Genomic DNA, 64,318 nt, shown 5'->3' on the forward strand with positions numbered 1-64,318 from the left:
GTGGGACTAAAACAGGAGCACTCGCAAAGGTAGTGAGAGACAGCATTTATATGCTGTTGATAGAAGTGGATGGGCACAAGGTTTTTGGCAACAGTCAAAATGTCAAATGTATGTTCCCACTGATATTCCACTTCAGATATTCCACTTCTAGAAAATTATTTGAGTAGAAATATATAAGTAGGCAGGACTTTGTTTACAAAAATGTTAATTGGAGTATCAATGGTAGCATTGCAATATTTGAAATAATCTGTTTCCAATTACAATTTATTGGTTGAATAAATTCTAAATAGGTTGTCTATTTCCTTTTACAAATTATAAGTGTATGTTCATACATGTGTGTGTATGTGCATATATACACATATACATAGTCACAGAGAAAATGGTGTGCAGTGATTACCTCTGGAACTCAGGAATGGGGGGAAGGAGAATTTTGATTTTTCCCTCTATATATTATTGTAATGCTTGATATTTTAAAAAGATCACCTATAGCACTTTATAATTTTTTTTATCCTCACCCAAGGACATTTTTTCATTGCTTTTAGAGAGACAGAGAGAAACATGGATATGAGAGAGAAACATTAATTGGTTGCCTCCTGTGTGCTCAGACTGGAGATCATATGCCTGGACTGGGGATTGAACCCACAACCCAGGTGTGTGCCCTGAATGGGAATCGAACCACAGCCCTTCAGTTACATGATGATGCTCCAACCAGCTGAGCCACACAGGCCAGTGCCCCTTCATAATTTTTTAAAAAGTAAATCTATGGAGTTTCTATTCCACTTCTGAATTGAAAGCTAGTCAGCAATGTACTTCAACTGTGTTGAAAACATTTTTGTAAGGCATTCACAGGATACCAGCTATTTTTATTTGGAGTAAAAGTGGTTTTCAGCATATTTAAAACTCACGAATTAAGGTACATTACCTAATCAGAAGTGAAGGAAACTTTGAATGAGATTATTTTGAATAATATGGTTATCTGCAGTGGATTAATGACAGACTAGGGATAATGACACAAAATATAAAAGTGACAGAGGGACCCTGTTTTGGTTGATAACCACAAAAGAAAAGCATCTAAGGCCCTGAGGAACAACAGCCTTTTTGCAAGAGTCCCTAAGCAGCATAAGTACTATTCACCATCTTAAAAAATTTGTCTTGATTTCAGTGGAATCCCCAGAATTCAGCTTTCCTAAGTACTGATGCAGTTACCAAACTTCTCAGGAATGTAAACAAAAGAAAAAAAAAATTACATTCATAAAATAGCTCCTCAGTTCCCAGCACGGCTATGTCCTTCTAGAAACAGGACATTGCTATGGTCTGAACTTTTGTGTCTCTCCAAAGTTCATGTGGAAATCTTACCACCTGAACATGATGGTATTAGAAGTGAGGCTTTTGGGAGGTGCCTAAGTCATGAGAGTGGAACCTGCATGAATGGGATTAGTGCCCCTATAAAAGAGGTCCCCGATAAGCTCCCTAGCCACTTCTTCCACCTGAGGACACAGTGAGAAGTCTGCAACCTGGAAGGGGGCCCTCACCTGACTGAATGACACCCTGATCCAGCCTCCAGAACTGTGAAAAAGAACTTTATTTTGTTTATAAGCCATCCAGTCTGATATTTTGTTATAGCAGCTTGAACAGACTAAGATAGACACCATATATAAAATTCAAAAGACCAGGCTCAAGCTCTGGTTTTTCTTCTTCCTGTGGGCTTGAAGTAAGTCACATACTCTTCCACGTCCCTATTTCTTAGCCTAGAAAGGACTTCTAATAACACCTATGCCAACTCCTTTCTTAGGCTGACCCAAGACTGAAATGTGATCATGCTTGGTAAAGTTTTCAAAGCTGTTAAGTCCTCAAAGAACGGGAAAGTGTTTTAGTACAAATGTGATTTGAAAGTGGGAAATTTTCAAGGATGAGACTGAGTTTACGGTGTTTCACTAGTTCTGGTTTAGCAGAATGATATCTGTTTATAAAGACTTCAAAAAAGTGGTTTTGATTAAGTTTTATATATGGTGATCTTTGTGGGCCACTGCTGGTATGAAGTGTATTAGATGTAATTCTCCACTGGCACTCACAGATGACTTTATTAAAATAATAACATTTTTAAGTGTCAGATAATTAAGAAACAATTGTATTTGATTTATTAGAGATACCATCATGGCACAGACTGTAGAAATTCTTTATATCTTCTGCAACAATAAAATAAAACACTGTCTAAATTTAGTAAAAACACTACTAAGAAGCAGGTATTTTACAGGCAAGAAAAACTTTTATTTTAAACCACAACTAGTCAGCAGGTGGCCACAACTATCCATGTTTCATTAAAAGCACATAAACCTTGGTACAAAAGGACCACTGATTATTGCTCTGGAAAAGTGCATGAAAAATTCAAATATGCACAGTAAAAACACCATGGTATGCACAGGACTAAAAATTTAAAGCAAATGCATGGAATGCTGAATCGATTTTACACACAGCTTCCAATATTAAATTTACTTTGCTCGAGGATGATGGGAATTTCCAAAAAGATTGATTATGAGAAGGTAAAATGTCAATTCTTATATATTTTTGTATGCCAACTAGTAGAGTTCTAAAAAATTAGCGTTTACAAAATACTTGGTAAAAATAGCTTTTAAAAGTTGTCCCAAGAGGTACATAAAATCAACCCCAGTTTTTCATGACAATTCATTCTCCTTTGTTAGCTACAGATTCAGTTTTCTGTGCCTGTGAAAAAGAAAGGAAAAAGAAAAGATACAGTTACTATTAAAACTACTATAAGCTAAATAAAAATTCACCCCACCAACACACACACTTTAAAACATCTGTTTTTTAGCAGCTCTACTGGAAAACCTATTTCAACTCTGGGTGTAAAACAGACAAGACAGGTATATCTATTACATAAACACTTGGCTACATTTATTACCTTCTGCTTAAAAAATAGCCACAGAAGCTTTCGCTGCAAGCTCCCACTGTTCTTAATAAATAACACCACACCACTCTCTGATTCTAGCCACTGCAAACATGCAGAATTTTCTACTGTACCCTTAACTCTCACTGTTTCAATCTGCCCTTTCACTGACAGTGTGCTGGGTGGGGCAGCTCTGGAGGTTGAGACACTAACAGTTGAGCGATAGATGTGGATCTGAAATAACATTACAGGCAATGAGAAGAGACATTAAGAACATGCTATATCACCAGCTGAAGGATCCAGCAATTTCATAAGACACTGATTCAATCAGTGGGAGGTATTTATGCAAAGTACCTCTTCAACTTTAGTTTCACCATTTTCAGATGGTGCAGTACCTTCCTTTCCAGCTTCCTGCTTCTCCTCCTTCTTTCCTTTAGCACCTTTGTTAATCTTTGTTCCAGGTTCTTTCTATCGGAGGATCAGAGGACAGATTATGTTAGACATGGTGTGATGTTAGCTAAGATCAGTCAGCCCCAATCTAAACACAAGGTAAAGCACAACCAGGGCCAACACGGTGGCTTTTAGGGGGACCCCAATTTTGCTGGGCATCAGCCGAGTTCTACTGAGTCTCTGAAATGTAACAGGCTGTTGAGAGAGCCCATGGGACCTTCCCTTTGGGAAAAACACGGTGATTCCCCTCATGTATGTGTCCAGTGGAGCTCCTCTCTCAATGAAGTGGGCAGTGGAGAGAACAGCAGCAGCTGGTGAAGGATGAGGAGGAGCCGGGGAAGAGCCAGCATGTGAAACACTTCATGGGAGGACATGGGCTTGAGTAGTCAACTAGAAAGCTGAGAGAGAACTTGAAAATGAAGACCCAGATCCTAATTTTAAGACCAAACTACTTGCTTCAGAATCACCTACTTGCATAATTTCAAACAATTCACGTGGGAATTGTGAGGGTTATATGAGAAAAGCAATCAGAACAGGGTCTGGCATAATATAAGGGTTATATAAGTGTTTGCTGGTATTACCTGCTAGTATTAATTATTATTAGTGATCAGGCGGACCTACTAAGACCAGTGATGTGAAGTCAGAAGCCCCAAGTCCTCGAGCTCTCATCAACAGTATTGCCCATAGTCAGGCTTACACCTTCGGAACACCCTTTGAACAGCATGTTCAGGTAGAAGCTACCAGCCCCCCCTCGGACATGAGGCTTCTCAGAGCAACATGCTCTTTCTTCACTTTATTGACCAAATAGAAAACACATTCCTGGTAAAGCATAAAACTGTGCTTTATGCCTTTTGAAAAAGCCTGTAGCAGGGGTAACAGCTTTCTATACAGTACATTTACCCTGAATCATTAAATGTGATCTTCCCTTGGATGACTTTTGGATATATTATAATTTATTCATTGTTTAAATAGACTAAGTGGGGGTGGGAGCACCTCTTACCTTAGCAGATGTTTTTCTTGGTTTAGGCTCAGGTTTTGGTGGCACAGGTTTCTGCAAAGATAAATTATACAAATACTGACAAAGACAACCCTCAGGACCAAAAAGAACACAAAAAAGACTACAAAGACAACAGTCCAGTTTGACTATGATTTTGTTCATTTAAAAATATTTCATTCTATTTTCAACATCAGATCACGGAGTACAGATCTCTGCACTTCATAACTATTTTCATCCTTGGGTTCTCAAGTGAACGGCAGGTGAGATTTAAAATTCAACTCATTATTCCCTGGTCCAGAATAGCTCTCCGGGAACAGGTTTAAGCTTCTGCCTCTGATGTCTTTGCACTTCCTTTTATCACAGCACAGCAGCAAAAAGGATGACTCAGGCTCTTGGCTAAATGACTCAATGAATTCGGTCCCACTAGCCTTCCCAACAGTCTAGAAATCACAGCACAATCACAGGCAAAGCCCATCCAGTAAAGAAGACTGCTGCCTGTGAGGCATTTCAAAATCATTTCCAAATCCTTTCACTTCTCATGTAGCTTTCAAGTTCTGGAGCCAAGGGTCTTCCTCCTTTCATCGTCTCCAATGTCAGCTCAAGGAGAGAAGAGTCTCTCGCCCACCCAGAAGCTGGGCTCATTTTGTAACTAGAACTCTCTTTCAAGAACCTGATTATACTAATGAAATGTCCACTGTTAGCCCCCAAAGTTTAAGATTTTTCACAGACTGTATTAGCCAAAGAGTCCACTAGGCATTATTTCTCTGTTGCCTGGTATGGTTCTCTTTCCCATTCCCATTCCTGCCCTGTGGGATGTTTCACAGTCCCCTCCACACAGGGCTTCAGCCCTGGCCTGCTTCTCAGGGTGCTGAGCGTGGGTGGGACACGGGAACACTGAGAAAGATAACCAGTTTAAATCTCTAGTTTTCCATAGCTATGGCAGGGCAAATATTTCTCTTATGGAGCTAGAAAAAATAAGTGTACATCTCTCCTGAGACTAGAAGGGGAATGGTTTTTAAATAGAAAACACTGGCCAAGGTTTCCCCTGTGGAGAAAAATACATGTTCCTCCCCAATGCCTGTAGGTGTTTCAGGTTCATATTGAATCTGGCCCTTTTCATCAGGGGCATAAAGTAAAATTGTAGACAGTTCAATACCTTAAGACTGGCTGTTGGACACGACCTTTCAAATAGGAAAAGAAAAGTGAGCTTGAAAAACAAGAAATGCTTTTATTAATCTTCTTGCCACTCTAAATCTTCAGTCTGCTCCCCAGATACAACAGCTTGCATGGCTACAATATTATCAGGATTTAAAAATTTGTATTTCGAGCTTTGAAATAGTATATTAACATAGACTTATTTCTCAGTTTACAGCAAATAATGTCCTTTTATATTATTTTCTGTAAGACAGCTCTTTCCCCTGACTCAGCATTCAAGTGTTTTGATGGGGCAGGAAATGATGATGTTTCACAGTCTGTGATCCCACTAGCCCCTGAGGAGGCTCTGTGTCGGCGCCCCGGGCAATGATCTCAGTACAAGGTGCTTGCATTGTTGGTTCCTAGTGCTCAGGAAAAGCCTTGTTTTAAAATTTGAGTATTATTTGACTTACAAGGTCCATCCCCTTAACACGCTAGAGATCCATGGAATACAATGGCTTTCAGTAAAATCTATAGTTAAGCATAAAGAGTTAAAACTAACTTCTGAACCATGGTGAAAGTTACTATTAGACAGAGCACACCATCTTTGAGGGCTTTGAGGAGAATCTGGATGAACTGCGTACACACACAAGCATAACTCCCAGCTCTTCATCTTCCTGGTAACGCTGATATCACCTCCTTAGGTTGGTACTCACGGGAAACACTGGCTCACTCAACTCAAATCCAGTTATATTTCTGAACTTGTGACTGGTCCAGATATTCATTTCTGCTTTAATTTCCTGATCTGTGCCAGGCATGGGTCTTGGCTGAGGATGAAATCCATGCTTCCTCAAAGGCCAAAAGAGCTTGCAGATCCTGTGCTATCTAAAATGGGGCTATAAGTTGTCAGCCAAGAGGTAATGCCTTTTCCCTACTTCTCAGTGGGCAATGTGAGCTGCTGGTACTTTAACCCAAATCCTCCCCTATAGAGCCAGGCTGACTTGTGCTGGCAGAATGAAGACTGGGCATCACTCTGCAGAGCAGTGAGAAGGAGCACAATAGCCAGCCAGGAGTGCAGAGTTGGAGCATACTCATCACCAAGGATTGCGCACCTGCCCCTCTCCGCTCTCAAGAGCTAACCTTTATTTCTTCCCCTGGGCCTGGCCCACAGAGGGTGACTCCAAGCAGCAAAGTGGAATATTTACTTTTATCAAAGATTCTCTAATTCTGTAATAAGGCTAAAGCATATGGAGTCAGAGAACTTTCAAAATATTCTAAAATATGATTGTAGACAAAGAATCAGAATTCTAGTCCACTTTCACACATCATAGGCAGAATCGGAAGGCTGTGGCTTTGCTTAACCTTTTGAGTGCCAACGTCGCTGTGAGTGACGCTGACAAATTTTCCCAAAAGTGCCAGTGTTGCTCCCAGCGACTTTTTTTGATGGCTATAAATGTAAATAACAGTGGAATAATTCGTATTTTATGTTTTGTTCTCTTTTTTGTACCTCAGGTTATATATTGATATAACTTTTTCTCATGTTGATCCAAATTTCGAATTATGCATGGCACTCAAAGGGTTAATGAACTTCTTTTGTTTTAGAGAGCTAGCAGCATCAAACTACTTCTGTGCTTTACAGTCTTGGTAATAGGGCATGCCACTCTTTGTCACTCACACATCTGATCAAGGAAACTGCTTGGCAAAAATGGTTGAATTTGTTGTATATTGTGACCATGTAACTTCCCAAAAAACCAAAAAAAAAAACTCAAGGGAAACACTTCCTCTTCCTTCTGCTGCTTCACTGTGGACAGAGGGAACACGTCCTCGTAGGAACTAACAGCAAAGGGGCTCTAGTACTCACCCCCGACAATCTGGCAGACCGTCTTGTGGGCTACAAAAGAAAATGGAAAAATACATATTTTGGGTGATTATACACAACCAAGTTGATTTTAAAAAGTTCTTTCTTAATATCTTATATTTGCTGAAAGACTGTAATGTATGACTTGCATCACTCTCTCCCGGTGAGTACAGTGAAATGCCCTAAGTAACCCTGGGCACCCTAATGCTCAAGAAGTGTTTCTGAGGAGGTGCAGGCACACTGTTCAAAGAAATGGCCTCTCCCAGGTAAGGGTGTGGCGACTAAGGAAAGAAAAGGAAGATGAATTCCAGCTCCAAACCATAATCTCTACTTTTTTAATAAAACTGATAGTGGGAATACTGAGGTGCTATTTAAGAACTAGTTTCCAGCCTGACTCTTGGTCCTTACAATTGGAACTAAAGCTTATAGTTAATATAAGAAAGTTACATAATTGTGTAGAAACCAAAATAGCAGGAGTTCCCCACCTTGTTACTCTGTTAGAAAAGAGAATGACTACAAGTCATAGGCAGTTAATGACTGCCTTTTACCTGCAACAAAATAAACACATTTATTTCTCTACTAAATAAATGCATATGTTTAAAGATTTAAAGAGTAAAGTTCACTAATATTTTCTTTTAATTTGGAAGTTCAGGGCATTTAGAGATAAACTGTGTTTAGACTGATGTTTTTCAGGAAATCTTTTCTTCTTCAGTGATGGTGCAGGTTAGCAAATGAGATGGCAAAGAAAATTTTAAATAACAGAACTCTTCTAGGCATTTCAGAAGTAAGCATACAGAATTGATATTCTATTTACCACCAGCAAAAGATGGCTGCCCAAGGGACTTCACATTCTAAAAGTTCAATTGCCTTTCTTTAAAACTATCCCAGAAGTAAATATTCCATACTTTTTCTTATTCACTGCTCTAACTTGAATAGAATAGTATGCCACCTAACATATTGTAGATACTCAATAATATTTGCTCAAAAAATGAACACAAGCTTTTCCCTAATTCTTGCTGCCTTATGCACACTCATTATAATAGCTTAAATGTTTCAAATAGTTTTTTAAGGGGGTCAACCAAAATGATCAGTAACAGCCCATGCCATGAGTGCAAGGAATCATGAACTTCTTAGGTCAATCTGGGTCAGCTGGTCAGACCAAACTTAAAGAAATATTTCTTGCCATCTCCACATCTAAGAAATCTCTTGCTGAAAATAGCCACAGGAAGCTAAACATATCTTTCTTTAAACTACAGAAGGAAATGAAGGGCCAGAGCCTTCACAAGTAACTTCAACCCTGGGATCTCAGGGGAAGATCAGAACTGAGAACTGAAGGGCCAGCTAGCAGAATGTGCTGAGCCTACGAGGCTGCAGGTTAAGCAGTGGCTGTGATATATTCACTACATAAGGAGAGGATGCACCACTGGGCACACAGTACAGAGGGATGCCTGCATTAGATGCTCCACAGAGAATACCACGTCTGTTAGAATTATCATGAAGATGTACTACAAATCACTGGGACTCAGAACCCAAATTCTGTGATGCCTTTCTCAGGATGGCCAGTTAAACAGGGCAGCAGGTGGGTGACTTGTGCTTCTTTAAGGCGGAGTTAGAGCAAGGAGGAGCAATGAGTACACAACAATTTTCTAACAGAGCTCAGTTTTGATGGTTCTGTGAGGCTTCAAGAACTACCCACGCCATCTCACAAGTCAAGCACAGCCACAAGTGAGCTCAGAAGATAGTCTCCCAGAGGAAAAGTGGCAGACTGTATGCCAAAGAGGAGTGAACAGACCTTATCTGAATCCCTCTCCAGTTGGTGTCAACTTTTGTGAACCATGTTGGCCTTTTCTCATTGTTCACCTCATCCATCTCGTGTCTGTGCCCCTCAATTTTTGCAGTTCCAATAAATGTGGAGCTGAACACAATGGGTGAGCACTAGAAATGTACAGCATGTGAACCTGGGAGAAATGCTAAGGTTACTACCTCATTTTAGTGCACTTTGCAGATGACTGTGTTTTCATCAACAGCAAGACAAGACCCTCCACCAGCAAAAAGATTATGACTCGCCGAAGATTCCAGTGATAGCACTTTTTAGCAATAAAAATTTTTAAAATTAAGTTATGTACATTGTTTTTTAGACATAATGCTATTCACACTTAATACACTACAGTATAGTGTTACTATAACTTTTATATGCACTGGTAAACAAAAAATTCATGTGACTTGCTTTATTATGATATTTGCATTATTGTGGTGGTCTAGAACCAAACCTGTAATATTTCCGAGGTATGCCTGTACTCAGGTACTGTTCGTTTTGGGGCCTGAAAAGGGGCCAAATACGTTAACCATTACTCATAACTGCCTTCCTACCTGCCAACTAACTGGCCTGATAAACACTGAAGTGAGGCCAAATCATGTGAAAATTTCCCCAACTCATGTTCTTGCTCTTTCCCTCCCAATGTGAACACCCAAACATATGAAGAGGCCGGGAGATGTCAGAGAGCCCTTAGGGATTTCAAGAGAGACATTCCAACCAAAGCATTGCTCTGCAGAGCCTGAAAGCTGTTCTGATGCAAAGAACTCACTACCTTTTTATAATTCAGGCCCAGTACAGGAGTTGCAAAATCAAAAAATGAGGAAATTAACACAGAAACAAAGTTTGCTTCTCTAGGCTGTCTAAAACAACTAACCTCCGAAAACTACGTCTTTTACAGTAAAATCATTTTATGACCTCCTGCCTACAATTTATCAGCTCTTCTTTCTACGTTACAAATATATATATATGTGTGTGTGTGTGTGTGTGTGTGTGTGTGTATACATATATATATATATATATATATATAATATATATATATATATATAATTTTCTTACATTTTCCTTTCTGGTAACCATCAGAAGAGGTTTTCTTTTTCAGTGTAAACAGTGGAGGCTGACAGCAGGACTGGGTACCCATGCAAGTGTGTACGCCTTCCTGGGGAGTTCTATAAGCTTTCACAGCCCTAAAAATCCGTAAATGACTGGACTATATTTATTAAATAATAAATAGACTAGACTCCTATTTTTTTCCTCATTGAAACACTAGAATTTGAAGTATTCATTTGAGACTCAGGCTATTGGGCAGGACCACTATGAAAATAAATATAGTAAACATTTATCTCGATTTATTGAATGTGAATCCTCAGGAAAAGCGGCCAAAAGAATGGTTCTCAGGGAAAGAAGGGAGGCACTTAGAATGACAGATCACCAAGAAAGTTACAGAAACAATGTGAGGATTTGTCACTGTGGTATATAGGTGCTGGGCACAATGGAATTTATTCAATGAGCATTTACTGATCAGCTGACCATTCCCTGGGCCGGAGAAAATTCTGGTGAAGACTAGTCTGAAAGACATGGAATCTTTTACTTTTTTGTCCTGGAGGCAAAAACAACATGGCATGGAAGTCTAATCTTGCTATGATTATATTCACCAGGATGGAGATAGCTGGATTCAAGGAGAATCACTGGGCTCTGCTGAATACTCCTTGAAACATATGGGTCATTCCACTGTAATTTGGAAGTATGTTTATTTTTATGAAATTTCTTAACACTCCTAAGCCTGACCTTGTACTTACTTCCAAACAAAACCCAAAATTCAAGTTGCTTTTAATTCCCAAACAGAAAAGAGGAACTAAATAGAAATGACTTTCTTTGCAAAACTGGGAGGTAGGGAAAGATCTAAATCAGAGCCTCGGCAGAGAAGAAGCACTGGATAATTAGGTTTTTATAATCACCACAAAAGGAGCATGAGAACAGAGGACTTTGAATCAGGACATTCAGTTATCTTTCCTGGTTCTGCACTTTACAAGGTGTGACATGTGGGGAAAATCATATATGTCTCTGAGGATGCTATTTGCAATAGTGAAAATGAAGATAATAATATCTGTCTATTATCAAACATAGTACTTCTCTGACATTCACTATTCCCTTTCCTTGTTTTATTTTTCTTTATAGCAAATATCCAACTATTTTACTTCACTCTCTCTCCCCCCTGCTAAAATGGAAGCTCCATGAAGGCAGAGATTTTTGCTTCTGTTCACCGTGGACTCTGCAGAGCCTAGAACAGTGTTTGGTGTGTTAGAGTCGCTCAATATGTTTCTAATCAAGAAATGAATCTGCTTTGCCCTCATTTCAGGGTTATTGTAAGGGTCAGACAGAATAACACACGTGAAAGGGCTTTGTAAACTGCCGAGCGTAATGACTAATATATTGTTTGGGCCATTTTTTCCAAATATTAAATCCTGCACCAAACCCTTCAAATATTACAGCAGGGACAAAGGCTTTCCAAGTCCTCTGTAAGTGATATCTTTGCTATACTCAAGGCTTAGTACAATCAATAGCATAACTAGAAAATTCAAATGATTCAGTGGGGGTAAAAGTCAATCAATATACTGTCTGACAGCTCTTACCTTAAACCCTAAACCACCAGCTAACCCTCTGACCTTTCACTTTTCAAATAATTGTGTTGATGTCCTGAAGGAACAGGTAGGGTCTTATCTAGAAAATATATTCATTATCTATAATATAATATATATAATAATGTAAAGTAGAATATTAAAAATAATAAAAAATAAAAATACAGGCATGACTCTCAGAACACCTCAATAAAGTAAATATAGTAATAAAGTGAGTCACACAGAATTTTTGGTTTCCCAGTGCATATAAAAGTCGTGTTTACACTACATTGCAGTCTGTTAATGTACGTAATAGCATTATGCCTAAAAAAGCAATGTATATACCTTAATAAAAAATACTTTATGACTAAAAAATGCTAATCATGATCTGAGCCTTCAGCAGTTGCCACAAACTTTCAATTTGTAAAAAATGCAAGACCTGTGAAGCACAATAAAGCAAATCACAATATGCCTGTAATATAGATCATAAAAATTCTGGGGCTAAAATAATATGTATGAGACAGGTATATTCTTTTACATATATTATAAACAGCTTGATTGCTTTTAGTGAAGAAAGATTGGAAAGACTGTTTTCACTATCCAAGATCTACTATGTGCAGTGGTTTCTAGGTTTTCTGACTAACAGATCAGTTTCAATAGCAGTCCCTAAGGAGACACCCAAATGTATTTTGTGCCCAAATCTAAAAACATTAAGGTTTGTTACACTTAGCCAACTGTTCTACCAATTATATTTTTCTACATTCAAGAAATTCAAACAGTCATCATTTTTGGTTGGTTCTAGCATTTGTATAGAGACTTGATTCTGGATCACACACGTCACCTCCCAAACTGTTAAGACACTGAATGCTTGGTAAATTGATGGTGGGGGCTTGGTTATACACAGTTTTGTTTTGCTTTTACATTATTTCTTTATAGATTTTATTAAAGGTTTTCCATTTGGCTGAGTGAATTTCCTTGTACAAATCTTATGTAGGGATTTTACTATCATGATAAACTCCTCTGAATTGTTATCCACAGTACGAATCACCCAGAGAATCTGTAACTAGATATTGTTTTTGTGTCTCTCAAGACCCATTTAGTATGTAAGTTTAACAGCCAAGCTGTATTGACTCCGTCTTTCCCTTGGACCCTTCAGCTGCGAAGAGAGGGGGGGTCTGCTGCATGGGCAACAGCAGACCCTCCATATCACCCTGCCCGGGCTCTGTAGCTTCAGCTTCACTGGAGAGGACACTCCAGCGTCATCACAAGATGTCGATTCAACACGGGAGGAGACAGATACCGTGTCACTCCCGAGTTGGACTGCACAGCCATTCTCGGCGATGCAGATAGACTCTTAAGAAGCTACACCATCGTCTCTCGAGACGGACGGCTGCCGATGACGACGAAGCGCTGCAGTTTTTCAACACACTGCAAACTCTGTACAAAAGTGAATGGCTGTCACCATAACCATCTCACTTGCTACTTTTTCATCCATCTCCTTTTAGAAATTTGTGATATTACCACAGAGCGTCAAATGCAAGCATCTCTTCCAAGTACCTAGCTTTTGGGAGTTTTCTGTATTTTAATGCTGAGCTTCGTTGAACTATTGCCTGATTAATTATTTTAACCTCTAAGAATTTTCTGATTTTAAAAATCCAACTTTAATATTTTGACATCTTATGTATCCTCCATAGTTTTTGACTTTAGAGATGACTCCTCTTAGGCAAATATTCAGAGCCTAAAAAGTAATTTATAATTCACTCACCAGAGCAGAGAATTTATTAAATCAACAGTCTTGTATTTTCTTGCTGTGAAAGGCAGACTTTGTTCTCCTTGATGAATTTACCTATTATCTCAATTTTTTCCCTGAAGGAATTCTCAGTATCTGCTTTAACAGACAGCAGGACTGACGGGTAGAAACATAAATAACATAGTAAATGGAAAATGCCTCATCTGTGAACCTGACTGAAATATACTGAGGGCAAGGGAGACTACACAGTGACACTTTTATCTCTGCCTTATGCATTCTCAACCACCTTGTGTAAAAATAGTACTCATTCGGATGCAGACTATCATAACAATATTAAAAATTCCAGTAGAATAATTAAATACAGGATGTCAAAGATATACTTACCTCCTGTTTAGTTACTTTGGATCCATCCTTGCCTTCAGTATTCTCTGGAGACTAGAAAAAAAAAAAAAATCAGTGAACTGTATTTATATTGGAAAACAAACATTAGAGGGAGATTTTTTAAAAAGTTGTTTAAATTCTCTGGACCGTATAAACCAACAGATATTTTGCGGGGAAAAAGTTTGTATGAGGATATATTTTGCGCACGTGCGCGAGCGCACACACACGCGCACACACAGCACTTATCTGCGTAACTGCTCTTGTTTTAAACCGGGAGTGTCGCAAGAATTGATATGAGTCCCTGTTCTCAACGCACATTCACCCTAAGCGATTTTCATTCTTTGATGATTCCATGCGGGTGAAAGAACAGGAACCCAGCAGTCAGTGGCCGGAATGCCTGGAATCCACCCGCATGTTCCAGTCGCTTTGATGCTCTGAGATGAGGGCAACATGCTAGAAAAGCCCGGACAATTGCAAAAGCATATTTTTATCCCATGGCTGCTTGGCTTTGATTTCGGCCCGTTTCTTGATATGACCTGACTTGATATTTATCATTATTTTCCCATTATCAACTCCAGCACCTCCACCGCACTCCCAGCCTCACAGCACAGCCAAGCGCCTTGCCAGCCCATCTGATTTGTTCCCTGATTTTGATCCAGCCCCCGTGCAGCACCTAACCCCTCTTGTGACAGCCCAAACCTGCCTCTTTTACGGGCTTGCATACAATGGGGAAAATATACTTAGATTTACATGAAATAGCAATTACCCCAATATATTTTTATTGGCTAAAGATAATAAGTAAGATTAAAACAAACTAATTAGAAAATTGAGCTATTTAACATAAGATATGAATAGAATTCCATAAGGAAAAAACACAAATATCAAATTAATGTTTGGCACAACATTTGGCTTAGCAAAATAAAAACAGCTGTGTGGTAATGCCTTATCTGATAGAATGAGAAAAAAGAAAAGATCATAAAACCCACTGTTTGGTGGGGCAGGTGACACTGTAAACTAACATAATATTATCAAAGAACAACCTGGCATCATAAAAAAGACATAGGTCTAATTATATAATGACACAGCAATTCCAATTTTAGAACTAGGACTCAAAGGAGAATGTAAAAATACAGTTTTATTTGTGTTATTTCTAATATGGAATAACTGGAAATGACTTACTGCAAATGTTTAAGTAAACTATGTAACTTAATTCAATGGAATTAAAAATAGGCTATGTGACTACATTGAAAGTATACATTAAATAATGCTAAATTAAGAAAACTTCTAAAAATAATATGTAAGACAGGTCGGAAGTATATAGTCTTTGATAAAGACAAAAGCCTTCCTTCAAGTCAAAGGACACAGTAAACCTTCTCTTCTTCCTAGGGTTTCCTGTTACCCAGTTTACCTCTCCCTAGAGCTCCCCAGATCCATGGAGCTCTCAAATCAACTATTCTATTTTTCCCTCCTCCAGGGAACCTTCTCTTTCATGAAGGGAAACAGAGTTTTTCTTTTCTGTTCTCCACTCTCGTGCACAGGATTGTCTGATTCACAGATCTACTGCTATATTCGTCAGCAGAATTAGAGAGGGCAAAATCTTGGGAAGTGATCATATGAAGACAATCCCTAGATGGACCATTGGCCTACGCTTACTTCTTGGCTACAATCTCAATCCTCTGGCCACAGACCAGACCCTCTGTTGTCAAGGAGTGCTGGGCTGTCTTTTACACCTGTCGGGCCACTCAGCAGATTTATCTGGGGTACCCTCTGCCTGTTACTGACAGACATTTAAGGAAGCAGCATATAGCTATTGCTGATGTTAAATGAAATTAAAAAATAAAAAATGATTTAATGACATTATTTTTAATATTTTTCCATGCAGTGGATTAGTGAGAGCTATATGACTGAGAGAGTACTCTTTAAACACTGACCTAAAATGTTTGAATTGGATGTAAGTTATTGAAAAAGAGAAACTTTTAAAGATACCATATAATAAAGCAGGTATAATTGAAAATTACCCTGGCTGGTTTGGCTCAGTGGATTGAGCGTCGGCCTGCGAGCTAAGTGTCGCTGGTTCGATCTTCCAGTCAGGGCACATCAGAGAAGGAAAACTCTGACTCCAAAAAACCTCCGTTGCCTTGCGGCATACCTCTTCAGGGGAAAGGCTAAGGGAGTAAACCCTGACAGAAAATCCGGAGCCGGAGTCCCTAAGGCGGTTTGACGTTGTAGTCAACACCGGCAACTCCTGCAGCGCACCTGAAGCCAAGCTGTATTGACTCCGTCTTTCCCTTGGACCCTTCAGCTGCGAAGAGAGGGGGGGTCTGCTGCATGGGCAACAGCAGACCCTCCATATCACCCTGCCCAGGCTCTGTAGCTTCAGCTTCACTGGAGAGGACACTCCAGCGTCATCGCAAGATGTCGATTCAACACGGGAGGAGACAGACACCGTGTCACTCCCGAGTCGGACTGCACAGCCATTCTCGGCGGTGCAGATAAGACTCTTAAGAAGCTACACCATCGTCTCTCGAGATGGACGGCTGCCGAAGAATAATTGAAAATATTAATGTCTTCAGATGAAAGATGTGAAGAACTACAATTCTAGGCAAAGCTGGTTTCCCTGGCAATCTCTCCACAAGGGCTTGCTATTAACAAGTGTGTAACAAACTTGCAGTCAGGAACAACCCAAGTAATCTTTACCCTGGGATCAATGTGGTACTGTGGCATGAATGCAGGTCAGGACGCAGGCCTAAATCTTGGCTTTCTACCTAGGAGCTATGTGATCTAAGGCAGTGCCTTGATCACTGTGGCTGTCTCTTTACCTATGAATGATAGTGACATGTAATTCAAAGGGTTATGCTTGTGATCAAGCGAGATGTTAAGAAGAACATGTCATAGACGGCGAATTGTTATATAGATGTTATGCAGCAAAAGATAAAAGCTCTTAATGAGTCTCCTGAATTATCAAACATACTGTCAAATCATATTCAATAGAGCCTCAGACTTGAGCACATCCCCTTACATCCAGATTCCCTGCAATCTTGTCACCTGTTTTTGTTGCATAGATTAACGGGCATACTAATCAGAAAGATCAATCATTTCAGGTTATCTTATCACATGCCTTGTCTAAGATTAACATTTAGTCAGGAGGCTGGAGATGGTAAGGAGGGTGTGGTATGAAGGGATTAAAAGAAAAATCTGAATTTTTTTGTCCCAAAGGATTATGAAGAATAAAAACAAAGGAAAGAGGGAAACAAAGCTTGAGGGTGTACATAGATGATCTCAGCCATATGTCAGTATTCTAGCAGGCTGATGGGAAAGATGGAGGTGACTACGGTGGGGGGCTGGGACTTCCAAAGCAGAGGGGCTCTTACCCGACTCCCCAGGACAGCGTGGGTTTAGGCTAATCCAGTTTGAACCCAGAGTGGTCAAGACAGCAGACAACCATGATCAAATGAAAAGGTCTCATTCACATATCTAAGGCTCCTTCAGCACACGCGTGGCATGGGTACTGAGTTGAGAGCTAGCATGGGGTCAGGGACATACATGGTGGCCAGATGAAAGGCACCATAGGGATTCTGGGAGTCTAGAGCACTGCTGAGAGCTGATCTGAGGGCAAGTCTCCAGGCAAATGGACCACTGAACACCTGGCAACCTGATGAGGACAGAGAGTCAGCCAAGAAGGCCTAAACTTTGGCAAAAATCAACAGGCAGTTGAAATTTTTTTAATTACAAATTTTGAAAATAAAAGTAGGCTCATTGAAATAAGAAAAACTTGAAACATAAACACTAGACCAGGGACAGTAAAAGAAATAATGAATTGTCACAGACTGCTGAGAAATTAGCCCAGAATGCAATAAGGAGAAATAAAGAAATGAATAATATGAAAGAGAGGTTAGAAGACACAGTGACTAATTGAGAAGCTCCATATATACCTAATAGTTATTTTGGAAGCAGAGAACAGAAGTACTAGGAGGAAGGCAAAGACATAAATAAAGCCAAGACTATTTCCAAATTGAAGTCATGACTCTCCAGATTGAAAGTTCATACCAAGGAACAAACTGGAAACCAAAAGAACAAACAAATACATTGGAAATACTGTAATAAAACTAGAATGCTTCTCTGGCCGGGTGGCTCAGTTGATTGGAGCATCATATGGTACACAAAAAAGGTTGTAGATTCGATCCCCCATCAGGGCACATATCTAGGTTGTGGGCTCGAGCCCCAGTAGGGACTTTTAAGGGAGGCAACGAATTGATGTTTCTCACATCGACCTCTATGTTTCTTTTTCTCTCTCTCTTTCTGTCCCCCCACTCTCAAAAATCAATAAACATGCCCTCTGGTGAGGATTTAAGAAAAACTGCAGAATGCCAAGGAAAATGAGAAAAATCTTAAAAGTTATAAGGGTTAAAAGATGGATTATCTATAAAATATTACTTCTTACCAGCAACTACAAAGGTAAGAAAATATAATGTTCAAGGAGCTTATAAAGACTATCAAACTAGAATTCTATACCCAGCTAAGAATAAAGGCAGAATATGACAAAGCCCAATAGAGCCTTTTATTCAATAAGGACTTATTACTAAAGGGTTAAATTCAGCCATTAAAAACATGAATCCAGATGGAAGGAAAATATATAAGAAAAAATGTTGGTAAATCTAATGAACTATTACCTATAGATAATAATACCTATTTTATGTGTGTTTAAATTGCAGAAAATTTCAATATAAATGCTGTATCAGTGCTGTCCTATAGAAATATATTATGTAATTCTAGATTTTCTATAGCCACATTAAAAAAGTAAAAAAGTAGATGAAATTAATTTTAATAAGATTTTAGTTTACTGAATATCTAAAGTTTTATTACTTCAACATTTAATCAATATATAAATTATTGAGATATTACATAAACTTTTTGGTACTAAATCTCCAAAATCTGACACGCATTTTACACTCTAGCACATCTCCATTCAAATACTAAAATTTCACTAGGATTACCTGATCTGTATTTAGAGTTCATAAAGTATATAGTGATTTTACATATCCAGGTTTTTTCAAACATATTTAACATTTTCCAATAACTGAATCTAATACTAGTTTTTAAATTTAAGTTGATTAAAATTAAAGTTTTAAAAATTCAGCTCATTCTTTTTATGTAAATAGCCTCATGAAACTGTTGACTACTATACTGGACAGCACAGTTCTCGACAATAACCACTGCAAAAGATGAAAGCAGGATAGATCAGAAGTTAAAGGTCCTGGTTTTGTTCTGAAAGACAATACAGACACAAAAATTTTAGACTTTGTTAAAATAAAATTTAAGGATAGTCATTAAAATTTTTAAGAAAAGAAATAGGATCTATAAACTTACAAGTCAAAGAGGAGTAAAAGTAAGCAAATTTTCCTACAAAAGGCAAGGGAAAAAAAGAACAAAGCAAGGGAAAACACATGATAAATAGAAACCACAAATTGAGTCATTAGAAAAAGTCCAGATACATTAAAACTCACAATATACCTAAACAGATTATACTCATTCATTATAATGTCAAGTGACAGAAGAAAACAATAACACATGTATATGATTCCACTTTCACAAACTTTAAAACATAAACAAAATAATATTATGGATTTATATATGACATATATATCATAAATGCATAAAATCATGAACTGGAAGGATACAAACCAGATTCCTAATGGTTGTCTCTAGGGAGGCTGAAAAGAGAAAGGAGCCAAGGGGGTTTTTTAAACTTGAACTTTATCTGCAAAATTTTATTTTATTTATTAAAAATATCTGAAGCAGGTACGATAAAAATGCTCAAATTTGTAAATTCTGAGCAGTGGGTAAATAAGAATGTCATATTATTTCCTGGATCTTTCTGTATTTTATTTTTTCCAAAAAAAAGTATTACCAATATTGGGGGGTGGGGCTGGAAGCCAAGTCCAGGTTAATAGTGCCATGTCTATTTTCCTAAAGCAAGCATTTTCTGTGTTTCTTGAATGGCTTATGCATCTGGTTCATACACTGCCTCTTCATTTTCTGTTCAAGATATAGAATTCATAATCACCTTATTTGTGCTTATATGAAGGAACTGGAGTAGGGCACAACTGGAAGCCAAGAGCACTATAAACACTGATTCAAAGCGTTCCCTCTTGCACCAGTGGGGGAGGAGGGGTGGGCAGAGGGACCGTGGAACCCTCTGCAGCTGACTGACTGTTCTAGATCCTTTCTTTCTTTACACAAAGATGCCTGGGTCTTGCGTCTGAGGACACTAAAGTGTACCGAAGGGGCACAACTAGTTTCCTTAAGGCTACAACAGGACCAGCAGTCCTTATCAGGAAACCAAGATAATAAATTCGGAATTTTTATTCTATAGACCATCCATATGGAATCAATAGGAAAAAGTTACCCAATTGTTGAGCTTCTCTTTCAATAAATGGAGTTACCACCTTTTAGAGGACATTGTGAGTGTCATAAGCCCAATTTTTTTCCCTCCAAACTCAGGAAGCCATCAGAAATGACAATATCCTTATGTCTTTCAACAATTGCTTGGGGATACTTCCAGATGGCAATAGCCTGTAGATTGTCACTGCAGAGGAAGATACAAGGGGGGACTCTCAAAAAAACAAATATTATCTTTTGGAGGGTAGGCCCCTTGTAGTATAGGCTTCCCCCACTAGGTGAGTGTTCTAGGAACCCATCTGGATCAGTGTACCAGCTGGCATTGTTGTGAGAGGCTGTGTTCAGCTTCAGGAATTTTTTTTGAAGATTCTTTCAACGCATTTGTCCATTTCATGATGGGTGATTTATAAGTGCACTTGCCCATACTGTGCAGAGAGGTGTTCAGCTGTCAAAACAGCATGGCCCATGTGCCTCACCCTCTCTATTCACCCAATCTCACTCCAAGCAACTGTTTTTGTTTTCCTAGATCAGAGAAGTCCTCAAAGGGAAACGGTTTTGCCATGTGGAAGAGGTAAAAGAGAAAGCAGAAAATGGCAGAAGCACTGAATGGCATCAAAATCGAAGAATTCAAAAACTGTTCTGAGCAGTGGGGAAAAAAAATCTCGATAGGTGTATTGCACCAAATGGAGAGTACTCTAAAGGTGATATGTAAGAATAAATACACAATTTTTTATAAATAAATTACGTTTTTTTTTCTGGTTGCCCCCTAGTATACTGAGGGTGTGGTAGGAAGTTGGGAAGTGTCAGCCTAACCCCTGGTGCCATGTTTCTCAGCCACAACATGAAAGAGGAGAATTCAGGATTCTTAGCAACAAGTGCTAAACCTTACATTGAAGTTTCAAAAGTCTTTACTGGTAAATTATAGGCTCTCAGAGATACATTTCTATAATTTTTAGTGACAAAACCTATTGCTTTTTAACTTAAGTGAAGTAGTTGAATTATTGTAACCATTTGCTAGCAGCCATAGAACAAATCCAGTTTCAACTCCCAGGTTATCCATGCTAACGGGGAAAATCTGGGAGTAGATATAAGCAACAATCACTTTTAATATGGGGAATGTGTCACTTGGCAGTGATTTTTCTCTAATTTGCTGGCCAATATTTTTTTTAATTTTTATTATTTACAATTTATTTTAAAGTTAATTTTCAATCTCTGTTACAAATGCAAGGCTGGAGGAAAGAAAGCAGTCCAATAGTGAGCTTGTTAGCAGAAGACAACCATTCTGGGACAAAAAAGCCAAATAACGCATCCAGAGATGACTATAATTACTTCTGCTAAGATTAACACATAACTATTTGAGTAATGCAATGTTAATTTCCCTCTACAAATGTCCATGAAATATTATGAGGTTTTTCAAATAACAGTTCCCTTAAATTCCAATATTCCCATAATACACGAAATAGACACTAAAATTTTTATTCAAAACTATCAGGACCACTGTTTAACACAAGCATGGCTGTTTTTAATTCATCTTGGAGGTGTACTTTGGGACCTTCCAATACTGCATTGCTTTTAAAAATATTTTTTTTAAATCCAATACCTGGAATTGAGAGACCACATGCAGAGGATTAATAATCAAATGAATGTTAAATTTCTTTGCTATCTACTCCTTTGCTTATGTTGATTAATTTCATCAACTTCTGTAAACCCAAATTGCACTTATTAAAATAATGTCAGGTTAGTGTCTTCCTAGAGTAATATTTTGTGTTCGAGATAAATGTAACTGAGTTAATACTTCTGCTTCAAAAGACTTCGATGACCCTGGCTGATGTGCCTCAGTGGGTTGAGCGCCGGTCTATGAACTGAAGGGTCACGGGTTCGATTCCCAATGCCAGGGTTGCAGACCAGGTCCCCAGCTGGAGGTGAGGCACCCAGCAACCGATTGATCTCTTTCTACCTCCCTTCCTCTCTCTCAAAAAATAAATATAAAAAATCTTTTTAAAAATAATACTTTGGATGAACTGAAATAAACAGCAAATCTCTCTTTTCTGAGGGATATACTTTCAGGGAAAATATCTCACATTGTAAAGGGAAACTGAAAGTAAAGAAAAAACCATGTTCAGCTAGGTTCAGTGACATTTTATTAGCATAAATATACATAACTCAATAATGGGAGTATATCATTAATATGAAATAAATAATTCAAAATATTTTACACACTGTTTGGTATGAGTTGCCTCTTTCATGAGTTACCTTCCTCCATGTATTGTGGTTTTGCATGGAATGGGATCATGGAGGAAGCACCTGACTGAGGTCAGAAGCCTGCATTCTATTTAGCCTTATAGCTCATGTCCCTGGGCCTAATTTTCTCGAGAGTAAATTATGAAGATGGACATGAAGTTCTCACTTGTCTGACTTACTTGGCTGCTCATACACTTATTCATCACACTGCGGAAGTATCATATGAATACTATAGGGATTCCAGGTACTGGAGTCTTGGAAAAGGACAAGAGAAGAGCCCCATAATATTAATAAATATGCATATTGCACTTCATGCAAGGCAGTGATCTAAATGAATTAATCCTTATCACAACCCTGTGAGGTTGGTAAAATAGCATCATGTCTGCTTTATAAATGAGGAATTGAGACCAGAGAGATTTAGTAACCTGCCCAAGATTACCCAGCTAGCAATCTTGCTGGTAAGTGGAAGGGCTGGGATTCAGATTCAGGAAGGCTGGCTCAGAGTTCATTCTCTTTCACACTACACCACTCTAAATCTTACTAATTTCAAAACTGGATGCAGACCTGGGATGCTAGAAAACAAAGGGCTTCTGGTTTGGGAAATATTTTAATCTGTGCACCTAGCCAAGGAGCACATAAAATGTAATAGTGTTTCTTATTCCTCCTCATTGTGAACTTCTTGGAATAACAATAAGCAATTTCTCATTAAAAATACTATATCTTCAGATGAACATCAATTTACTATTCTGGGTTTTTAAATGGTCACATACACAGATACAAGTATTTTGTCTCACTATTAAAACTAATGAGAAAACACCAAACACTATCTATAATTTTTAAAAGTACTTCATATTTTCCAAAACACTTGCACATTGATCTAGTATTTGATCCTTTCAATAGCACTGAGATACACAGAGGCATTCTTAAGATTTCCATTTTACAGATGAAGAATAGAAGCTCAAAGAGGTCAAGCTACTTTCCCCTGATAAAGAGTGGCAGAGTCCACACTAAACCCAAGCCTTCCAACTTTCACACCTGGGTTTTTAAAGGATGTTACCAGATGGTTACTTTGGCCTCAATCTGAATTAACTTCTAGCAAATGGTGAACACAGTTACGATGTTCCTTGTATTTTTACAAAACTAATCAGCTGGCTCTTATGTAACTGACGTGACCACTAAAAGGGGGAAACAGTAAAATTAAAAAGTATATCAAGAAAATAAGTAAAGGAAAGCAATGAGAATTAGAGAGAAAAAATATAGTTTTAAAAACGGTATTATATGGCACATATATGAAACTTTAGAAGTCTTTAAAGCTTCACACTTTGATCACCTCAAGTCTTTAGTATGTTTACCTCCCACATGCACCATAGTAAATACTCATGACTCCTCACAATATAGACTTCAACTAATTCTGTCCAGTATTATAAAAAACCATAGATTATACCCAAAATGAAAAAAGAAGAGAGAAGGAAATAAAAGAAAAAGAAATTTTAAAAAACAACACTTCTTCCACCAACAGTGCAAAAGGGTTTCTTCCCTTTTCTCCACATTTTCACCAGCACTTGTGGAAGGCAGTATGGAGACACCTCAAAAAAATAAAAATGAATCTGCTTTTTGACCCAGTGATCCCACTTCTGGGAATATATCCAAAGGAACCCAAAACACTAATTCAAAAGAACATAAGCACCCCTATGTTCATTGCAGCTTTATTTACAATCGCCAAGATAGGGAAGCAGCCCAAGTGTCCATCAGTAGATGAGTGGATAAAAACAACTATGGGACACTTACACAAATGGACTACTACTTGGCCATAAAAAAGTAGAAAATTTTACCTTCGCAACAGTATGGATGGGCCTGGAGAACATTATGCTAAGTGCAATAAGCCAGTCTCCCAGCCTGGTTGCATTTACTTCCCTGCCAGGCTCATGTGTGTACCACATTAGCTCCCCAGTGACCTAAAGATTCCATGTAACTGTATACATGCCAATATATAAAATAATTTGATCAAATCTTTGTAGCCACTCAAAAAAAACCAAACCAAAACAAACAAACAAAACACACACACACAGAGAAAGACAAACATCATATGATTTCACTCATATGTGGAATCTGAACAAACTGAACTAACAAGGAAAATGGAGACAGACACATAGATGGAGAGCAGGATTACAGCTAGAAGGGGTGGGAGTGATTAGGGGGCACAGGGATTGAGCAAAAAGGAAAAAGGACTCATGGACATGGACAACAGTGTGGTGATGGCTGGAGGGTGGGAGGTATAGGGGCACTAAATGGTAATAAAAAAATAAAGATTAAATTTTAAAAGTTTTTAAAGCACACACACAGAAAAGGAAAGAAATCTCTAAATACCTAATTCATGGTTTATAGTGATAACGTACCTTTTAAATAAATAAAGCTAAATAAAGTACTCAGAAAAAAAAAACAAAACACTTTTTAGGGTAGACTTTGTTTTTATCTTTTTACAGGCTCAAAATAATCAAGATATAATTTTAAAATAACATCACTTTTTATCTTTAAAAATAACCTTCATTATTAAAAATTAATCAATTGGTAATCCAGAACACTGAAATAAAATCCGTCCAGTCCTAAGTTTAATAGATTTTCCTAGCTATAAAGCTTTTATTCTTAATTGATGAGCTCCAAAAACAAAAGCATCTGATTTTTTAAATCCAATGCCTAAGTAATGGTGGCTTAATATTTATATTACAATCCCTCAACAGACTATATAATATGCAAATATATTTACATGTTTCTGGCCATAGAGGTATATCCTTATTATTCTATATATAAAAAATAAGTGAAGACGGTATATCTTGGCAATAGTAAATCCAACAGTTCATGGTGGAATTTGAGAAAATATGAAGTCCTAGACTTTTGGTACTCAAAGCTATCAATACCTTGTACATGACCCTATACCTTCAGTTACTGAAATACCCAGAAGACTCCATGATAATGTGCCTCTCCCCTGACTCCTGCCTTGGGGCATGATCACAGATAATGAGGACTTGCTGGGTAACTTGCTCCGACTAGCAACTAGAGGGAATGGCGTCAGCCTATATCTTAATAAAAACAACATTTTAAACAAATAAACACTCACAAGTTTATATAATTTCTTATTCTTTCTTGTTTCAGTCATTGGGCACCTTTCTTTAAATAAAAAGTACATCAGGTTATTAAAAATAAACATTGAGAGACATATTGTGGCATGGTTAAAAGCAAAATTCTTGAGTAAAAAAGGGCTGGGTTGGAATTCCTGATTCTATCACTTTTGAGCTGTGTGACGCAGTGGAAATTCCTTATCTCGCTAAATTCCAGTATTCTCACTGTGTATGAGAAAGGCCAAGGGCTGCGTGGTTAATTAAGAGCACAGGCTCTGGAGTCAGACTGCCGGGACTGCAATCCCAGTTCAGCCATTCCTATCACTGGGGCCTTCTGCAAAATGGCAGTGTGACAATACCCATCTTACTTGGAGGACTCAGTTCATTAATGCAAAGTGCTCAGAACAGTGCCTGAGTCATAAAAAGCTACCTAAATGTTATTTACTGTGGCTGTCATATCATTATCTGTGAGATGAGGATAACCTCATAGAACTGTTGTGAGAGTAAAATGAAATAATATAAAATTATACCATAATACCTCCCATACATATGTCTAATAACTTAACATATTCTTATTAAAACTAAAGTGCCTACTGCATATAAAGCATGTAACTCAGGTCTGGTACATCCAGGCATTCAATAAATGGTAGCTTAAATTTTAATTGTAACATGTATTTATATGTTGTTATTGATATATTTCTCTTAAAATATTAAATTTTAGGACCAATTTTGAAATTTAAAATTGTTTTCTCTATTTTTCTACTTCTGAATATGTGTATCATTTACTTTATCTGTGACTGAATATGCATTTGCCTTGGGCATATCTAAATAGCCTTGTTTCTGGGCAGTTCCACAGATAAAAGAATACTAGACTCAATAAAAATCTTGACTAGGAACCATATATGATTTGACTGAACTTTTATGAGAAGAAAATGAAATGTACATCAAATAAGAAGCTAGTGAAAAAACAATTCAACATTTTGATTTGGCTTGTTATCTTCAACACTGATTTTTAAATTACTCAGGAAACTAACCTCATATTTCAACATACTAGGTACGGTGAAAGCAGACAGCTTAAATGGTGTTTATTTCAATCACCATTTCCAAACTGTACCCTGCAGAAAAGTGGAATACATTTAATTTTGGTGTAAACAAAAGGAGTGTTTTAGGAGGAAAATACAAGAAAAGAGGATCACTCAATAACTGATTAGCCAAGAGAATTGTAATGTTATATGAAGATACTTTTAAACAATTTTTTATAAGAAAAATAAACCACATAAAAATGCACCAGATTAAAGCTTATGTTCTTTCAAAAGCACTACATTTGTTAATTGGTTGCTAAACTTTTATTCCTATAATTACAGTTAATTAGACATCCAGGGTGAGATATGCTTGCTCCCTATCCACTGTGTGTGCCATGTGTCCTTCTACAAAATGGAAGCTTGGTGCTTACTACAAGACTATTATTTCACTGTAGTCTCTTAATAATTACAAACATCATCATCACAACAATGAACATCCATTGACTGTTTTACACATGCCAGGCACTGTGCTATAAACTCTGTATTCAGTATTTCATCTAATTCCTCCAACAACGCAATGAGGTTGAACATAATTCTATCCTGGTTTTATAGATGAAGAAACTGAGTCTCAGAGATTTAGAAACTTAGAAGTTTAGGAAAAACTTAAGTTACCTGCCCTAAATCATAACTAGTAAATAGTAACATCAGATCAAATTGGACTATCTCCCCAACAAGTAAATGAAATAATTAAATTTGGACTTTCTTCTCTTGAAAACCATTCATGTGTGTACTCATTCAACAAATAGTTGCAGACCTGTGCTAGGAGCTAGGAGGGTAAAAAAAAAAAAAAAAAAGGATTATATCTATCAAAGACTTCATGTTCAAGTGGAATTAGGATTACAAATTTAGGTAATGAATCAAATAAAGTGTGCCAACTTAAAAACATGGAGCCAGACAACCACCTAAAAACACAAGAGGGTCATTAACAGAAAGGCATAGGGACCAAGAAGTCACTAACTTTGTACTAATGAGGGAGCATGGCTACTGTTGACAATCTAATCTCAACTGTAGTACCAGGCCTTCAATTTAACTTCCTCATACTGCAAAGAAAGCAATACTTTACAGAAAGACCAATGATAGTGGACCTTTAGTAACAAGCTAGCACTGATATTCTTAAGATTTAAAAAAAAAAAAAAAAGTTATAATCCCCAATCATTTAAACCAAATAATTTTTTGTCAGTGTTTTTTTCTTTGGACATGTACTCTGGCCAAACCTTTAAATGCTCATAGCTTTTGTTGTGGCTTATTAGCACTTCTTGTCATGAATTACAATTACTTGCATATGTAGATTACCTGCCCTGTCAGACTGAAAGATCCTTACAATAAGGGCATTTATTCATTCACTTCAAAAAAGATTGAAAAAAAAAAACCCAATAGTTTACTTACTTTCCTGAGGTAATGGGTACCTTGCATAAAGGTGATGCGCTAGAAATGTTTATTTAACATGGAATGAGTGAATGAATTAATAAAATAAACCACCCTGCCTTTTTGAAGTTTTTACTCAAATATAGGTTCCATATCAATATAAATTCAATTAAACTCAGCACTTATGGATGGCATACTATCTGTCAGACCAGGAAACTCAATATAGTAAGATGGCAATTCTCTCCAAATTGATTTATGAATTTAATTCAATCCCCATCAAAATTATGACAGGCATTTCTGTAGAAATGTACAAGCTGATCCTAAAACTTATATGAAAATTGAAACAATGTAATAGCCAAAACAATTTTGAAAAAAAAGAACAAAGTAGAGAACTGACATAATTAGATTTCAGATCTTACTATAAAACCATGATAATGTGGGATTAAGGTAAGAATAAACATACAGAGAATGGAACACAACTTAGAGCACCCAAATAAATCTTTACATTCATGATGAATTGATTTTTACCAAAGGTTCCTAGGCAATTCAGTGGAAAAAGAATTATCTTTACAGTAATTGGTGCTGGGACAACTGGATATACACATGCACCATCCTCCCCCCACCCCAAATATTAAACCTTTATTTCACACTATATCCAAAGTTAATTCAAAATGGATCATGGACCTAAATATGAGATAAAAGTTCTAAAAGAAAATACCTGTGACCTTGGATTAACAAAGATTTAAAACTTATGTTCTTTAAAAAATATCATTAAGACAGTTTTTTTAATTAAAAAAAAGCCACAGACTGAAAGAAAATATCTACAAATCATATATCCGATAAAGTACTTGCATCCAGAAAATATAAAGAACTCTTACAACTCAATAATAAGACAAACAATCCAATTTAAAAATGGGCAAAAAATCTAAATAGACATTTCACCTGAGATATATATTGTGCTAATAAGCACATGAAAAGATGCTCATTATCATTGATTATTATGGAAATGCAAATTAAATTCATTAGAATGACTATAGCAAAAAAACTAACAATACCAGGTATGAACAAGAATGTGGAGAAACTGGAACTATCATGCACTGATGGTACAATCACTTTGGAAATAGTTTGCAAGTTTCTGAAAATATTCAAGACACTTTCATACCACCCACCAGTTCTCCCTTTAGGAAACTTCCCAAGAAAAATGAAAGCATGTCTATGAAATATTTATGTACAAACATTCATGGCAGCAGGACTAGTTTTTAAAAATTACATCTAATTATTCTTAATCATATAAATTTTTTGATTTCTGGTAAAACTAAACATTTTCATCTGAGTCTGTAATTCTTTTATAAGGATATACATCTTCTCCATAAGGAGTTTTGAGACTTTATTTTTTTAAAATAGCAAACTTCTTTTAGTACTATTTGGTACAAGTATTTTTCCCAGTTTTTCATAAGTTTTTAAATTTTAACAGTTTTTTTTTGCCATATTGAAATATTCATTTTCACATAGTTAAATGTATCTGTATTTTCATTTACAGACTCTTGTCTCTGGTATTATAACTTGTGATATTCTTATGAAAGATTAATCAAAAATCTTGAGCATTAGTAGTTAAGCATCCCCTGTGCCAAGCCAAGCACTACTGAGCCTTTCAAGTTTAAGAAAAAAAGATAAAACCTAACTTCATATTTCAAAGCAGGAGACAGCTGTTTTTCCCTTTAAACCTTTATTTTAAGTGCAGAAACACTCAGTAGTGTTTACACCCCAAATCATGGAAAATTGTCTCATGAGAGAATTTCTAATGTGACACACTTATAATAATTCTAGTGATGAGAAACTGGAAAAATAAAAAGAAGGATGTGAAATATGTTTCCTGTTGCTAATCATGCCAGGACCATGACTCTAAGGCCTCACTTGCTGATGCCTCTTTTGTAGAACACCAGATCAACACCGAACAACGTGACCACTGCAGGCATTCATGGATGTCTGAGCAGAACAGTCTAGAACTCAGTCACACAGCGTCCCACCACCATCTGAGTCCATGAATATTATCATTTTCCCACTCACTACTAATGGGTAGTGACCCATTGAGTCCCCCACCCATTAGGATATAGGGAAGTAAATTTTATTTATTTAAATCTCACAAACCCAGAAAGAGAGTTAATGCTAACTGAAGAAATCCTCACTGCTGAGTGATATATTGCTTCAAAAAATACTACATCAGTAATAAACAACCATGTGGTTTAATGTAGCTATCACATCCAAAGATACAGATAAAACAAAGATATGATTAAGAAATGTCATAAGAATATTTTACTTTAATGTGGATATTATGGGTTTTGAGTTGTGTAACTGAGGCCTGGTCATGTTAAGATACAATCAGAAGCATTCCGATGCCTGATAACAGAGAACAACTGTTTTTTCTTTGTATATGAGTTCTACCCACATTTTCAAGACCAGCCCAAAATCAACCTTCTTTCCTTACCTATCCTACAGCTTTTAGAGCCTGTACTATATATTCTGGAACATATATATAGGGTTAATACTATTCAATTGTTTTGTATCTACTACTCTTATCATCTCATCGAATTAAATATAAGCTCCTTGAGAGCAACCTGTGACATTAAAGCAGTGTTAGGATTACAGGTGTTCTTATTATTATAATTTTACTTATTATATTTTTATTCCAGATGTTTTATTACTAATGACCTTTTTTACTCTGCAGAAGCATTAAATACTTTTTCTTGGTTTCTGGGAAAAAGCATGAGGCCAACAATGCAAAAAAGTACTGTGGGGGCACTTCTAAAACTTATTATAACGTAGAACAGGCCATCCTTTAGTCACAAAACATTGAGTAGTACTACGTAAATCTTTTTACAATTACTCCAGATTTACAGATCTCCAAGAGTCATGCACAGATTTTGTCCAGTTCTGGTCTTTGCATCTAGCCAGGCTTTATTTTACCTAATGACAATGGCTTCCAATACAAGTTCCAGTGAACTCCAAGATTCCATGAGGTAGCTCTAAGGTTTAAGTGATGGATGGGATGGCCAAGGTAGCTGCTCCTGTTCAGGTTTTTCACCTCTAGGTATAAATGAAAAGCCTTCCTATAAATCAAGGAGAGGTCTGTCATCTCTGAAGAACACTCAGATGTCCTAAGGCATGACACACAGGTGCCAGTACTCAGGTGTGCCCCTAGTTCCAGAATGCCTGGCTTCATGGGGGCTCCCTGCCTTCCAGAGAAATAAAACAATAATCAAACCAGCTCGTCTACTGCTCTTCTTTTCTTCCCTTCTATTTCCTCAAGAGAAGGGGACAGTGAGGGAAAGAGATAGTAATGGTTTCACCAATTCTGGCTCTTGAACAACAAGGATTCTACCATGTCAGAGTCCATTATACATAAAGGGTTCGTGTATATCTAACCTTCTATTCATCTAAATTTGTTAATAATTTCCAGGAAAGGAGATGGTACAGCTAACCCTGTAAGCCATTTCTTGATGATGAGTTCCTTTGACTCTACTAAAGTTCCAAACCTTGTCATTAAAGCTCAGATAAAATGTTGAAAATGGTGGCATCAATTAATATCCTCATTTTAGTACTACAGGGCTGGAAAAACAATATTTTCATAAAAATTAAGTTTAGATAATGAATCTCAAGTATTAGCACTCTAATAAGACATCCATCTTCTTAGGCTGGGAGTACCTTCAAATTTCCTAAATTCCTCTTAACCCACCCAGCACTAAATAAAAAGAATGAGTAAATAATATTTGAAGTTAAGAACTTTGGACCTACAGCAACTAATTAAATCTCTGGTACTAGCTATTGGTTGGTGAGTCGTTGGGTAATTTATATCTCTAAGCCCAGTTCAATGGAGATAACACTTCTTTAGGTGTTCTGAGGATTAAATGAAATATTGTAAGTCAAACTATTCTCACAGTAAGAGGCACACAGCATGTGCAAAATAAACTTAAAGATAAAAAAAGACTGTTGTAATTAATATGGTTTTTTAAAAAGACAAGTTTCCATCAAATTTTCAATGACAGATAAAGCAAAAGCTTCTGTATTTTTGAACGTCAGTATTTTTAAGTAATGCATTCACTTAAACACACAAATCAGTCCACAGTCTTCAACAGATAAAGCAGGATATTATTTGTAATTCTGCCTCAAATTTAATACTCTCACAGGTTGACACTGTTGGAAACATTAGGGCAGGCAGTGGGAGGGTACAAAGCATTTTCTTAGGAACAGTCGCCACACACCTGTTTTCTCCCGGTGGAGGGAAGCTTTCCCTTCCCTCCCTGAGACTCCAAGAGAAATAAACGTCCCTGCGTGAGATACTTCATGTCCGAGGCCTGCACAGAAGGGGATATAATAGTCCTCAAGGAGAAGATGAGACTAACGTGACCCCAGTTCCCTCTACACACGGAGGGGCGCTGGAGAGGGCGACCCCCACCTTCCCCGACTGCGTGTGGGTTTGTGTCGCCAGAGCGGATTTGGTGGCCCCTGGCCTTGGCAGCCACAGTGGGTGACCCAGGCGCTAGATGTCTCCCGCCTTGCACGTTGCCAGCTGCGCCGATCTCGCCACGAACTGCTGGGCAAGTCCGAACTGCTGGGCAAGTCCGGCAGCCCGCCCCGCCTGCGGCGTCTCCAGCCCTGATTGACACTAGAGTTGGTACATACGGGTCTGTAGCAGAGGCGAGCAGGGGGGTGAGCGCTATTTTAAACATGGCTTTCTCTCTTCCTTAGCCTCAAGAGCCCTCGCGGCACACCCAGCCGTGGGTACGGCCCTCTTGGGACTAACCCCAACATCTGTCCGACTTACTTAGCTTTTTCGATCTCCCTATACATGTGCTCGTTTTTACCACCCTCGCTGCTCTCCTTCGGCACTAACAACAACCAGGCAGTTCGCAGAGAAAACTCCCCTCCTGGAGGGCGGAATGTAAATCGTTTTTGATGGAAATCATTCCACAGAGAATGAGTTCAAAAAGAGGGGAAACCGTGTCGCTTGACAGAAAGTAACATTGGGAGGTCGAGGGGGACAGTGGGAGGGAGAGAAGAAAGCATAAATGTCTACAACAAGCATCTGAAAACAAACGTGGAGAGCAAAGAGATTCGCAATCTCTAACTTATTACTGAGTGCATTCCGCGCAAGCCATTGAAATGACAAGGTTTGCTATAAGCACAATTTTAAGGCATTTGAAATCTTTTTTAGTAAGTCTTACCTTTCTCTTCGGCATAATGATTTTGTTTGTGGAGCTAAAAAGTAAAGCAACGGGCTGGAACTGCCGGTGCCGCCGCTGGATGTTACCACCGCCTCTGCAGCTGCTCACGCGCTGGGTACTGCCTCTTAGACCTGCACTTCAGCTGCTCCCTCCAGGGTCTCTCTACTCGCCGGCCTCCCTGCTCCTCCAATGACAAGCTCCGGCAGATGGTCGCGAGGCCCCATTGGCCGCGGCCACGTTCTAAATTCCATGAGGGCACGCCCACTTGTGCGCGCTCTGTATAAGCGCTGTTGTAGTTTCCACATCGCAGAAAAAAAAAAAAAAAAAAAAATCTGCCTGGCTGCTGAGCATGCCCAGTTGGGCTAGTAAACCCAAAGTCATACGACCCTGGAGTTTCATCGTTTTGCTGCGCCGGCTTTGGATTGTGTCAGTCAGTGTAGGCGGGCCTTAATAGGGAGGAAAAAGAGTAAGGATGGGCAATTTACTAACTTCATAATGTAAGTATATACAGTTCACAGCAGACACTACGTTTGCTATTCATAAAGGCTTGAAATGAACGCTATATGATGGAGACTTCTAAGGGTGGAAAGGTGCTCCGTCTGGAAGTCTAACAATTTCTAAGGGTCTTGGTTTCCCCTCCAGATATCTAGTGACAATAATCCCTAAAATTTCTTAGCTCTTATTTCCTAAAATCTGTAATTACAAATCACTCACTAATCAAGGCTGTTTCAAACTAGGCTTGAAGATGAATAGGATATATTTGTCATGGAAATTAGAAAAAGAATGAACGATATCAGATTACTCTGTATTTGAAGTATATATTTTAACATATATAATTTAAATATGCATAATTTGACGTTTTTCAAAGTTCTTCCAGGCACTAGATGGGCATTACAAAAACACTTCCAAATTCATTTTATGAGATTAGTTATACCTTGATGCCAAAAGACACTGCATGGCTTTTTCTTTGTGAAAAGAAAAGAGCTAAGATCAGTATCCTTCATAAACATAGACAATAAAAATCTTAAACAAAACTTTAGTATATCAAATCCAACAACATTTAAAAGGATACTACATTATGACCAGTGAGGTTTATCCTGCAAATGCAAAGTTGGTTTAAATCCAAAAATCATCCAGCATAATTCAGCATATTAATAGAATAATGGGAAAAAAAACCAATATGATCATTTCAACACCTACAGGAAAAGCGCTGTTGAATAGTGTAAACAAACTGTGGTAAATGCATACAAGGAGATACACAGCACTAAAGAGGAATAAAATATTCCTACATGGGTAAATGTCAAATACAAAATATTGCCTGAAAAAATCAAATATGAAAGACTATGCTAAATAATTTCATTCATGTGAAATGACAGAAAAAGCAAAATTAAGCAAAGTTAGTTTCATAATCATATTAGAAGGCAAAAGTTTACATCATAGGAAAGTATATTGAAGCCTAATACTACAAAGATTGCCAAATCCACTTCAGTTACACAGAGGCTGTGAATATGTATAAAACAATGTCATAAAGTAATTGTAATGCTCGATATTTTTTCTTTGTTAATTTCAGAATAATCAATTAGTATCCTAGCAAACTCCAGAAGTGGTCAATGACTTTCTTTTTTATAATATATTAAGAAACTCAAAGGTTTTTGTGTATTTCATGTGCTTCAATCTATTGCCATTATTGCTATTTTTTAATGCTCATGTTGCCCAATATGAGACCCTTCTCAAATTAGTGCCTATAGATTCTTTGCTTTCAGTGGATCACAATATACTCAGAAGAACTGACATAAAACCATTTATTTGTTTTAGAAATGAATAGAAATGTCAAAGTTAATAATTTTACATAAAAATAATATATATAATGAAATTGTCTTAGAAGAGAATTAATTTGCAAGGTGCTTGATGGTTTCAAAGAAGCCAGTGAAGACATTTTAATAATATGTGTGTGGGAAGGAAACTATGTACCAGGTGAAATCTGGGTTGAATTGTTGTCTTTCTTTATGGAGATGATAAAGTGTCACAACAAAGTGGGGTTAGGGTGAGTTTTTTTCCTTCTGTGTTGAAAAGCAACTCATGAAATTGGCTTCTTTAGTAGATATTTTTCAAGGCTAAATCCTTGATCAATAACAGCGAACAAAATTGTGAATGCTTTTACTGCACATAGTAAACTGGCTGCAATGAAAATGAAGCTTGCTAGTTGGATAAAGAAAGTTGATTGTGGCGATCTTGGGTCATTTGAGTCTCTTAGTTCATTTATGAGCAAATGAAAATATGACCTTTAGTTGTAAAATAAATAACAGTATTGGTTCTCTTTTTTTTGAAGTGGATTGCACCCGTCTGAGGAGGACACTAGGGAATGGAGGATTCTCCCTGTATCTTCATTAGCCTTCAAGGTCTGGGAAGAGAAGTGCAGACCTTTTCTGGCAGCCCTAAAGGTAAGAGGAGTAGGCAAAGGAATGATTTAGTGGATAGCTAGAATTCCAGTTTAGGAGATAAAGACACCTGAGGAAAAAATGAACATGCCACGTGCAAGACAGTGAGGAGGCCAACCTAGTAAGAAGTAAAGACTCATTTGTATATCATATTCCCCTGAGCATTTTTCCTGCTCTGATATATCAACCTCTAAGATAGTAAATTCTTCTCTAGAGGATGTGGATACTATCTAAGCCAAGATAGGCAATGGATGAATGAATAAAGTTACTGTCTGAGGAAGAAAGAAGGACAAATTCGTGAACAAGCTTCTTTTCCAATCCCAGTTCCTCTTCCCTTCTTTCCTATTCAAAGAATCCTACACTTCAGCATTTTTCAAACAGCAGGGCAAAACCATTTATGCTATCCTGACTATCATTAAGAGAGGGGGTTGGGGAAGGGAAGAATGGGTAGGAAGGGGAAGGGAGGGGAGGGAAAAGGCAAGGCAGGACATAGAAAGCATCCATTTCTCCTGGTAAAGGTAAGTAGTGTCTTATAAAATGTTTCCATTTTTCCATACATTCCCACATAAACATACACCACATGAGTATATGTAGGTGGTATGTTTGTGAGTGTGTATTTTCTAGGTTGTGACTTGAAGTGTATTTTTAGGATGGGTCTTGGTGAAAAAACTTTAAAGCTACTCCATAGCCCTAATGAATCTTCTGACTCTTTGGGGCTCCAGCAATTTCTTCCTCTGCAAGAGAGGTCCTTAATCTTCAAATATTTAAAGGAAATTTTGAAAAGAAACGATCACTTGCAAATCACCTCATTCTTGATTTGTCCCTCTTCCCTCTTTTAAGAAGGCTCACTTAGGATTTTGCTCTAAGTAATGGCAAATTACTGGAGAAGTCAGATTTAGAATCTATATATTGTTGTTTCTGATAGTTCTGTGATTCCAGGTTACATTACTGTTTAGTGGGCCAAAGAATTTGAGAGGTGGATAAATTTAAGAGTGTAACAAAACAACATCAAAAACAACAAAAAAGAGGTGGCAGAAGAATATTATGTTTGGTTTTATCAATCAAGTCTTTAATTGATTCGATGCTAACTTTTGAAGAATCCACATTTCAGTTTTACAAAGTCACTAGGATAGGCTAAGAACCACCAATCCCAAATCACAGGAGCTGCCTGATAATAAAGCAGATTCCTAGACCCCGACCAAGTGAATCGGAATCTTCATGGCTGGACCTGGGAGTCTGCATTTCAAATAAGCATCTCATATGATTTTTTTGTACTAGAATTTGAGAATTCTGGACTAGGCCTTAGCTCTCAACGAATATTTACTGACTGCTGGTACTTCAATTCTAACGATTTATATCTGTGAAAGCTTGTTGACTAATTAACACACTTTCAAAGCAGGAGCATAATTCTGTGTGTGAAACTCCACCCTGTTCCACAGGCCTCACCTTGTGCTTCACCTCTCTTTAATTCCAGGTTTTCTTGGCACTACCTGCTTCCTTCACATTCTTCTTTCTCTTCTCAACTTCCAAGGACCCTGAAGGGTGATTAAAAACTGCACACCTCCAGATCCCTAGGAAAGCACCTCCTCCCATCTTCCCAGGCAGCACTGCAGGCGGCTCCTGGAGCCCCTGACAAGATTAAATTCCCTGGTCGCACATCCTCAATCTGCCCAAAGCCCCACAAGCCACACCCTTGCAAGGCTGTATTACTTCATGATTGTACAAGCACACCTTGTCATTGCATTAACAGCAAGGAGGACTGGAGTGTTTTGTGATTTTCCAAAAGGAACCCAGTTTTTGTTTTTCCCAGCTTTCAATCAAATTTTAATATGTGCAGATTCTTTATCTCAAGTATGCTTTACACATACTTTTTCCCACTCCCAGTCCTTTCCAGATTCAATCTCTGTGTTACTTACATCTCCTTCTTGTTGCTAATGTTTAAACCCATGGGAGTGTAATTAATTAGCTCTTTGTAGCTCCCAAGTAACTGTTTAGGGAAGCATTAGTTATGTTCAGTAGCTAGAACCAGGAATTGGGCTACATTCGGTCACCCATTCCTTTGTGCGAGATTGTTAGTATGTCCAGTGCCAAAAGCCAGACATGTTTAAGGAGGCAGAAGTGAAGGGAAGGACTCCCCTCTGTTCAAGGCATGGACACAGCAAGGTAAGGACACATACCATTCCCTTAGGGGAAAAGCCATAAGCTGCGAGGTGCCAAAGACTAGTCAGGTGTTGTTGCAGAGTTCTCAGACTGAGTAATACCTTCTTGTAGACAACTGCCATTGCCAGCGCACTCTCACACAGCACCATACCCTGTCCTTGAAGCTGGGGATCGTGGCTTCCCATTTCTGATGTCTTCTGCATTTTCTTTAAACCTCAGAATTGTTGGGAGTTTGTAAGAAATATCCAATATCCTTGTCCTGTCATTATTCACAGGAACCCTGCCTTTTAGGCCAGATAGGAATATTTCCTTTTCTCAATGAAAGCAAAGAGAAAAGAAAAAAAAAAAAAAAAAATCCACGTATGGGGAAATGAGAATTAAATGAATCATTCTGGAAAATACTATATAACAATTAGAGATGATTTTCAGGTTAGCTTGGTAAATAAATGTTGTGATTCTCAAGCATGAGGTAAGAGTTAATATAGGCAATAAAATGAGTTTTGCCAAGTCATAAAGAATTCTAGCCAGAAGGCAATATGTATTTACACAGCAGTGGAAAAGTAGCCTGAAAATGTGCTATGATCTTTAAGTCTGCTTTTAAGCACAGAGGGTTTTTTGTTATTGTTCTGGTTTTTCAAGCATGGGATCATGCTATTCTCAGAGAACATATTATCTATTCCCCTTTTCTTATTCCTGTTCCCACTTCTGGTCTTTAGAGTCTTTAGCAAATTGTTTTTTGTTTGTTTGTGTTCTGACTAATCTAATTTGCCCCTTTGTATGTCAAAGATTTTATAAAGTTTTAACTACTTTTTAAAATAAATGCTTTTTAAAAAGCCCTAAAATTCTAGTTATAAGGCTTAAATTCAAATCCCAAGTCATTGAGATATGATCAAATTACTTAACTTTTTCGAACCCTGTTTTCCTTGTAATATTATCCGAGGCAAACACAACTACCTGCCCAATGTTCACACTAGCTTTCTTCCTCACTAACAGAATTCTGATTTTGGCAATAGGCCTGACCAAATCAAAACGAAAACTTTAGTTCTCCAGTTCCCAAGCAGAGAGAGCTCACTATGTAACACTGTTTTGGTGAATGAGACGTGTGCAGAAGTCACAGGGTAGTAGAGTAAACTCCACCTGTAACAGGAGCAGACCCAGCCCTATAGCTGCCTTTTGCTTTGTTCTTCTCCTTCTTCCATCCTGAGAGTTGATAATAATGTCTGGAAGTAGGACAGCTATCTTATGTCCATGAGGATGAGGACTACAAGTTTAGGGGAGAGAACAGAAAGACACGTGTCTTGGTCCTTATACTGGCTCTGGATTGCCCAGCTCCATACTACTTATTCCATACGGAAAATGAGCACCATGCTTGACCAAGCCATTGTAGGTGGGTGTCTGTGACATGCAGCTAAATGCAATCATTAACTGACACATTACTGCAGAGAACTGGTGTGAAAATTGAAGATGACAAGCTGTGGGAACGCACATATGCTTGAAACATAGTACTTGACATATTTTGTTTGAAGAAAGTATTTTCATTTCCCCCATGGATTATAAAAGAAAGCACAGAAAATTTTAACTTTTCCTGAACCCCCAATGGCCTATTTAGGAACATTTAGTGTAAGCCTCTTAGAATTAAAATAGATGAAGATAAAAAATTATATCCAAGTATTATGGTTGCCATAAAATGCGCTGCCCTATACATGGCCTACTACCATGTGGAAAGGGATGGTCATGTTGGCTTTTTGCTCAGCTCCATCTTTGCTGTAGTGTGCCTTCCTGTACTGTGGATAATAGAGTCTGAACACTATATCCCAGAGTCCACTACAGCTCGGGTTCTGGACATGATTTGGATATGGCCAGTTGTATGCACTAGCATGAGATTTGGAAAGTAAAGATTAGGAGAAGGATACATTTAGCTATATCTGCTTTATCTGTTGCTTTCCATGTTCCTGTGACAATATCAGCAGAGATCTGAGGAATCCGTGGGTTTTGAGAGGCAGGAATCCTGCATTCACTCTGTAGACATAGACTGTAGCAGGCATGGTGTGGTCTAGAACTGGCATCAATAGTGACTTTCTTATTAAGAGTGTTTTTATTCTCATGGACTCCTGACACTCATAGATTCCTGACTGCAGAAGTACAGCTCTTTTGATAACCTGGTTCTGGGGTGTGACCTTGGGAGATTTTTCTGAAGGTTCAACTTAGAGTCTATTTATTTAGTCCTCCCAACTAAGCCATTGAATCCTTGAATCTATCTTTTCCTCCTTAAATTAGATACAGTGGGTTCAGATTCCTGCATCTGAACTCAAAGCTGTAGAACTTCTATTAGTGCTGCTTACCAAATAGATTCAGCATTAAGCAGAGCCCTCTTTTTCCCCTGACGCATGCTTATGGAGAGGGATATTGCAATGGAGACTGTCTATGTATGTCCCTAAGGGACCATGGTGAACAGAGAGCCTTTTGAAGACTCTTCCAATGGACATAGGGCACAAGTGAAAATAAACCTTTTTTAAAAAACTCATATTTGGGGAAATTTTGTTACCACAGGATTATTTATCTTATCCTGAAGAGACACAAAGCTTAAAACTTAAGAGTAGTGTGCTGCTTTAATAATAAAAAATGCCCTAAAATTTGTGACATTGGCTTAACAGCTAGTCAGAGGGAATCAAGGAAACTATTACTAAAGACTGGAAGACTGGAAATTCAGGTTTTCTAATGGTGAGACACGTGGTAAAAGTGTTACCTGCAGAAAATTGGAAGGTAAAAGACATACCTAACTTTAGGGAAGAGATTGAAAACAAGTTACTATTACTGTTTAATCAGTTGCTATTAGCTGCATTTGTAGATATTACAACAAAAAATATGTTTGGAGAAAAATTGGTCAGTTTGTAGGGATAAGAGACAAGAGAGTCTACAAATTTAAGGACCTATCAGGTTGGAAAAGATAACTGCTTCTCAACACAAACAGTAAAAGATAAGATCGATACCTTGAACAACAGAGGCCTATAAAAACTCAGCCTTGCAGCAAGAATCAGATCACTAAACATGGATTAGAGTGTGGTGGCTTGAAATTCCTCTCAATTGGACCAAATGGCTCAAAATGACTTAAAATGGTTCAGGGTTTAAAAAGGTGTTGCTCTCACTGGTGGGCTCTAGGACCCCACAATGAGGAGGGAGGGTAGAAAGGAAGAGAGAGAGAGATTGAGAGAGGCATTGGGGCAAGAGAGCACAGAAGTACACCAAAGAAATATGCCTGGAAAGGAAATGTGGGAATAGATAAAAAGTCAACCAAGTTTAAGGTTTGAAGACAGTTTTTACTGCTAGAAGAGGCACCAACCTGGGTTAAATGCAATTGTGGCTACTTGAGACTTAAAAATGACCCTTGGATTCCCTACCATTGATGGACAAGAATTATGCTAGAAAACTGCTCAATCTGTAAGGCAGAGGTAGTCTTCAATGCCTACTTCAGACAAGGTCCACAAGAATAATGGAAAGAAGAAGACTCCCTAAGGGAAAATTCCAAGGACCATGGAGATCAACAGGCAGGGGAACCCCTCCTAGGAAACCCCCATGGAGCCTGTTCAGGGAACACAACATTCTTCATCTTTAGGCTGAGGGGGGCCTAGAACTTCTTCCCAGTCTAATATTATAATTGCAAAAGGCCATGTGTTTCCCATTCTTCCTCTTTTTAATGTGAGCATTTATTAAAGATACTCTGACCCTACTCCACCACTGGATTGTGTGTGTGTGTGTATGTGTGTGTGTGTGTGTATTTGGGAAGGTGAGGGAAGGGTCTATAAATGAAGAGCAGTTGCTCATGAATCTATCGTAGAGGCTACTTGCACACTATTCTCTGATATAAAGACTACCATGCCTCGCCCAGAGAACCTAGGTTTGAGCTTGATGTCATCACTGGGACTTTTGAGTTATCTTCCCTGGGAAGGGAGTGTGTGAATAGGTTTTGTATGCAGGAAGAAATATTTTATTCCTGTGACCAAATATGTCTGTTTTACTTCTTATGGGCCCATGCTAGGATTATACTTCCCCTCTTCTCACTTTTAAAGTTAGGCATAGCTATGTAACTTACTTTGGCTAATTAAATGTGAGCAGAAGTGGAGTCATACAGTATTTGTGTTTTTGTGACTGCCTATTAGCACAATGTCCTCAAGGTTCACCCATATTATAACATGGGATAGTATTTCCTTCCTTTTTTAAGGCTGAATAATATTTCAGCATATGAGTATCCTACATTTTGTTTACTCATTCATCCATCAATGGACATTTTGGTTGTGTCCACCTATTGGCTACGGTGAATAGTACTGTTATGCCGAGCACTATCAAGAGCCAGTGTATGATTCACCAGACTCCTTTTTTCCTGCTGACGTAAGCAAAGAACATGAGCTTCTCTCAGCCTGGGTCCCTGAATTATTAAAATAAGTAATGCTCCCTACTGACCCATATTGAATATGTGCAGTTAATGAGAAGCCTTTGCTATTTTAGGCCACTGAAATTTGGGGTCCTTTTTTTCTTCTTTGTGAAAACTAATAGGTTTTAACTTTTAAAATTAAAATTTGACTCTTTTAAAGTTTTCAGAATAAAACATTGATCAGAGGCTCCCATAGTGGAGAAAGCTGCTCTATTTGAACTCTATACTTTTGTTGTATTGCTCTGGTTCAACCTTTTTCTTGAAGTTTTTTCCCCTCTATGGCCATACCATGACTTCTCTTTCTCTAGCTGGCCAAAGCCTGGAAAAACCCCTTTTTCTCATTTTTCTATCCATTTATCTTGTTTTCTGTACTTAGAATCAGCGATGTCATTGCATCCTCTGTATTTGATAAGAGTAGGTTTAACTGAGCATCAAACCTTCCTAATAACAGAAGCTAAGAAATAGAAATTAATTTTCCCCATCACATTATAAACACACTGTTGATATAATAGCTACATGACTAATTGGGACATAGTCTCCCGTCACATTGCTCTATCACCCTTAGTATGCAGCTTCTATGCCATGGTCCAAGATGCCTAATCCAGCTTTATTCTTTTTTTTTTTAACAGTTTATTGATTTATTTATTCAATTTATTTTTAGAGAGGGGAAAGGAGAAAGAGAGGGAAAGAAACATCACTGTGTGGTTGCCTCTCATGAGCCCCCAACTGGGGAACTGACATGCAACCTAGTCGTGTACCCTGACTGGGAATCAAACCAGCGACACTTGGTTCGCAGGCTGATGCTCAATCCACTGAGCCACAGCAGCCAGGGCTAGCTTTATTCTTCATGTGTGCATTTTGGCCAAGAGGAAGGAGAAAGGAGAAAGAGAAAGAAATGTCCTCTCTTTAAGGCAACTTCCAGAAACTTTATATACCACTTCCACTTCCATCCTATGGTATAATTCAGTCACATCAAACATGTCATACAAAACTGGGAAACATGGTCTTCATTCTGGGCAGTGATGCTCCCTGCTTTTAGTAAATAATATGGAGGTTCTATTTTTGAAAAAGAGGAAAACAGATATTAAAGTATAACTAGCTGTGGTAGGCCGAAGAATTGCCTTCTCAAAGATGTCCTCATCCTAATTCCCAGAATATTCCTGAGATCTGTTACTTTTTATGGAAAGGGGACTGCAGTAAGGGCGTTAAAATGGGAAGATCATCCTGGATTATTCAGGTGGACCCAGACTAATTACATGGATTCCTAAAAACAGAGAATTTTTCCCCACTATGGTCTAAAGGCTGATACGACTACAGGAAGAGGGTCAGAGAAATTTCATGTGAAAAAAGACTCAACATCATTTATGGCTTTGAAGAAGAAGAAAGGGATCATCAGCCAAGGATGCAGGTGGCCTCTTGAAAATGGAAGCGACAAGGGAACAAATTCTTCCCTAGACCTTTGAGAAAGGAATGCATCCCAGCCAATACTTTAATCTTAGCCCAGTGAAAACCATGTTGGATTTCTGACCTATAGAACTGTAAGATAATAATTTTTGTTGTCTTAAGTCACTGATTTTATGACAAGTTGCTATAGCAGCAATAGAAAACCAATACGGCCCTGGCTGCTGTGGCTCAGTGGATTGAGCGTCGGCCTGCGAGCCAAGTGTCGCTGGTTCGATTCCCAGTCAGGGCACATGACTAGGTTGCATGTCAAGTCCCCAGTTGGGGGCGCGAGTGAAAGGCAACCACACAGCGATGTTTCTCTCCCTCTCTTTCTCCTTTCCCCTCTCTCTACAAATAAACAAATAAATAAACAAACAAATAAATAAATAATAGATTATTTAAAATATAAAAATAAAAATAAAAAAAGAAAACCAATACACTGCATTTTAGCCACAGTGCTTCCCTTTGGCCACCCGAATATCTCCGACATTCTTATCTTCACACATAGAACAGACTTGCCTTTGTCTAAGGGAGAAACCCCTCAAATCCCACCCATCTCTTCCATTTACAGTGTCTAGTTCAAAGTCTAGGATCTCCAGGAGATATTCATTCCTCTCCATTGGGTCTGAATGTAGCCTAGTTATCTGCTCCCTCAAATATCTAATATAGTGCACTGGGGTAGAAAAGACTCATTCCTTAACACTAAGTTTCTTGACTTGCTCTTCTTGAAGCCTTGATGGGAGGGTCTCCTCTTCAGGAGGCTCTCCCATGCCCATTTTCCTGCGCACCTTCTGACTGCCCTCTAGGAAGGTCTTCCCTGTGCTGCATCCTCCAGGACCAAGATCAAGTGGGCATTAAAGGGTTCATTCCATTTGGAAGTTACAAAATGTGGTATCTAACTTCTTCCTGGTATGGGTTTGAGTACTCAAGGATTGTTTGGGAGGTTAAACTGTTTTGGGCTTTCTAAGTTTGTAGTTTCTTTGGCAATATATTTCTTCCTATCACTTGGTAGGTTTTTAATTTATTTACTTTCAATTCCACTGGCAATTAACAATAGCCAGTGTTATCGAGATATAAATTTTAAGCCTTAAGATTATTCTATTAAATACTGGCCTTTGTGCTTCTCCTGTCCTTTCGTCTTAACAAATAATGTCTACCTGGAGGGTACATAAAATAATAGACTTGGGTAGGCAAAAAATTTGTTCTGATATTTGCTGCTTGACTGTCTCTCATTGTCTAGCAGATAATTCTTAATAAAAAAAGTTTGAAAAAAACTTGGGGCCACAGTCTTATTTCTCTTTATGATTATTGATTCAGAGCATATAATCATTCTCAGCTCTGTAAACCCTGCATTGTCAGAGTTGTTATCAAGCTAGTTTGCAAGCTGCAGGCGAATATTCTGTTATTAGGTAATCTGTATTTTTTTCTTTTTCTGCTTTTGCACAATTCAGTTCTAGCTCGAGTTTATCTTTTCCTTGTAAAACTTTGCTGAAGGCAGCAAGAAACATTCAATACATACCTACATTCTGAATTTTTCTTACCATTGCCCCTGCCTGCTCTAGGTTTATCTTGCTACTTTACTACCAAATATTTGACACAGAATAACAAGGATCATCAGTTTTCTAGTTTGCTTATTTTTCATTGTTTGGCTACTTTCATTAAGTCACATGCTTAGTTCTATTACTTGCAGTACCAGACTTCTAGGTACCAAATTCTGATTAGATTTGTTGTGTCAGATATCGAAAATGACAGTGGCTTACATAGGGTGAATTTTTTTTCTACTTCATGTACAAGTGAGGTCTGAGGCTGATCTGCAGCTTCACAATGATTAGATTCCCAGACTTCATCAATCCTCAATATGCAGATTCTTTTTTGTGGTCCACATTGGTTGCTCCACCTTTTGCCATATTCACATTCTATCCATCAGATATGAGAAAGAAAAACAAAAGAGAAGGAAAAGGACTCACTCTGTCTCTTTAAATCTGTCTTCCAGAAGTTGTGCCCACTGTTTCATCAGTAAGAAATTGTTGACATTGCCACTCCAAGCTACAAGGTAAATGTAGTCTTTATTTTGATTGTCTATATGCCTAGCTGGCATTTGGGGCTTCCGTTACAGAAGAAGAATTAGGGTGTAGTTAGCTGCATCCTCTGCTGCACTCTGCCTTGATTTGTGGACATCAGCTAAGTCACAGTAGAGAATTTGGTGAGTAGAACTAGGTAGAGCTGCATTACAATGGGTAGTACTGCATTTCTGAAATGAATCACAGAGGAGTGAATCTTGTCATTCAAATGTATCAAGAGCTCACAGTGATGAAATAAAAAAATAAATAAACTGGAGGAAGCATGGCTGGCATTTCCCAGTCTTTTATTACTAGCATTTTGGGTACCTTATTTATTCTCTACATTAGATAGCTAATGGGTAAATAGGAACATAGAAGTGTTGGGCTATGACTGTCAGCTTCCCAAAATCTAGATAGACCCAGGTAGGTTTTGCTTTCACTGTCTACCTCATGAACACTGGGTAGTGTGCCTCCTAGATTATAATATTCTGCAAAACTGAAGTACCAGAGTCAGTGTGACCTTCACCTGGCTAGTTGTCACACAAACACATCCCTTTTGCGTGTAAGAAAAACCAAATGCCAGGACAGTTCCTTAATATTAGCTACAACTATATAATTTTAATAATGAAACAAACTGTTTTGCCTCTCTTAATGATGGGAACAGCCTTGAATATTTTGATTAAGTTCAGGACCATTTTTTTGTATTTTGGACCCTGAACAAAATGGGAGTTTCACTGGCCTCTGTTTGCCAAAGATGGGGGAAGGCATTTAAGGCACTTTACTCATGCCCTTGGCCTTGAAGAAAAGCTTTGAGAAATGATCAGTAGTTTCCAAAGAAGTATTTTAAAGCTTTAGGATGAAGACAGGAAGAAACATTGAAGATAATAAATCAAATCTTATTACACAGCAAAATAATTATATATTTTTTTTATTCAGATTTTTTTTACACTAATTTTTCAGCTAACTCATTGCATTCTTTTTGTTGGTGTACAAGAACACCTCAGTTCAGGGACATGATTGCTTATCAGAACACACAATTTCAGGAGGACACATGCTGTTTTGCTCTGGTCCTCTATAACCTGTGCTGCCCACAGGGTCACCAAACAGTGACATCAAACTAGAATTCCTCTCTAGATCTTTGATCTACTCTGGCATTTTACAGCGTTTTAACTAACATCTCTACTAAACCAAGAGAAAAGGCTCTAATGTGTCTTCACATCTGCTTTTGATCTAAAAGGAACCATGAAAATTTTTAGTTCAAAGGTGAAGATCAACTGGCTTTATATGAGAACAATCTGAAGAGCTTTAGCCCTACAGTCTGAGAATCAGTATTGTCTCCAGTGTTGGGACCCATTTCTAAAAATTTCATATTGGCTACTTCCCTGTACTGAGATCCCTTTCAGAATAAATTGCCTAGTGTCTTTATACAGGAGAAGTCATCCTTATCTCAGATGCTGAGGTACCCATCCTTCCTTAAAGGTTTAATTCAAATATATAAAATCCTTTTATAGTATTTTTCCCTTTATCAAAGTGGCAAAATTAAAATAAGTGGCATTCTGCTCCAGTTAGGACATAGAAAGTTGTGACAGACAATCACATCTGTACTTAAATTTTAAAAAATCAGACAAACTAAGAAAAGCATAGTTTTAAAAGCCAGTTGTTGAATGCAAAGAAGTCTAAAGGAACTATATTCTAGAGAGGGGACAAAACTTAATAATATATACATAAATACATAATAATGGTAGTAATGTAATCAAATTAAATAAAAATCAGTCAAAGTGTTATTTTTCAGTTAAAGTGAAACAATTGAGAAGACAAATTAATTTCTTAATTATTTATAGTAAACTTTAGACTTTTGCTTGATATGAGAATATAATTTTTATTTTGGCTGTTAGCTACTCACGCAGATATTGCTGATCTTTTTTTCAGCACCTGTCATAATTAGTATTGTATTAGATACTTTTTGTTGAATTAAATAATAAGATATAAACTGTTTTTATTTAATTCCTAGAGTCCAACTCACACACAAAAGCATAAAGAACAAACACAGACTTCTGGCCAAGATGAAGGTGTAGGTAGACACACTTTGTTTCCCTCCACAACCATAAGAAGGAATACAACTACCTCAAAACTAAAAACAACCAGAGATACCAGAAAATTGAACCACATGGAAGTCTAACAAACAAAGATATAAAGAAGAAATACTTATCCAGACAGGTAGGAGGGTCAGAGCTAGGACAGAGAGGAAAAGGTGTGGCAGCAGTAGCAGCAGTGGTGGTGGCAGCAAAGCAGTGACTGTAGATGGCAGGCAGAAAGGGGGTTCACACATTATGAAAGTCAGTAGGGACACTGGGAGAGTGATCTCAGCAACAGACCAGACTGCACAGCTCACAGTTCCAGCATCAGGGAAAATAAAGCTTCATTGCTTCTGACTGTGAAAACCAGTGGAGGTTGGAGCGGTAGAAGAAGCTGCCAGTCTCTCAGCAGAGTCCACTTGTTTAGAGGGCCCTCATAGTCCTAGAACATCTGCAGACCCACCCACTGTGGGAACCACAGTCAGAGCAATGGCTAGAGGGGTGCCAGTCCCATACAGGAAGTGGGGGAAGTGCCCGGAAAAGGGGCAAATGCTGAGCAAATGGCATTGTTCCCTCTCAGACCCCTCCCCCACATACAGCACCACAACGTGGTGAGAAGGGTCTCCCTTGACTGATGAATATGTAAGGCTCCGCCCCTTACAATGTAACAGGTGCTACCGCTCTACCTAAGACACAGAGGCAAACACAGGAGCCTATCAAATTGAGCAGATGGAGAAGTATGGCCCAAAGAGAGAGCAGATCAAGGCTCCAGTGGGAGAACTAAGCAGTGAGGAGATAGCCAACCTAACAGATGCAGAGTTCAAAAACACTGGTGTTAATGATGCTCACAGGCTTGATAGACATGCTTGAGTACAGCAAACACAGAAGGGAAGAAGTGAAGGCTATGCTAAGTGAAATGAAGGTAAATACACATGAAATGAAAGATGAAGGGAAAGAAATTGGGATTCAAATCAATGATTTGGAACATAAGGAAGAAATAAACAGTCAACCAGTACAGAATGAAGAAACAAGAATTGAAAAAAATAAGGAGAGGCCTAAGAACCTCTGGGACAACTTTAAATGTACCAACATCCAAATCATAGGGGTGCCAGAAGGAGAAGAGGAAGAGCAAGAAATTGAAAACTTATGTGAAAAAATAATGAAGGAAAGCTTTCTAAATTTGGCGAAGGAAATAGACATACATGTCCAAGAAGTACAGAGAGTCCCAAACAAGCTATACCCAAAGAGGACCATACCAAGACACATCATAATTAAAATGCCAAAGGATAAAGATAAAGAGAAAATCTTAAAACCAGTAAGAGAAAAGAAGAGAGTTACCTACAGAGGGGTTCCTATAAATCAACTATCAGCTGATTTCTCAAAAGAAACTTTGCAGGCAAGAAATATTCAAGTGATAAAAAACAAGGACCTACAACCTACATTACTCTATCCAGCAAAGCTATCATTTAGAATGGAAGGGCAGATAAAATGCTATTCAGACCAGATAAAGCTAAAGGAGTTCATCATCACCAAGCCACTATTATATGAAATGTTAAAGGGACTTATTTAAGAAAAAGAAGAATATCAACACTGTGAACATTAAAATGACAACAAACTCAGAACTATCAACTGAATCTAAAAAATAAAAACAAAAACAAACTAAGCAAACAACCGAATAGGAACAGAATTATAGGTATGGGGATCATTTGTACAGTTATCAGCTGGAGGGGGATGGGAGAGAAATAGGGAAATGGTGCAGGGATTAAGAAGCATAATTGTTAGATACAAAATAGACGGGGAAGTTAAGAACAATATGGGAAAGGATGAAACCGAAGAACTTCCATGAACCACCCATGGACATGAACTAAGCAGGAAGGGATTGCTGGGGGGAAGGGGGGTATTAGGCAGAGGGGAGCAAAGGGAAAAAATTGGGACAACTGTAACGACATAATAAAATATACTTTAAAAAAAAGAACAAACACAAAAACATTCACAAGACTGACAGCAGTCCATAGCCATGGGCAGGCACAGGCCACCTCTCACAGTGGGACTGAGATGAAGCAAGAGAAAGTCCTAGAGTTGTAGGCTTTTGTAACCATAGTTCTGTAGAGCTGATTTGGCATATGTTCTGTGTACTCTTCTTGAATTCAATGTCAATGATGTTCATGTGATACCCCTAAAAACCAAAATCCAACAAGAGGGATTAAATATTAAGGAATAAAATTTTGGTAGGTAGGGTTGAGCTTTGGAGAAACATATCCATTGTAATATTAAGATTTTAAAAAATACGTCCTAAGAAACAGTTTTTGTCCTGTTGGATACAGTAGTATCCCAATGAGAGTATATAATGTAAATGAATTTAAACCCCTGATAGAAAATATTTATAATAAGCATAGAGCAAGAAAGATATATTTTCCCTTGACTTGTATAATTTAACTTTTTGCCTTCTTACATACAATTTTATGTGTAACTGATCCCTTCCAAAAAAAATCCCTACTTGGATTACAGAAGTCAGTGATCCCAAAGTTCATTTAATGAAAATTTATTCTCTAGGGACCTCAGAGATTATCTTGAATAGTGGGATCTAGCTTGAAATATCTAAATAATTACAAATATGGTAATGGAGTATCATGAACTATTTTCAAGATTTTAAAATGCCCAAAGTGATAGATACTATCACTAAGCTAAATTTTATAGCCTTTTGTTCCATAAAAATTGAACACTAAAATGTTGCCCAATTACCTGAGGAAACTGACATCTCTTTCCAGCAGCCTCACACAGCTTCCCTCATTTGTGTCACTACCATTCTTAATTAATCTTAGAGATTTATCAGAATTTTTAACAAAACAAAAAACGAAAAAAATATTGCTCACTAAGCAACTTTTTCTATTATCTAAATATCATTCTACATAATATTTTGAAGGAAAGATCCACAGTTAAATATTATTAACAAGAATTCTTAGTAGTAAAATGTTTCAACTACTTATCTGGTTTAATGTTCTACAGAGGTGTAAAGAGGTCAAATGCATTTTCCCAGGCCACGGCACTGGTTAATGATGAAGGCAGGATTGAGTCCCAACTTTCTGACTAAAATCTGTCATACTTCTCACTACCTTAATGCTTTCCTCAGCATGGATAACATAAAACACTTGTGCTATAACTGGTGTGAAAGCCATTTTCTGTTGATAGAGGTTAGTGGCTGCCTTCACACCCTAAGGCTTGTGAGAGCTACTCTGCTTGCCTGTTAGTACGCCAGGGCATTGTCGTCAGCCCGGAGCACAGTAGAACGCTGGGAGGCAAAGTGCTGGTGCAGCAGTTTTGACAGATTCCTAAAAGCAAGCTTGTGTTGTCAGTCTAAAAGCAAGCTTGTGTTGTCAGTGACTGCTGAGTTGTGCTGTGATAATTGTGGTTTGCAACGATGTCCTAAGGCACTGCATGTTTCCAGGATGTGATCTAAAAAATAAAAGACATTATATTTGGAACAGTTTTAGCATTTACTGCATATGCTAACATTCAAAGGTGACAATATGGCAGCTCTCACTTAAACATAATTTGTATAATTGGACTTTAAGATTTCCAGAATACAGTTATTTAATAGAAGACTCAAGGTCTAGAGTCATATTGCTTGTTTTTATAGTTTATATTTGTTAAAATAATTTTGTTTCATCAAGCCTTTGCTGACTATTATGTTATGGCTTTCATTAATTTTTCTTTCTTACTACTTTGAATTACTCGATCTTTTGAGTTCTTTAGCACACAATTAATCAATTATCATTTATTCAATAAATTCATCAAATACCTACTATGTGATAGATTTATACTAGACACAGGGAAGATACTGGTGAAGTAATTAGACAAAACATTAGAGACTATAAAATTCATAACAAAAATAAATATGAAATTACAACTGATGAGTGTTATTGAAGGGAAGGTATGGTGGTATTAAAGTTTTCTTTAAAGGAAGCTTTTGTGATATTGGGGTAACAGGAAAGGATTTATTAAAGGAATTATGAAGCAGAGGTCTGAAGAAAAAGCCTTTTAATAAGCAAAGATGGCAGAAAAAAAGCTTTCGGCTTTCTTCTGTGCAAAGTCCCTGTGGCCAGAATTCAATGCAATGAAAGCCAGTGTTATTGGAGTGCAGATTGGATTGAAGGTTGTTATATGAGTTTTAGGCAGTGTTAGGCATTTTGACATTATTCTGAGAGCCACTGGAAGCATCAAAGGAGGTGGGGTGATCAAGGTTTATGTTTTGGAAAACCATTTAACAGCATTGTGAAGAATAGATCAGAGTGGCAAGAAGGAGGTATCGATATGTAGTAGGAGATTATTTTAAGAATATTGATGATAAATGATTGTTTAGACCACAAACTCTCAACTGGGGTGACTATCAAACTCAACAAGGCAAAATTATTACATTGATTTGTGGCCCTCAGAAGCTCAACCCCAACTGGTAAAATCTTATTACTTAGTATTTGATTTCTTTCATTGGATTTTGGTGTTGTTTGAGGGCATCATATGAGTAGCATTGGGATTGAATTCATGGAAGACATACAGTGTCCACAAGATCAATGCTAGACACAGAAGAGATGGCTATGATTGGAGAACTTCTTTTGCATGGCTATATGATCCTGAATTATATTTCAAGAGGTGGCCTAAGACTGGCTATAGGCTGCTATTGGCCACCTCATAAATGTTGTTTATGTTTTGATATTCATGCTCTTGTGTGTGAATTAGAGTTTGAGAATTAAATTAAAATAGTTTGTTTTATTATTTAATTTGAAAAAATTAACTCACCATTCATCTTGTCACACAATGAAAAGAAAAATGTCAACAATATTTGTTGGATATCTAGCAGCTAATTAAGTTAAAAATTAATTTTGCATATCAAGCAAAAATTAAAAATTAATATTTTTAAGAAGTTAATTCAATTTTCCAATACTTTTATTTTTGCAGGAAAATACAGTTTAATGTTATTTTAAAACTTAATTACATTGTTAATTATTATGTTGTTTTTATATATATGATATATTTGGCACATTACAATTATAAGCATATAAATTGCATTTAAAGTTGCTCAGTATATAGTTTTATATTTTAAATTATCTTTTATTGATTATGCTATTACAGTTGTCCCAATTTTTCCCACTTTGCCCTCCTCCACCCAGCAACACCCACTTCCTCAGATAATCCTCACACCATTGAGGATTGTTATATATATTTGTTCATATCCATGGGTCATATGTATAGGTTCTTTGGCTACTCCATTTCCTGTACTGTAGCCATCCCTAGGGCTATTCTGTAACTACCTATTTGTATCTGTTAATCCCCTAACCTCTTCACTCATTCCCCCACACCACCCTCCCATCAAATTATTCTTCGTATCCAGATTCTGTTTGTTCTTCTTATTTGCTTTTTGTTTTTTAGGTTCAAGTGTTGATAGTACTTTTGCTGTTTTATTATTCATCATTTCATTCTTTTTCTTAAGTAAGTCCCTTTAACATTTCATATAATAATGGTTTGGTGATGATGAACTCTTAGTTTTTTTCTTGTTTGAGAAGCTCTTTATCTGCCCTTCAATTCTAAATGATAGCTTTGCTGGGTAGAGCATCTTGGCTTTGGTTCCTGTTCTTCAGGACTTTGAATATTTCTTGCCAATCCCTTGTAGCCTGCAAAGTTTCTTCTGAGAGATCAACTGACGGTCTTAATGGGAACTTCCCTGTAGGTAATTAACTGCTTTTCTCTTGCTGCTTCTAAGATTCTTTCTTTATCTTTAACCTTTGGCATTTTAATTATGATGTGTCTTGGAGTGGGCCTCTTTGCATCCATCTTGTTTGGGACTCCCCATGCTTCCTGGACTTACATGTCTATTTGCTCCACCAAATTAGGGAAGTTTTCTTTCATTATTTTTCAAATAGATTTCCAATTTCTTGCTCTTTCTCTTCTCCTTCTGGTACCTCTATAATGTGAATGTTGGACCTCTTGAAGTTGTTCCATGAGTTGTTTATGCTATTCTTGTTTTTTAAAATTATTTTTTCTTCTGTTCTGATTGCTTGTTTTATTCTTCATCATATTTCAAATCATTGACTTTGATTCTTGGTCGTCTGCTTTAATGTTGATCCCCTATAAATTGTTTGTTTTTTTTTTCAATTAGTGAATCCTTCATTTCTGACTGGATCTGTTTTATGCTATTGATGTACTCACTAAGTTCCCTGAGCATCCTTATAACCAGTGTTTTGAACTCTGCATCTCATAGATTGCTTATCTTAATTTCATTTAGTTCTTTTTCTGGAGTTTTGATCTGTTCTTTCATTTCAGCCATGTTTCTTTGTCTCCACATTTTGGCAGCCTCCCTGTGTTTGTTGCTATGTATTAGGTAGAGGTGCTATAACTCACTGTCTTGGTAGTGTGGCCTAAGGTAGTAGGTGTCCTTTGGGTCCAGTCTCACAGCCTTCCATATTATCCACACAGAGTATTTGAGGTGCGCCCTTCATGTGGGCTGAGTATACCTTCCTCTTGTAGTTGAAACTTGATTGCTGTTGTTAGGTCAATGGGAAGGATTTACCCAGGCCAGTCAGCTGTAAGGACTGGCTGTGACCACTGACCACCAATACCACTCTTTATTGAGGATCCACTATGTGGGGACAGAGTGGAGGTGCTTCTATGTGGTCTGTAACTGTTCACTGGGTGCACAGGATCTGCCATTTCCTGGGTGGTGTAGGCCAAGATAAGCCCCCATCTGTGTTTTGCTTGGGTCCACCCTGTCTGAGCTATAGAGCAATCAGCAAATGGCTTCTACTACTTGTGCTGCACTTGGCAATTCCCAGCCAAAGCCAAGCTGTGAATCTAGGCTGGCTGCTGCTAGTGCCAGGCCTGGGGTCACTTAACAAGATGTACATGGGCTAGAAGCTCACTGATGTTGGCTGTTGCATGTTTGATAGGATTTAGGAGGTTGTGAAGCATAAGCCAGGACCAGCCATTCATATGTAAAAGCAGCCTGAGTGGGCTTGTAAGTAAGCTCCAGGGCAGGACAAACAGTGTGAGACAGGTTGATGGAGTCTCAGTTATGGCACTTACCTGCTGACCTTTGGCATTCTGGATGGATGTGGTTTCTTTAATTCCATAGTTGTCAGACTTCCATTCAACTTGATTTTGATGGTTCTGAGTGATGGTTGTTCTATATTTTAGTTATAATATTGATGTGGTTGTGTGAGGAGGCAAGCCGTGTCTACCTATGCCACCATCTTGACTGGAACAACATATACTGTCTTAAAGTTAAGTTAAAAGTTGATAGATTTTTAACTTATCTTGGAAATTCTACTTAGTCATTCTTCATCCAGTATTGAATAAAAAGAGTAAGCCTTATACATATTTTTTTTTTAATGTATAAATCACAGCTACACTGTATATCTGTGGTGTTAATATTTCATGGTGGGGCAATAAGATAATGTCTAAATAGGCTTCTTAAGCCATAATAGTGAAGAAAGTGTTATTAAAAATGACTTAGATTAGGTTGATAGCAGTAGAAACACAGAAAACTTTGGGAATATAAATCAGGATTTGATGATGAATGAGGTCTGGAGAATGATAGAGGGAAGGTGTCAAAGAGTAACTCTCAGTGTAGTTTACCCAACAACACAAATTATTCAGTGATCCACTGATGTAGGGAAGCACTGGAAGAGTAAAGGAGTTTGCTTGTCATTTGCTTATTTATTTTGTGGGATCTGTTAGTGTGTGTGTGTGTTTGGGGGGTGATGTGTGTGTGGGGGCACATATTTAATGAAAAGGTCTTGGACATTCTGACTTTTTGGTATCTATGGTAAGCATAATAATAGTCCCTTTAATATGTCCACATCCTAATTTCTGGAACCTATTAATAAATTATCTTATATGGCAAAGAGTAATTAAGGTTGCATATGGAATTAAGATTGTTAATTGGCTGACCTTAAGATATTAATAGTAATCTACAAGGAAGTCAGTAATGGAAGAATTGAGAAACACAAAAGACACAAGACATATAGAATACAAATAGCAAAACAGATGTAAATCTTATCAGTAATTATATTAAATGTAAATAAATTAAATTCTCCTGTTAAAAAACAAAGATGAATTTTTAAAAAACATGATCCAACTAGTTGCTGTCTACAAGAAACTCAGACACAAAGACACAAATAGGTTGAAAGTAAAAGGATGGAAAAGAGATACCTGCACATAGTAACCAAATGAGAGCTATAGTGGCTATACTGATATTAGACAAAATAAACTTAAAGTAAAAAACCATTCCTAGAAACAAAGATAGACATTTTGTAATGATAAAGATTCAATCTACCAGGAATATACAACACATATGCAGACAATCCTTGACTTACAATGATTTTACTTAAGATTTTTCAACTTTACAATGTGCAAAAGTGATATGTATTCAATAGAAACTGTACTTCAAACTTATTTTTTTTCCCCAGTTAGCAATATTTGTTATGATGCTCTCTTGTGATGTTGGGCAATGTCCTTGAGCTACGGCTCTCAGTGAGCCATGTAATCATGAGGGTAAGCAACCAATACTCTACAGAAAACTGTGTTGCCAGCATTTTTTGGATGTTGTGTTTTGTGTTTTCATGTTTCCTCATGTCTACAAAACACCATATGTCCCCTGCTTCTGGTGAGAAGAAGAAGAGAAAGGCAATTACTCTTGAGTTGAAGCTAAAGATAATTGCCCATCATGAAGATAGCAAACTATAATTGCATAAATTATATGAGATATTCAACACTTTATTATAAAATAAGCTTTATGTTAGGTGATTTTTCAACTATAGGACAATGTAAGTGCTTTGAGCATGTTTAAGTTAGGTTAGGCTAAACTATGATGTTTAGTAAGTTAGGCATGTTAAATGCATTTTTGACTTATGATATTTTCAACTTTCATTGGGTTAACCAAGAATAACCCCCATATAGGTCAAGGAGAATCTGTAGACATATATGTACCTAACAGAAACTAAATGTATATAAAGCAAAAACTGACAAAATTAAACAGAGAAAGAATATTCAACAATAAGACTGGAAGACCTAAATATCTCACTTGCCATAATGAATAGGTAAATAGACAGAACATTGGCAAGGAAATAGGTTTGAACAATTAGACCCAACAGACATCTATAGAACACTCCACCCAACAATAACAGAATACATATTATTCTCAAGTGCTCATGGAATTTTCACCAGAAGAAACCATATGTTAAGCCATTAAACAAGCCTCAACAAATTTAAAAGGACTGCAATCATACAAAATATTTCCTTTTGACCACAATGGAAATCAAAAACAGATGGAAATTTTGAAAATTCACACATATGTGGAAATTAAAAAGCACACATCTAAAGAACCAATGATTTTAAAAAGAAACCACGAGGGAAATTAGAAAATACTTTGTGATTAATGGGGGTTAAAACACAACATGCCAAGATTAATGGGATACAGCAAAAATAGTGATCAGAGAGAAATTTGTAGCTGTAAGCACCTACATTTAAAAAAGAAGAAATATATCAAATCAATAACCTAAACTTCTACCTAAAGATATAAGAAAAGAGCAAACTCAACTTACAGCAACTAGAATATGGGAATAAAGATAAGAGCTGAAATGAACAAAATGAGAATAGGAAAATAATATAGAAAATTAATAAAATCAAAAGTGGATATTTTGTAGAGATCAACAAAATTGACAGACACTTAACTATACTGACCATGATCAAAAGAGAGAATATTCAAATTACTAAAATGAGGAATGAAAGAGGAACAGAAATTGCCAACACTGATTCATGAAGAAGTAGAAAATATTTATTGGTCTATAACAAGTAAGGAGTTTTAATTAGTAATCAAAAACTTTCCATCAAAGAAAAGCCCAGGAGCATATGGCTTCACTAATGAATTCTATCAAGTATATAAAGATTTAGTACCAATCCTTCACAAAGTCTTTCAAAAAATGGAAGAGAAAGGAACACTTCCTAACTCATTCTATGAGGTTGCTATTAACCAGATATCAAAGCCAGATAAGGGCAACATAAGAAAAGAAAACTACAGATCAATATCCTATGTGAATCTTCAACAAAATACTAGTAAACCAAATACAGCAATATATAAAAGCATTATATACCATGACCAAGTAGGATTTATTACAGAAATTCAGTGTTGTTTCAAAAGAGAAAAATGAATCAATGACATTATATTATAGAATAAAGGAAAAAAAACATATAATAATTTAAATAAATGACATTTTAACAAACAAAAAAAGCATTTGACCAAATCTAATAACTTTTTATGATAAAAATACTCAGCAAACTAGGGGCATAAGGGAATTTCCTCAAACTAATATAGGGCATCTGTAAAAAAGCCACAGTAAAAAACTGATATATTTAATTCCAAAAAACTAAAACTTTCCCCCCTAAGATCAGGAACAAGCAAAGGATGTCTGATCTTACTGCTTCTACTCAACGGGTGAGGGGAAACAACAGACATCCAAAATGGAAAGGAAGAAATAAACCTATCTCTATTTGCAGATGACATAATCTTATACAGAGAAAAGCCAAAAGAACCCACAAAAAAAAGCTAGTATAGTTAATTTCAGGAAACTTGCAAGATCAGTATGCAAAAGTGAGTTGTATTCATACTTTAAAATAAGCAATCTGAAAATTAAATTAAAAACAATTTTTGGGGCGCCCTCCGTCTGAAAAAAAAAACCACCAATTTTACTTATAATAGCATAAACAAAACTAAAATACATGTACTTAGGAATACATTTAACCAAAGAGGCACAAAACTAACAGCCAAGATTGCTCTACCCAGCAAAGCTATTATTTAGACTCGAAGAGCAGATAAAAATCTTCCCAGACAAGAAAAAAACTAAAGGAGTTCATCATCACCAAACCATTATTATATGAAATGTTGAAGGGACTTGTTTAAGAAAAATAAGAAGATCAAAACTATGAAAAATAAAACAGCAAAAATACATATCTATCAAAAATTGAATCTAAAAAACAAACTAAACAAACAAGAACAGAGAGAGACTTATGGATACAGAGAACATTTTGATGGTTGCCAGATGGGAGGGGGATGTGGGAGAATGAGTGAAGAGGGGAGGGGATTGAGGAGTACAAATAGGTAGTTACAGAATAGCCATGGGGATGTAAAGCACAGTATAGGAACTGGAGTAGCCAAATAACTTACATGTATGACCCATGGACATAAACAAAGGTGTGGGGATTGCCTGAGGAACAGGATTGCTGGGTGGAGGAAGGCAAAGTGGGAAAAACTGGGACAACTGTTATAGCTTAATCAACAAAATATAATATAAAGAGATGAAGTATTGACACATGCTACCACATAAATGAACCTTGAAATATTTACTGATAACATGCTATCACATGGATGAACTAAGTGAAAGAACTAGACACAAAAGATCACATGTTTATGTTTCCATTTATATCAAATATCCATACTAGGCAAATCCAGAGACACAAAGTAGATTAGTGGTTGCTAGGGGCTTGGAAAGGGAGGAATGAGGTATAGGATGCTACACTGCTAAGGGGTGTAGGATGTCTTTATAGGGTAATGGAACAGATCTGGAATTGCTACTGATGCTTGTACAACTTTGTAAATATATTAATGACCACTGAATTTTACTTTAGTGGATTTTATGATATGTGAATTACATCTCAAAAAAAAAAAAATGAGGGTGGGGGTAGGGCAGCAGAGGAGAATCAGAGAAAGAAATGCAATGTGGCTGGCTTTGAGATGGGGAAGGGACCATGACCCAAGGGATGCAGGTGGACTCTAGGAACTGGAAAAGGCAAGGAAACAGATTTTCCTCTTGAGCCAGAAAGGAAATCAACCCTATCTATATCTTGATTTTAGCCCTTTAAAATGCATGTCAGACTACTAACCTTTAGAACTATAAGATAAATTTGTTTTAAACCACTAAGTTTGTGGTACTTCATTACAGCAACAATAGAAACTAACATAGTACTTTTGAGACATCCAACTGGAAATGTCCAGTGTATAGATAGAAGGAAATTTTGGGCTACATATAAAATCGTGATTTTTTAGGCTCTATTGCAACTAATTTATATATGTGTGTAAGAGAATTACAGCATTTGATATCTACAGGACTTTGAGACTAGTTATTACTTATTTACATTTTTTATAGAATGAAACCACAGCATAGAGAGATTCAATACATTTCCTGATGTGTAAAAGTATGAAGTGGTAGAGATATGACTCAAATGTGGGGAGTCTAACCTGGTATTGGTGTCATTGCTCAAAAATAGATCTGTGAATTATTATTATGCAAGTGATAACTGAAGCTCTCTGAAAACACTTATTGAATTTAGCGACACAAAGCACACCAATCACATTTACTAGTGCTGTTTTGGTGGAATGATGGGAATGAAGCCAGACTGGGTTTATGAGTGAATGAGAGCTGAGGAAGTGGAGACTGCATGTGTAGACAACTCTTCTGCCTAATGTCCCTGCAAAAGGACAGAGAAATATAGCATAGTCTCTGTGGGGGGATGGGAGTTGAGAGAAGTAGTTTTTAAATGGAAATCTTGAAGATGTTTAAAACTATTGGGAAATTATAGTGGAGGGAGAGAAAAAAAGTTAGAAAGAATATGTATGCCTATTTACAAATTGTGAAAAGGAAGGGATGGGAGAAATCCATCATATCATGGAGAGTTTAGCCTCACACTTTTATTTATTACAGTAGACTGACAGAGATAGGGGTGGGTTCATATATTTGGTGTCAGGAGGATGAGGACATTTCTGGGGACTTCTATGTTTATTTTCTCTTCTGTAAGTTAAGATCACCCTGTGAGAGTAGGAGTGCGGTGAGGTTATAGGAATACAGGTGACGTTGGTGGTTGTGACAGAGGCAGCCACAGCATTAAATCAGAAGTTGAAGGTGCGTGGAAAAGATTTAAATACTAATTTTGGAGAATGGGAAAATAAATTGAGCAGAGGGACATATATATATATATATATATATATATATAGTGTTTTGTCAATTTCAAGGGCCCTCTTAAGGATTTATCTGGTTTGTTACTATCGTCTTAAGCTGTTCACAAATTACTACAAGTGTCTCAGACTTCTACTCACCTTCAACTGTATTGTAAAACTCTTCTGTTTTCTTCTTGATGTCTAAGACAGTATTGAGAAAGCACTTAAGAAATATTTTTGAATTGATTAACTAGAGTATTCAATGAATCAGAACACCTTAGTTCTCAACATTTCCAGATAAAGTTAGCTTACTATAATATTTTTGTAAAAGGCAAATAATCTAGATGTCTCTCCCAAATCTTGATTTTAGTAGACGTCTTCCATTAAAAAATAAAAAAATCAGTTAAGGAGTATTTGTTTTGAAGTTTAAAAGAAAGCAACAACAAAAAGACTTTACCCTACAAAAGCTAGAAAACAGATTCAACTCTCTAATTTTATCTTGAAGTTAATAAACTTTCTCATTTTTTAAGTTTATAGATCAATTACTAATGGAATAACCATTCAAACCGGAGTGCTGAATAGTGACAAAGTGAAATGTTCTTTGAGGATGCAGCTGGTGAAACAAAACAGGAGGGCTGACTCTGAGCAGAGATAAGGAGATTCATGCCAGACTTCTTCCCTGCTTATTATAGTCCATAAATATATGTGTGGCTGTGACTGAGCTTCTTTGAGGTCCTGTTCTATACCAGAGGTGGATAAGAAATTTCACCATTTAGCTGCAGATGGAAATCTCAGACTGTGAAGCATAGGAACCAGGAGGGAGTCTCAAGGAAATCACCCAGCAACAATCAGAACCTGGAAAACAAAGCAACCCAGTAACCAAAACACAACCCAGGCATACTAAGGAGTCAAGGAAAGAAGGAAACACTCCAGGCAGAATGTAGGTGCTCTGGGTCAAGTTCAGCAGTGCCACAAGACTTGTACTTTCTTACTCATATTTACTGGATGCTATATGCCAGTACTTTGCCAGGAGCTAGTAATCTAAGTTGAATAAGAAATAGTCCCTCAAAAAACTGAAAATGGAACTGCCTTTTGAACCAACGATACCACTGCTAGGATTATACCCGAAAACTCCTAAAACCCTAATTCAAAAGAACTTAGGCACCCCTATGTTCATAGCAGCACTGTTTACAATAGCTAAATGCTGGAAACAACCAAAGTGCCTTTCTGTGGATCAAGAAACTGTGGTACATTTACACAATGGAGTACTATGCAGCAGAAAGAAAGAAGGAACTCCTGCCATTTGCGACAACATGGATGGAACTAGAGAGAATTATGCTTAGTGAAATAAGCCAGGCAAAGAAAGCAAAATACCATAGGATATCACCTAATACAGGAAACTGAGGAACAACACAAACAAATGAACTAAATAGAACAAGGAATAGAATAACAGTTATGAAGGGGGAGGGGGGAGGGAGAGAGGGAGGATAAGTAAGGGAAGAGTTTAGTCAAGGAATGTGTATGAATGACTCATGAACATGGACTCATGGATTGCGGGAGAAGGGGTGGGCTGGGTGGGGGGGAGCAACGGGGAAAGAATGGGACAACTAATTGAAAAACAAGATAAAAATTCTATAAAGTAAAAAATAAATTCAAAAAAATAGAATTAGTCCCTGTCTTCAATGAAATAATGGTAATATATGTATTTTAAACCTCCAGTGTGGTAAATACTAGGATAAGTCATCTGCAAAGTGCCATGGGAGAACAGAGGTTTGGGGAGTTTAAGTGGAACTACTCATTAGGCAATTGCACTTACAGGCCCAAGGCTACAGCAGACACCCTGAATGGTAATACAGTATAGGAATGTGTATAGGTAGTAGTGAAAATCATGAGTTTGAAGAACGTCATGGAGAAACTTGTGGAAATCAGTACAGAATTTGAGGAGCATTAACACCGAAAAGGAAGACCAAAGAAAAGGAAGATGAAAGGAGGTAGAGGTAATCCAGGAAACAAACAACAGAAATGGAAGGAAGGTAGAGCACCAAGAAGTATACAGTGCTGCGCAACCCCTCCAAAGGGTACGTGCAGCTTGGAAGCAAGGAGATCATTGGTGACCTTTATCAGACCAGCAATGCCTGGAGGAAGCTGAGTTACCTTGGTTGTGAAATCATGCTAGTTGAGGAAGAAAGGAAAGCAAAGGTAGATATTTTTGTGGAGTTATAAAGAAAAATGTAGCAACCTTTGCATTTTGAAGGGCACTCTTTGACACAAACTTGCTGGCTGCTGTCCCAGTAATTATTCAAGGCTGTATTTCAAGACCTTGAGACGTTTTCTCTCAGTTAACAAGATTTGTGATCAAACCCCAAGAAGCCAGGAGAGAGTGTGAAGTGAACAGGCACTTTGCAGCAGTTTTCAGGTGGAAGGTCCTTTATAAATATGATTTCATATAATTCTGACAAAAACCTTTTAATAAAGTTATTATTTTTAGTTTACAATTCAAAGTAATGGTAAAAGTGGGGTGTATGTTAAGTAGCATGGTCTACTAACATAATTGTTATCACTTTGATTTTATAGCCCCAGGAAAACCTTTTCTTTCTCATGCTTATGGATTTCCAGGTTTTGAAAAGTCTGCAAACTGCTTTAAGGGTCTATCTCACCTTCCTCTGTAAAGAGGCATCACAGGGTCATTCACAGCCCAGGTCAGAGTGACCTGCTGTTGGGGCTCGGCTCTTGTCACTTAGCTGGTCCCTCTTCTTCCAGTCCCAGGAGAATCCTCAAACTACTGTTTCTTTCTATTTTTTTTCCCCTTTTGGTCATAAGCTGAAAAGATCATATTGCATGTCAAAGCTGTGTCCAATCCTATGATGATTTTCTTCCAACTGGAAAAATGTACTCTGAGCAACTAGTTTAAATCATATACCAGCATTTCATAGTCCCATTTAATATCATGTTGGACATTGCGAAACTGCTGTGTTGGGAGGTCAGAAAAATGGAATGCCAGCAATTTCTATGTGGGCTTTTGGTGATCACATGAGATTTGTGGCCAAAGTGATAGGAATATTGACTCTTGGGGCTTTAATTTAATGTTTATGCAGTTTAGGGGTATTGTATCTCTATTTTTAAATGTATGTTATTTGCATATCAGTAAGAGTAGTCTACTATTTTAATGTTGAGGACATAAACTAGCTTTTATAAACTAGGACTAAAATTGGTGTAGATTAACTGAGGAACCAGTTTAAAGCTATATATCATTTAGTGAGTACATACCTTAGAAGCTGAATGTTTATAGCACAGTTTTTGAAATTAAATAAACTATCAAGAACTGATGTTTGCAGCCCCGTGAGAAGCTCGAAGCTCTTTAACCAGAGCTCTTTGTTGCTAAATAGTGTATCTTACACAAATT

General features: G+C 37.4%; 1 protein-coding gene across 3 annotated transcripts; it reads right to left on the bottom strand.

Annotated features, from left to right (window-relative positions):
• Positions 1-2,246: 2,246 nt before the first annotated feature.
• Positions 2,247-33,501, bottom strand: HMGN3 (high mobility group nucleosomal binding domain 3). 3 transcript variants are annotated; one of them, XM_090282686.1, is made up of 7 exons: positions 33,332-33,501; positions 13,910-13,960; positions 7,348-7,377; positions 4,356-4,406; positions 3,260-3,373; positions 3,053-3,139; positions 2,247-2,721 (listed from the first exon to the last, which is right to left on the bottom strand). In XM_090282686.1, the coding sequence occupies exons 1-7, from the start codon at positions 33,344-33,346 to the stop codon at positions 2,683-2,685; spliced, it is 387 nt and encodes a 128-aa protein (XP_090138812.1). In that variant the 5' UTR covers positions 33,347-33,501; the 3' UTR covers positions 2,247-2,682. The 3 variants fall into 3 exon arrangements, with proteins under 3 accessions (XP_090138812.1, XP_090138813.1, XP_090138814.1); XM_090282687.1 differs by having other exon boundaries at positions 3,040-3,139; XM_090282688.1 differs by lacking the exon at positions 3,053-3,139 and having other exon boundaries at positions 33,332-33,495.
• Between the last annotated feature and the right edge of the window lie 30,817 nt (positions 33,502-64,318).

Source organism: Furipterus horrens, unplaced genomic scaffold, assembly GCF_987537825.1.
Source record: "Furipterus horrens unplaced genomic scaffold, mFurHor1.1.pri manual_scaffold_6, whole genome shotgun sequence".
Taxonomy (NCBI): domain Eukaryota; kingdom Metazoa; phylum Chordata; class Mammalia; order Chiroptera; family Furipteridae; genus Furipterus; species Furipterus horrens.

Excerpts from the sequence above, each read along its gene's own strand:
- HMGN3 (XM_090282686.1), bottom strand. Across the intron at positions 7,378-13,909 it reads CCAAAGTAACTAAACAGGAG|CCCACAAGACGGTCTGCCAG; the intron begins GTAAGTATATCT and ends TTTCTTTTGTAG. Across the intron at positions 2,722-3,052 it reads TGAAAGGGCAGATTGAAACA|GCACAGAAAACTGAATCTGT; the intron begins GTGAGAGTTAAG and ends TCTTTTTCACAG.